The sequence below is a fragment of the Phalacrocorax aristotelis genome, chromosome 3, assembly GCF_949628215.1.
Source record: "Phalacrocorax aristotelis chromosome 3, bGulAri2.1, whole genome shotgun sequence".
NCBI lineage: Eukaryota > Metazoa > Chordata > Aves > Suliformes > Phalacrocoracidae > Phalacrocorax > Phalacrocorax aristotelis.
Window position 1 is genome coordinate 107,421,663 of NC_134278.1, and position 71,807 is coordinate 107,493,469.

Sequence of the window (71,807 nt, forward strand, 5' to 3'; positions counted from 1 at the left end):
AATGAGTAACTGTACTTTTGGGATATCAGCTAATGTTCTCTCACTCACAGAATCACAGAATACCAGGTTGGAAGGGACCTCAGGGATCATCTAGTCCAACCTTTCTAGGAAGAGCAGAGTCTAAACAAGATGGCCCAGCACCCTGTCCAGACGACTCTTGAAGGTGTCCAACGTGGCTGAGTCAACCACTTCCCTGGGGAGATTATTCCAATGGTTGACTGTCCTCACTGTGAAAAATTTTCCTCTTGTGTCCAATCGGAATCTCCCCAAGAGCAACTTGTGTCCATTCCCCGTTGTCCTCTCCATCTCACATGACATTTTACTCTTTTCCTACCTAAAAGGGCTTGCGGAATGCTGGGGGTTATCGCACACATGGGCAACACAGGCTGTCTGCACTGGTGGTGCCAGGAGGAATTGTTTCTTTTGGGAGACACGGATGATGGCCTGCTCATGCCTATATTCATGGTGACTTCTTTTTCCATATGTATTTTTAATTTAAAAAAAAAAATTATGGTGTTGTTAAAATAACTAATTAGATAGAAATGCTCAGGTATTTCTCTTTCTTCCAGACCAGAAAAAGTTGCAATTTCGATACTGATCGAGCCTATGAATACGCTAGCAAACCTTCTCTAGTGTGTAACTTGTGTTCACACTCTACGTTACTATTAACATAATATACTTCTCCTTCAAAATAGTTTTAAGGTTCTCCTAGGAAAGTAACATTTTAAAATGTGCATGGAAACGTGTGCAACTGTGTGTGTGTATATATGAAGGCACATATTTAGAACTATAAATCACAAGTTTGCCTGACCAAACTTTCAGACTTGTTCTCAGATTGAATTTGTTTGTCTCGTTATGCTTAGACCAAGATCCTGTTACCTATTTTGTATTACAAAGGTAATGATAAATCTTAAGGAAAAGTAATTGTCTAGAACACCTTTATTGGTCTCCTCTAAAGCTGTGTTCCTGAAGAGTATTACCTAATAATTCTGGTTTGATAAAAATTAAATATTTGGGGGTGGGGGCAGGGAGAAAACACTGGTAACTGGGATGCCAATAACCAACCCCTGAAAAATACCACTAAGGAAGCATTTTCAGACTGAAAATGAAGTCTAAATAGCCTTGTTTTGACTCATGCTCTGTTTATTCAGGCAATACTGCGTGCTATGGACAAACAGATAACACAGGAATGGGCTTCCATGCTGGTTTGAAGTATGTTGAGAAGCACGCATCTCTGACAACCGCTAAAGCCTAGCAGTAGTACCTCCGTTTCTAGATTTGCCAGTGTCCATCAACATAGTAAGTAAACTTAAATGTTTATAGCTTTTGGCTAGCAGAACAAAGGCATTTCTCTAGTTTTCTACACGCTGAACAGTTTGCAGTCCCAGGACTAGAGGATGCTAAGGGGACTGATTTATCACTACCAGCATATGCAGGGAAGGAAGGTTAACTACAAAATCAGATTCCTTACTGAGATGGATCTGTTATCCAAGAGCCTCACCTGATCACATCCATTTAAGAACAGATATCAAAAAATAGGTGTATTAAAGCAAGACTAAGGGTGTTCTCTTTAAATCATTATATGATGCTGTCAGTGCAAAGAAGACTCATGAGTAAACGGACAACTGAAACAATTCAAAACAAATATATTTGAAATGCAAAATCCAATTCAGTGAAAAAGTATATATTAACATAAGTGAACAAAACTGAAGGTTATGAAGAATATATAAAAAGTATCTTTTTTGCCTCCCCTTTTGAATTAAATACTCTGAAAACAAATTAGATAGTTTCTCTGCTCAAAACCAGTCAACTACTCAAGTGAAGTTTCAAGTACTTCTCAGAGTAATTACATAGTTTTTGCTGGTTCAGCAAGTATTAATTTTCTGTTAGAGGCACATATGTGATGGTTGGGCAGCATAAGTATTTTGTTTTTAAAATACAACTCTAAGATGAAACAATGATTTCTGGTAAAGTGCCACAGATCGAGCACTTTTGGAAACCTAGAACTACTACATATGGATAGCGGTCACTTCAGCACCACTAACAAGGCACTATAAAACCACTATTTCATAACGTTGCTACTTTATTTATTTAGCAGGAGTGAAGAAATGGGACCTAAGTTACTGTGCACTTTATGCATGATAACATGCAATTCTGGAACACAGCACTTCATCTTCCCATCTGACTTCCTCTGTCAGCACTGCACTGACAGCAGTGCTGTAAATTCAGATCGCAGTACTGCAAAGTCTGGTAAACAGATGAAACAACTAGCAAGACATACCTAAACATCTCTTCCCTGAAGTTTCAGACTGCAATTGAGCATTTTACCTAGCGTCTTTAAGGTTAGTCAGCACATACTGTATGCCCCCAAAAGTACAAAGTGCTAATTTTATTAACTCAAGTTAAAAGCGTTTACAGAAGGAGCATTCTTTCACATAATATTTTCAGACTATGAACATTTAGTATTTATACAGCCTCTATAGGTTTGTTAATTTCAATCATTAATATACTACAAGAGCATTAAATGTTCATTAATTTCCTTTAGACTCATCTCACTTGAAATAAAGCCTAAATAAAGACGACTTACAGATTTCATTGTTCCCCAATACCTCACAAAAGTCCTTTCCCATACGGCACATAAGACCTTGTGTACTGTTAATCTGGAACTTGAGAACCACAAAAATATGAGAAACTTGCTCTTTGCTTTTTCCATTCCAGGACAGCTTGCACTACTTGCTGCTAATTCAGATTCTGCCTGTGTGAGCAAAGGTAGTACAACAGCTCTACTAGAGGCTCACCAGTGTTTGCGTATTGGCACCCCTTGCCCCACCTTCATCAGAGAAAACTCAGCAATGAGGTACTGCAGTAGTTGACAAATTGCACAGTAATACATAAAGATTATAGCAGCGACCTGTGTAAGAACAGTAAACTATATTTGACTGGTATTCTTCAATTTAAAAAATCCAGTCACACATTGAAATTCACAATTTAAGTACCAAATGGAATAATTTAATGGCATATCCGGGATGAAGTCCTAGAGTTTATGAATCAATGCGTTTACACCAGGATTTCTTGCTCAGCACCGAGCTGCCTCTGCAGTCAGTCCCAGCAGCTGATTCTTTCCTGCTCAGAGATCAGCCTCCAGTTGGGTGAAGGTTTGTCTGTGGCCAGCCAGTCAAAGTCATCCACGAGGTTCCAGTTGTTTCTGTTTCTGTCTAGCCCAGAAGACTCGAAATCCCTCTCGATACCGGGGTAGCTCCAGGTGTAGGGGGCGAAGGAGACATCAATGCAGCCCTCGATGACGGCCCGGCTGGTGACCTGCACGTAGAACCGGCAGTCGCGGGTGCGGTGGGTGCGGAGCTGCTGGCAGGCCAGCACCAGGAGACAGTCGCTGCATCCATCCACCAGCACGGAGGTGGAGACGGGCCCGCAGAGCACGGTGCAGCCCCGGCAGTCCCGCACCCGCAGCGTGTTGGCGTTGCCGCGGAGCCGCACCCGGCAGCCGCGCAGCTGGGAGAGCACCACGTCGCGCTGCAGCAGCTCCGCGGGACCGAGCTCCAGATCCTCCTCCTCGGCGCCGCTGAAGCCGCACAGTGGCGGCCCGACTGCCTCCCCTTCGGCGGGGCCGGGACCGGGGCCAGGGGCGGCGGGCCGGGCGGGCTCCGCGGGGCGCGGGTCGCTGCCCGCAGCCGCTTCTTTCTTCAGGGCCCGGAAGGCGAATTTCTTCTTGGGCTGCAGCTCCCGGCGCCGGGCCGCCAGCTCGCCCTGGAGCCGCGCCACGGCCTCCTGGCCCTGCCGCACCTCGTACGGCGGCAGGAACCGCACGCTCTCGGTCAGCAGCCGCTGCAGCCCCTGCAGGCGGGCGGCCGCCTCCTCCGGCGGCCCCGCCGCCAGCAGCGCCTCCACAGCCTCCCGCTCCCGGGCGAGGGCGGCAACGACGAACTCGCTCTGTTCCTCTTTCACCACCTGCGCCTCCTTCTTCTGCCGCTGCCGCTCCACACCCTGCTGCCTCTCCGCTTCCCGCCGCTGCAGCCGCTCCGGCAGCACCACGGCGGCGGCCGCCATCTCAGGCCCGAGGGGAGCCGCCAAGGTGGCGCGCGCCTCCGCCTCGCCCGCTGCCTCCATCTTGCCTCCTCACCTAATCCTCCGGTCACTAAGCAGCTCGCCGATTGGCTACCGGCATACCCGGTTACGTCGCCGCCGCCGATTGGCGGGCTGGGTGGGGTGGACACACACACACACTCTCCCGGCGGGAAGGGAGGAGGGCCAGAGGGAGGGGTCTCCTGTGGTTTTAAAGGGGCCGGCGCCTCTCTGCGGGATGGGGTGAGTCCTGACGGCAGGTGCCGCGGTCCGCGTTATCCCGCTTCCCAAATTAGCAGTCGGGCTATAAATATCTCCCTGCCTTCCTTCGCCTTCTTATCTGTGCGCGCGCGCGTAAGGGCCTCCTTTTTGCCGCCCTTCTCCCTCATCTCCCCTCCCCCTCAGGCCGGGAGCGGGGCCGCCCTTGGCCCGGCGGCGGGTCCGGAGTGCGGCCCGGGGAGGACTGCGGCAGCAGCCCTCCGCCTGCCTTTCGTTAATAGCAAAGTCGGCCGCTGGGCCGGCCGCTGTGGTGGTGCCCGAGCCGGTGGGGCGCGCCCGGGAGGCCTCGGGCCGCGCACGGCACCCTGAGGCGCAGCCGGGGCGTTGGCGGTCCCCGGGCACGGGTGGGCTGGCGGCCCCGCGGGGCAGACGGCCGCCGCAGGCTCTGTGAGGGCGGTGGTTCAATACCCCTTCCCTGCTGCTTCCTTTTCCACAGTGAAGCAGTTATGGAAAAGGCTGGTTATGCTTGCAGGTAACTGCAAAGGTACTGCCAAACGGTCTGGTTTTCTTCTGAGCTGCTTGCTTGGTTTCCTGAGGGTTTTGTTCCAGGAGAGAGTTCAGTTCTTGAGGGAAAACCTGAGGATTATTGTGCCCTAGTGGGAGGGTCTGTATGGGACATCCACAGAGGCCTATATGGGAACGTGCCAAGGAATACTTTCTCTATGTGTTTAAGTTTTATAACTGGGAGGTGTGTTTTAAGTAAACGTGCAGCAGGGACTAGTACACCTGGCTACAAAGTAGAAAAGTGATCATCTCTGAGGTATTCTTTTAAGAACTGCTCTTCTATTTCATGGAATGCTAATTTTTGCAAATGAAGTTAACACAAAGCACTCTTAGAAATGTACGAAAACAAATTTCCCTCCTGTCCAGTTCTACAAATACCGTCTCTCTTCCCTTGGCATTTCAAAGTTACCTGTATTAAATTAAACTAAAACTATCCATTGAAACAAAAAGGTGGTAAACCCAAAGTATGTATTCTGAATTTACTGTTCTCTATTTGGTGATAGCATGAGTTTTTCATTTAATGTTCCTGTTTGGAAGCATAGATTGTTATGCTACTTAAGGTTGGTATTTGAAACTAGCTGTTGTTTTCTATTTCCTGAGAAATATGGTTTAATTTCTGTCAGACATGAACTAACATCATTGGAGGATAGGGAGTACTTAAACCTTCTACGTAATAATGTCAGCCCAGTTAGGATGACAGAAGAAGGGTAGTGAAAGCCTTTTAATCCTGGTAGTGCATAAAGGACTTGCACTAAAAGAGAGGATATTCTTTCCTTATCATGGTTGCAATATAAAATCAGGGGATTTTAAGAGATGGTTATATAACAGTAGTACTTTGGAGCAGGTTGGATGGGGGGCAGCAGGATGGGTAGCATCATAGTTAAAAGCTGTAATGCATTAACCATCACAACGCTGCAATGTTAATGTGTCCAGAATTTTGTTTCTGAAAAATCGGATTTTGAATCTTAAAAATTAAAACCTCTTACTTTGTAGAAAGGGAGAATGCTCAATCATGAGAAAGGAAGGATATCTTGAAATATTCTCACTTGATTTTTATTTTCCTACGTGTGTTTAAATGATGCATTTCATAAGTCTTGGCATTTTTGCTAATAGTCAAATCCACTCCTACAGTAATTGCAGTAATGTTATGTTAGGCAGGAATATGGTGCAATTAATTCACTGCAAATAATAAAATCCTTATTTCCATCTTGTTTTGTAAGAAAGATGTGTAAGTTTCATGTTATATAGCAGGCTGCTTTGCCTTATGCTCCCACGGGTGCAGGTTATACAGATGGTAATAGTGATGTAAGTGCTTATCCCATACATGAGAATATTGACAGCAAAAGGCTTTTGCTGTTTTTCAGTATGCACTAATGTTACCGGAATATGGCTCTGGTACTGTTACATAGATGTGACCTGGTAGATGAACTGTAGTGGGTAAAACAACTTTATATATGAGCAGGTTACAAGAAAAACACTAGCGTACATAACTCAAAATAAATACCAAGTATTTTATGCTGCTGTATAATGATTACTTATTACATATGGGCACTTAGAAAGCTAGGTATTCTAAATTGTTTTTTTCTAGAGGTGATTGGAGGTTTAAATTAATGAGGACCAAAGACACTTGTGACTAGGAGCTTTTGGGAGAGACTGGAAACTTTTCACCTTGTTGATGCACACAAGTGATTTTGGGGTTAGAAGCAAAGTAATCCCAGATGCAAGAAAGTGAAGTGTATGACCATAATGAAAAATTAAAAAGGGAGCAGTAAAATTCTTCCGACCATCTCATCTTGATGTTCCAAATTTACTTTCCACACTTACAATTTGAGGTCTTGGTATAATTGATATTGGTGTGTATATTTTTTTGTGGTAATACAAAGACCGGCAATTTTCTTCCTGACTTTGCTGGCAGCAACTTTTATGTTTTAAGGCTGCTCAGTGTGCTCCATTATAAGCAATAGAGAACAGAAGATTTACAGTTTTCCAAACAATAACCACCTGAGTAAAATATAAGCCTTCTAGCTCAGGCTTGGACTCATTTGGGTAAGCTGCAACCAGCAGTTTCTCTGTTTGAGGATATTAGATAAGAGTAAGGTACATAGTTCTGTCTGTGTTACAATTTTTTCCTACTTCTTTCCCTGCCCAGCCACCCCCGGATATACTTTAGTTCCTCTCTGGTTTGAAAGCAGACAGTAATAATTTCAGTAAGAGCTTCCGTAGTTGCTTGGACTGTGCAGTGTTATTTGTTTTATGTGAAGTTGCAGGTTGCACATGCTTGCTTGGATCTAGTGCTGTGAAACTCCAAAACATAAGCTCCGTTATGCAAACTTCCGGGTTTAAATTTGTATCACGTGGTTACAGGTCTTGAATGCTATCTTCCAAAATATTTTGTACTGATTTAAACTAGCTGAATAGCATGAACTCATAGCCTTTTGAAGTGAGATGTGTTGCTCAGTTCAGGTGAAGGTTCAAGATATTGTCGCATTCCATCATTATTTTAAGAGGAGCGGGGAGTAAAAGCAAGATCCACAGAAGCAACTGGGTGTCTGGTCTCATAATAATGGATTCTTAAACCTGAAGTTCCTGAGCTTATGAAAGTCAAGAACTTCATAGTTGTGGCGTGATCTCAAGGTTAGATTTGCACTCTCTGAAGCAGAGGAAGGAAGTGAATACAGTTATTCCTTATCATCAGTATGCATTCCCAACACTGACGTTTTTTATTCTAAAGGGTGTAATGCATGTATGTTGCATCATCACCCACACAAAATGCTATTTTGTCTTTTAGCAGCAGCCCCTGCGTCTTGCATGGAGCACTTATCTGATAGATGTGATCTCTGCCTGTTAGACTGAGTTTCTCCAGAAGAGATTAGCAGATGAACGTAATTACTGCTGGCTACAAAGTAGGTACTTCAGTAGCTTGTGCAACAATTGTATTCTTCTGCCAGTTTTAGTAAGGGCTCTTTGAACTGCTCTGGCACTGTGATCAGGCATTAAAGATGTAAGCTATATTATGATTCATTTAAGATACTGTAGTCTGTACAGTTTTCAGGGTGGAATGGGGCTTCAGTAAAGGTGGTTGTGGAGTCACTGTATCCTCTGTGTTGTTCTCTTGGGAAAAAATAACAAATTTCTTTAACATTACTTTTGGCATACTGATTGCTTTTAAAAAAAGCTAAATGTTGAGCTTTATATATTTGGCCATATGGAAAGGCAAGGCAATGTAAAATATGCGTGCTTTTAAATCACTAATTAGAGAGTTAGAGCTAAAACTATAAAATTTACTTGCTGCATCTTAATTGCTGTGAGTAATGCGAAAGCTTTGAAATGTAATCCTTGGGAATGCTTAAGATACTAATTATATTCTGACCAGTCAAGGTGCACTTGTTTTGAAACAAGTCTAAGCTGGTCCCTTCCGAGAACCTGGTATTCCCATTGCCAAAGGGGGAGAAACAAATTCATTTCTATGAAAATTAATTATCTTCCAAAAACAGGGACGGACTTCAAAGCATAACGTTTTATGACAAGAGGCACTTCAAGATTAACAAAGCAAGGCCCAAATATGCCAAACACAAAAGCTTAAGAACAGAAGAGCACTTAGGTGTGGTCCAGACATACCTTCTAACTTAGTTAGAATCCTAACTTGCTAATTAACATTAGTTAAATTCTGAAGACCAAAAATGTACACTACATATGCTGTTTTATGGACTCTCCCTCTGAGGTAGTTATTCTATTCTACCAGTTCTAGAGTTCCTAATAGATACTTTGCAGTGCTTCAGTTTAGACTTCAGACGCTTTTACAGGTTTTTTTTAATCTTAAGGCATTTCAGAAAACTATGTTTGATTATTGGACTAGCCAGTTCAATGGACCACCTAGTATATAAAAGTTTTCCATTTTGGAATTGTGCATCTTAATTGCAAACATATTAAATTTATTTTTCTAAATAATTTAAATAGAACTGACTTGAAGTCATTATAGCCAAGTTTACTGGTTTTCTGTTAGCTCTCCTGTAGTATATTCATTAGTTAAGAAAACTAAACATGTATTCTTTTAGCCTTTTATTAATCTTATGAAAAAATCCATCAGCTGTCATTTTGAAGGAGGGCTGCCTCCTATTATTAGAATTTATTTTTCAGTCTATATCTGAGAAAATAAATTCCATTCATATCGATACACTTTCTAGTGGTAATATTAAGACTTATGTTACATTAGTCTTTGTTCATATACAGATCTTATCCAGCTGGTTTCTAGTAGGGTCCCAGAAATACCCAAGTAAAACAATTCTTTCTCAAACATTATGACTTAGGTGATGCTTCATTCATAATGTCCCTACTGTTCCTCTATTTTGTCTTGTCTTTATACAAGTATAGCTTAGCATGTTTGTGTTTTTCCTGAACATGAATGCTTTTGGTATTACTTATTATTCTGCTGTGTTTCTGTTATCCCTGTAATGCCTTGTTTTACGTTTTAAGCCTGTTTTTTTGCTTAGGTTCCTTCTATTAATATTTATTTGATTTTTTTTTTAATAATAATCCACAGCACCTCAGTTGTATTATGAATGGTCCTTTTGTTAGCTTCATTGCCTGGCTGCTGTTTTTAATTACTACTACTGTTTTTTTTTTTTAACCCTCATGTCAATTTACTCATTAACACACTCATCTATTTCTGTATCCTTACTTACCTGATTTTTTTTTTCCATTCATCTACGCTAACCAAATGAACTATGAATATTGTGGAAGCTTCTCCCAATTTTTTTTAGTTTAAGTTTTTTTCTATAAATTTTGGAGGTGTTAGTTGTTGAAGATTATTTCTCCAGATACCGTAGTAAAGTTCTGTCTCCAGAGGTGATTTTTCCCAATACATTTCAGTGGCTGAATATCTTAAGATTGTTCTAAATTGGAAGTGGGAGCTATTAATCTTTCAAACTTAATTCTCCTTTTTAAGGTCCTCTAAGCTGAATAATATGAGACTCTAGTTAAATAACCTAAAGCATGATATAGTTACTCTTGATCTGTTCCAGTAATAATTTTGCATTGTTGTTTGTTTCAATGGGAGGTCCAGTCACCACATTTTCTCTGGTTTTACTTGATTGTCTTACATAGGTCAGATCCACATCTCAGAGAAGCACAGTTCCCCAAAATCTGTTCTTTAGACTCATCACAGGACAGTCCTGTTGGCCTTCACACCATCTCCAGTCCTGTGTCTGTCTTCTGGTATTGGTGTAAAACTCTTGTTCTGAGGTTCACTCTTTGTTACCTCCTCTTAGTACGTATGTCCTAACCAATTGCCCCTTACAATACGTATTGGTTAGACAGTCCTGCGTTTGGTATGATGATCGATACTGGAGTCATACAGCTTTATAAGCTACATCATGCAGTTCTGACCCTGTTTTTTTTAAGTACTATTTCGTGTAAGTCATGATATCAAGCTGAAATTTCTAATGTTTAGGAAATTTTTACTGATGGGTCATCAAGGTATTGGTGGCAGCTATTCAAAATTTCATGGCTGATATGGATATCAAACTGCATTTTTCATGTGGTATGTTGCATTTATATTGCAAGTTGAAGTCCTCTCCCTTTGTGCCACTGTATTTGAGTGCCTGCCCTACTTTCCAAGTGTTGTGACTTCTACTTTTCTGTTGCTTATGGCTTTTAATGATGACCTATTTGTTTCTGTCCCTTGAAGCTTATAGTTATTTATTCATATCTAAATTAGTAATCAATGGAGCAGTATATAGTTGGATAAATGGTGTGTCTGGTGGTGAGCTGACATAAGAAACATGTTAAGGGATGGAGCGAGAAAGGAGCATGGGAGGAAGAAGTGCCATCAATAGAGTTGCAGCACTCTGTCTAAGGAAGCAGGGCTGCAGTGGGGTGAATGGCATTCTTTTCCCCCCAATACACCTCAGAAAGGATGCAGTGAGTCGAGGTTACAAAAAAACTGTTCACGTAAGAATCTTGGGATGACTGTGGCATTCATTCCTTTAATGCAAATAGCTTAGCCCTTAAGTTCCTTCTTATGAATCTGCTGCTGCTTGATCTTCTTTTGGGGTACTAATTTATGATTGCACAAGAACTGGAATGCTTGTGATGCACACCTGGAAATATGGGCTGAATAATAACGTAGTGACCTGATCTAGGAGAAACCTGGAGACAGAATGGGTGGGGAGGGTGTTTTGTACCTCCTTATTTTCTCCTTCTCAATATCTAAGCCTAGTTTTCACTTCTGCACAATCTGGCATTTCAGGGCTATGTAACTGAACTCACTCCAAACGTCATTGGGTGTCTTTGCACACCCATGAGACTGGTAGTTGTTAAAATAGCATGGTCACAGTTTGACAGCCAACGTCAAAATAAAGCCAAGTAGTATGCTATGTGATGGGTGTACATGATGTTTGTGGTAGCTGTATTTAAGAATTATTATGCCAATGCCTCTCTTCTGAAGATTTCTCCTATTCCTTTTTGACACTGGTCTTCCCTTTCTTCTCATGCTTATTTCCCCTTACTCCTTCTGAAGCTGCTGCAGGAAAATGAATGAGAAAATTAATGGATGTGGTTGAGGGGAAGCTAAGGAGAGACACAACTGAATGTGCATGGTACATAATTTGGGGACTAGGACTCTGACTGAGGATGGCAGCTCTGGGGAGGTGACCTTGGGGTAGAAGAACTTTGACATATTAGGGTCTTCTGTGTTAATGTAGTAAGGCAGTGAGAAGAAGGGAAACCTCCTGGGGCAATGATACTAAGTACAGAAACACCATGTGATCCTCTTAAAGCATGAGTACCTCGTGGCAAAAAGCAGTATTTCTTTAGAAACGTGGTCTAGAAAATTCTGTAGTGCACCAGAAAGTGACAACACTTCAGCTGAAGACTGCGTTCAAACTTCTTAGTATTAAAGGTAACATTAATTTTGCTTTAAGTGCATACTTCAATCTGACCTATAAAGTCACATCCAACTCCTGATTTTTTTCAATAACCATTTCGAAGTGAGCCAATTTTGTTTCCGAACAGATATAGCAAATATAGAAATATATGCAAATTTACTTCTGCAGAGGGAGGGTACAGTGTGTTGTGGCTTGGTTTTGTCCACTCAGTGGCGATGTACAGGGTTTTCATTCTTGAACTCACTGACTTGTGTAGGTCTGGAGAAATCTAGTTGCTTCAGGGTGTTTCCCTCTATAGATGTTAGCTCTCCTGCCCTTTTTGTACTGACCCTGCTTAGCGATGTTATTGCCAACACTGCCTTCAAACATCCGTCAGGGAAAGTAAGCGTGAATTATATAGTACAACCATGGACAATTTATGTAGGTTTCCTTGTGTTTCTTACGATAAGGGAATCTATGCAAAGTCATTTGTCCTCCTTCCTCCTATTCCTTCTTTGTATTGCCTACTTCCTGTTTGTGGTTTCTGTAGGACTGGGAAAATAATAATATCCTGATCAGATATTCTGCCTTGTAACCTCTGAAGCAAACTTCCTTCCTGTTATCCAAATCAGAAGAATGCTTGTGGTATCCCTCCAGCTCACAAGTTCTTACTTGAGCAACATTTTCTAAAGCCAGTGATGCTGAGTAGGCTTTAGTTCAGGGCAGGGTTTGGCCCCTTGAAGCATTTGCTGAAGTTAGGGACCTTGAAGTTTGGCCTTTCCAATTTTCTAACGCTAGTGTCAGGAGTATGGGCCGTAAGAGCAATTAGGATGCGGAACTCTTTGACATGTGGTATTTACGTCCATATTGTTGGCTCTCCAGGCCCATACTGTATTTATGAAAAGTGAAGTTAATACATTGCCTGATGGACCAGGCAGGGCCGTGCTTGTGTTCAATGTGTCTGGACTGCATAAGGGATCTGTTGGGCTCATGCTAAGGCCTGTTTGCCAGGGCCCAAACTTTCCATTTAGGGAGAGATTGGAAACTTCCGTAAATTTTCTACGGTGGACATGCATGTAAACAAGAATTGCAGGTGAGCCTTGGCTTTGGGAAAGGTTTGGAATCCGGCTTAACCTTTGTTTCCCACATTATAATATGAATCGGTTGAATGCTTAAAAACTAATATAACCAGATTCTAATTGAAAACAATGCTGAGGTGCTGACTTTTTTTTTTAATGTAAAAAGTCTGTCCAATTTCTTGGCGAAGGTCCACTTACTACACTGCCCATAACTGTTTTTATGTCATTGTATTTAGAAACTAAAAACTTAAGTGTTTTTTGAGCTGTTAAGCTAATAAAAAAGAATATACTGCTAAATAAAGTCTTCAAATCCTTGTCTCTAAGGTGTTTTAACAGTTACTTTTTCTACGGAAGAAAATAGAAAAGGTTGCTGTGTGCGAGTCCTTGGGAATTGTGATTACCAGCAGAAAAAGGGTCTTTAAAGAAATTTCATGTTTTAAAAGCATTACCATACGTATCTCTACATGCTAAGAAGCTAACTCTGTTTTCAAGCGAAATGTTTTTAAAATAACTAGGCTTCTCTGAATCATCTGAATAAAGAAATTTTGATTATATTTTTCAAGTGAATATTGTAAGTTGAATCAGTTTTGTATAACCAACAAGCTTTGAACAAAGTTATGTTTTTAGCTGAAATAAATTGTAGAATTGTAACAATAAATGGTCAGTGCTGTGGCTCCAAATTAGCATTTTTAGGTTACCCAAAACTTTTTTAAAGCAGCTGAAATTCATGTAATTTGTTTCCAAGGCTGATTAAGAACGTATATAAAAATGTGCAAAATACTGCAACTTGTGAGAGGATCAAATCTTATCTTTTTCAAGGTGACCTTGCATTTATTTTTCTGGGGACGCCCCCGCCCACCCCGAGCGTGCAGTGCCTTACAACTTTAATATGGAGGAAGCCGACCAAGTTGTGAACGTGAACGTTCTTTCTAGTGGCAGAACCTGTGGTTTTTTTACTTTTCTGTAACCCAAAACACCCCCCAACTTTTAACTGAAAGCGGAGAGCCGAGGCACGTAGAAATTGCCAGATCTACGGCTTTCGGGAAAAAAAAAACCAACAACAAACAAACCACACAAAACCTAAACCAAACAACCCCCAAAAAAGAAAGGCAGCTGAACTTTTTAAAGGGCCTGACTGTACAAAACGCGAAGCGGGGAGCGCCTCGGAGCCGGGGACTCATGATGCCAGGGCGGCGGTGCGTGTGCCCGGGCGCCGGTCTGCGGCGTTGCTTGCCGGCGGAGCGGCGCGGCCGTGCCCCGCCGGTGCGGAGCGGAGCGGTGCGGCGCGGTGCCGTGCCGCGCCGCGCCGTGCGGTGCCGTGCCGCGCTGTGCCGCGCCGCGCCGCGCTGTGCTCGCTCTCTTTCTCTTTCCCCTCGCTCGCTCCCTCGCTCTCTCCCCCCTCCCTCCCTCGCTCTCTCGCTCTCCCTCTCTCTCTCTTACACTGCCAGCCCCTGATGTGATGGCGAAGAAACCCCGTTGACAAGGCACTGCTTTTTCATGACGGTGAGTTTCCCTTTGAGTGTATTATAATTTTGTGATAAAAATTTCAAGGAAAAAAAAAAACACACAACCTCCTTCCTCCCTTCCTTCGGGGAGGGAAAAGAGAGGGGGGAAATCTATCTCCAGACAGACAGAAAAGAAAGAGGAGCAAATTAACAACCAGGAGTTGCCAAAACCAGGATATTAGGTTTCAGCCCAGAGAGCTATTGGCTCTGGGGCTATGTATATAAATATATATCTAGAGAGAGAGCGAGCGAGAGGGGAGACGAGGAGGAAGAAGAGGGATATTTTGTGGGTGGCTGTTGTTTGGGCAGATGTGGATTCACATGGAAATGAACTATGTATTTTTTTTTTCCGCGAGGCTGGTGGTGGTGGCTGCTGAGGGCACTGAAAAAAAAAAAAAAAGTTGTTTCTTAAAATAAAGGCGGAGGGGGGGGGTAGAAGGGAGAGATAAGGTTTCAGGTCCAGGCTGATAGCTGCAGAGAGGGGAGAGGTTTGGGGTGGGTTTTTTTTTTTCTTGCTGATGCCATGCAAATTCAGGAGAGGAGGGAAGAAAAATCTCTTTTAATGACTCATTGATTGAGCCGGTTTAAAATTAGTTGTTGTTGTTGTCTCTTTTTTTTTTTTTATTTTCCGCCCCCTTGATGGCCATCAAGAGAGGGATGGAAAGAGGAGAGGAGGGAGAGAGTGTGTGTGTGTGAGTGTGAGAGAGAGAGTGAGAGGGAGAGAGGGGGATAGAGAGAGTGTGTGAGGGAGAAAGAAAAATAATCTTTTCAAATCTCCTCCCTCTTTTTTTTCCCCCCTCGTTTCTTTGCTTTTCTCTAAAGCTCTGTGGTCTGTGAACACTCTTTCTTCCTCCTCGTTGGGAAAATGGAGACACTTCGTCTCTCTCCTGACTGTGGAGCTGGGAAGGATTTTTCTTTTCTTTTTTCCTTTTTCACTCCTGGCTTGATTTTTTCCTTTCCCCCGTTCACTCGCCACCACCCTAATCTTGTCATTTCTTTGAGCTTGTGTCTCAGATTTGTGCCTTCTGGGGATTTATTTTTCACTCATTTCCTCGTTTTCGGTGTCGCCACTAGATTTGATTTGATTTGTTTGGTTCTTTATTTGCAATTTCCTCTGAATTGCTCTTTGCCTCCTGCTTTTAACCAAGGAATGGAAACGGTGCTGCTTTTTGTGGGTGCGCGAAATGCTCGGGCGGTAGGTTTGGGCTAATGCGCGTTTTTCTCCTTTTCGGGACCAAGTTTTCATGTGTTGGGGGTTTTTTTTTTGGTTTTTTTTTTTTTTTTCCCTTTTGGAGAGAGAATATTTAACTGTAACGCCTCGTTTTAAAACATAACAATAAACCGTCTCTTTCTGGAGTAAAACGTTTGGCTTTGCTGTGGAGTGGATGTGAAGCTGGTCCTTTGTGCTGCTGGGATTTTTTTCCGTAAAAGAAACCAATCTTTTACAAATAGTTTTTACTTGTGGCTTAAAACAGTGGTTGGTTGTGGAGGGGATTTTCTGAAGTCCTCACAGTTTACATTTATCGGGTTATGGGGGGAACTTCAGTGCTTAAGTTATAATATGCTTTTGCTCTTAACTGTAAAATTCACTTACAGATTATGGTGGAAAGCAGTTGTAGTTGTGTTAAAACCCAGGCAAAATTAGACGCATAGAAGGCACGTCTATATTTACTTCGAAATGTTACTAAATAATCACTGGGGGAAGAAAGGGGTGGGGGGGAGGCCTTTGCTTTTCCCCGAGTCTCTGCTCCCCGCTCCCCCCTCCCCGGGGTCAGGCGGTACAGAACGACGGAGGATTTGGAGGCCAGGGGAGAGGTCCTCCGGAGGCGGCCCGACCGTGCCCGGGCTGCGCGGCGATCCTTTGCGGGCTGCAGCTCCGGGTGCGAGTGGGAGTGGGAGAGAGCGGGGAAGATGGCGCTGCCTGGCTTCCTGCCAGCGTTTGTTGCGCAGTTTCACGCTGACTCTCCTCCCCCACGGGCGCCATTTTAAGGTCCTTTCTGCTGTCGCCGCGCCTTGCGGGGCGTTGCCGTCGCGGCCCGCTCGGACCGTTTCCCTGTCTCGGAAGCGTTACTGTGTTGGGCCCAGAGAGCGTCTCCCCGAAATCCCAGAGCTGCTTGCTTCCCCCCTCCCCGCTGTTTCTTCGGTTTTGGTTTTTTTTTTTTCGGTGTGTGTGCTTTGGGGAGAAAGGTGAAGGCTTTTTCACTGTGTGCAGGAGAGCAAAAAGGGTGGGTTGTTTCGGGCATAGGCCTTTTCGGCAGAGTCGTCGCTGTGAATCGCTGCCTTCTCAGGTTTCCCCCGTCTCTTGGGAGGTTTTTAACTGGCTTGGTTCGGGGGGGCTGGTGCTCCCAGCTTCAAGCCGGTGAATATCACTTCAAAGCTTGTTTTCCTATCTCTAAAATACGTGTTTCTCGACATGAGATACAGAGCGTAGAAAGAAAAAAGATCTGAAAGAGGATCCTCTTGTGTTGAGTGATATCAAAAATACAGCATGTAATTAAAAAAAGAAATCCATGTTTAAAAAATGCTGTTGTGCAGCACGTAGAGCAAAACAACCTTCATCGAAGAGCCTTCAATATCTTTAAAAGTGCTTGCAAAAATAAAAGGGCAAGTAACTTTTTGGTGGGTGGGCAGATAACTAGTTCCGTTGCTGCTACTTTCTTGGTAATTCTTTTTTTTGAAGGGGGGACTAGCATCTTTTCAAGTGTTTATCACTCCTTCATGTCTCACAGGAAGCAGTGCTTTTTCCAAATTTGGCAGCTCCGCTTCTAATATACTTTTTAGGTTTTGTTTTGATGCTGTTTTTTAGGTAGAGTGTTGCAAATGGTCGTCTATTTTTTGATCAAAATTTTTTTTACATTTCTGTGTAATCTGATCGGTGCTTACGAGGCTTGAGTTTAATACCAACAACATCTGTATTCCGCAATAGCAAGTATGCTGCCAGACCAACTCATGCTGTGCCCACTAAGGAGTGTGGAGTGCTTGTTTAGTTCTTCATTTTATACTTTTTGACAGATCAGAGGAGGGCTTCCCCATGCCTCTTCTTTGTTCCTGAAGGAAGTGGGAGATTTTTTCAGATTCGGGATTAATTTTAAGGCTGTTTTAACTATTTTCCTGTTGGTGTTGCAGGGTTTAAAACAAAATTTCTTGTGAAATACACATTTTTATTGCTTGGCATATACTAAAAAAGACTTTCATGGGGACAACCTAGTTAACATTTTGGCTTTTTAAACATTACATTTGCTAAACCTTTGTTTAAAAATCTGTTGAGTGTGGAGTACAATATTTGTTCACATATTTCAAAACAATTCACTCTCTTGAAGTGATTATTTTACATTTTTGTTAACAGTAGACTTGGTATCAAGACAGTGAATTTTTTTTTGTGGTGTATTTTTAGACAACAAAATTATTATGCACTAATGTCTGGCAGGTTGCATGTGGATTTTTTCATTAATTTGTGAAAATAATGAAGAAATGACAAAAATGGGATAAAAATGACCTGTTTATAGTCTCTCAGTGCGTAATACTTGCCAAATGACTACGCATATTCTCTATTCTGACCTGCTTGCATTAAAGCAAAATGTATTTCATCTTGAGCTGAGATCTTTGATGGGTAGTATTTAAAAATACTAGATCTGTTCTTTTTAGATGTATTTTTTTGGCCATGTCTGAGCTTAAAAATGTCTTCTTTTTGTTGTTGCAACTAGTACTTGCATTTTGGATAGCTCGTTTACGTTGATGGAGGTGTGCAGAAGCTCACCATGTTGATACACTAGCCCAGTGTGCTTTCATTGGTGCTCCTTGGCTTATTTGCTGGTATGATACTCGTGTATTCTAAGTATTCTTATTTTGTTCATACTTTGAGCACTTGCTTTGTACATTTATACCTGTATTCTTGAGTTGGTAATACTTGCAGGATATGTGTAGCCTTTGGCGTGGTCAATGCTATGTAGTTGTGCCCTTCGTGGAGCTGGTTCTACTGTAGCTAAATATTTACGTCACCTTAGAGATGTGAAGTTTTCCTGCCCCACCATGTGTCCTTTTCCAGTAGAGTTTATATATTTAATTTAATTATACTGAGAGAAAAAAACCCAAAGTCCTGCTACTGTAAGCTGCATTTCCAGTTTCCTCCAAGGACCCTGTCTGTGTCCATAAAGTTTTGCAACAAATCTAAGTCCGTAGTCTAGAGCTGAAGAGCTTTGCAGGCACAGATGCGTTGGTATGCTACTTAGCTACTTGGGCATTCACTGTACTCCATCTGTATTTTCAGAATTTTGCTGGTATACTTTGACATTGATTCCAGAAAAGTTTTATCTGCGTAACTGCAGCCACATTTTATAATGTGGCTCTAATAGTCAGTGATCATGCTTTTTCATACTGAGTTTGGCTTGTGGTATGTCTAATGGCTGGTGCTTTCTAGCATAGATGTAGCAGTGAGAGCGTGAAAGTGTGTCATCCTTGTTTATATAATAGATATAGTTCAGGCATAAAAGCCTGTTTGATAATGTACTTCATTCTGTTCAGAGAGTTGGCATATTTTTTTTCTAGTAGTTCTGCTGGATTATGCTGCATCTATGCTTGAAGGGTTTTTTTTTTTTATGGTGACATACCTGGTCCAGCATAGACACGGGGATTGTCTACAAAACCGAACCTGTTTTGCTTTCTTACAGTAGAGGAAAAAACAGCACAATTAATAAACTGTTGTAACATTTATAGTGACCTGCAACTAGTTTGAGTTTCCTGTTCTAGTGTAAAAGTTGGAATAAGCAGCCCTTGTTGCACCAACATGAATGCATAAACACTGACCTGAACTTATGTTTTTCCAGGATCATCAGAAAGTTAAATGAATAAGTGTATTTTTATTTGCAAATGTTCACTTGCCTCTGCTTTCATGGTTTAAAAAAACTTACTGTGTCTCTATTACTTTTGCTTTATTTGAGAATCGCTGAGGATTTAGACAAAATAAAAACTAGCGTGATTAACTAGCACAAATATACTATCAGCTTTTTTTGTTGCTTTATTTTCTTACATTAGTTTTAAAGTGTTCTAGAGCTAATTCCAGTGTTAACTTCGAGTAAGGGAGTGCTTACCAAAAGGAAAAGGAAGTGGGCAAATTGCTGTCAAAACTTAATACTGAACAGCCTTTCTTTCATTGAAGGTGTTTAGAAAGGGTGGTGAAGTGAAGAGAGGGGAGTCCAGGGAGGAAGTTTTAACTCCAGTGCAAGAGGCTGATCGTTTTTGTAAGGGCTGATCTTACCCCTTGACTCAGGCGGAACTTGCAGTAGTTTTACTGTGAACTTGATCTGAGCGTGGATTTTCAGGATCTGGTGTTGAAACTTGAGTTTTTTGAGATGTGTCAACTGCACAAAATACCTTGGCGCCGCTGAAGTAGGTGGCAAAATCTCCGCAAGCTTCAGCAAGGACAGGATTGGCAGTGTGGAGGATTTTCAGTCTCTGTTTTTGGGGGTGTTGATAAGGACTGCACTGCTGAATTAGTTATGCTTCTGTCGATCCTTTGTGTTCAAATTTCAGTTGATTTCCCAAACATCGTAACTGAAAGGAGTATAAATCTCCATTCAGTTTTAATTATTACAGTTGATAGCTGATATTAGCTTGTGTGAACCATGCCTATGGCAAGGTAACTTTTTTTTTTAAAAAAAAACAAACAACCCAGTGTGGACTAGAGTGGCAATGCAGAGGTATTAATCGGGCATTAGTTTATAAATAATTGAGAAACGATTGGTTCATAAGGAAGTTACATTCTGGGACTGCATAAGTGTTTTTTCAGAATCTCTGAAAACTACATGCATAGAATGAGAGGTATGATACACAGGTATTCTCTAGTAGAAACGGTAAAAACATCTGAAGAACTGACTTGGTATTTGTTGAAGTATTGTGTAGCACAAATAACGTATGCTAATAGCCTGTGTTATTACATACAGTAGTTTCAGGAAATACTTAAAAGCATCTGGCTTCCTTTGGGCAGGCGAACATTTCTTTCCTAAGGAACTGTTGAGATTATGCTTCCTTCTTTTGCTCTTTTGGGATGAAACCATGACCTTTCAAGGTGTTTTATGAATACTGAGGTTCCTGAAGTATTGTGTGTGTGTGTGTGTAAGCAGCTTAGAAGACAAGAGCCCAAAACAGGCTGTAGCACAGTGATGGGTATAGTCACTGCTGGGGAAGTGGGCTGAGCCGAGCGTTCAACCTGGTGAATCGCATGGAGTAGGTAAGCATCCTGACCTCCAGGCTGTGAGTTACTGTGGATTTTCTATATGTGGTTTAAAAAAATCTGTTTCCAGATGAAAGCCTTGGCAAGGTTTTGGTGTTGCCAAGAGCAGCTCTGGATGCAGTTGGAAAAAGTTCTATTGAATAAATTAGAAATTCAACTCTGAACATGTGTGTCTGAGGGAAACCAGATTTTAGACAGCTGCACTGGGGGTTCGCACATGTACTTGGTGTGCTTGATTGCAGCTGAATTAACATTTACTGTCATACCTACTGTTAACAGTTGGACTGCACATTTCCATCTTTTTCTTAATATATTAAAATATCACTGTAGTTTTCAGAAGCTTGATGAGTTACCACATTTGCCAAACTCAAATGAAGAAAATTTTTTTTTTAATGGTATACTAAAGGGAAATAAATTTTAGGAGTTGGTAAACAACCTGTTGTAGGTTGTCTGTGCTTCAGTGTGTGGTTTTTATTTGCCCTTCTGTATGTGGAGCTGGTACTTCGCAACTGTGTAAAGGTGCTGCCTGCACTCTTAGATGTTCATCTTCTGCCAGATCTTAGAAACCATGAAGATGCATAATGTTGCACCTAATAATTCATGAGAGGTAGCACTCTGTTTCTTTTCTTGCTGCTATTTAGCTGACTCATGAATAGTTTCCATTTTTTTTGAGTAGTTTTTTGTAGAGAGGTTTTGCATTATTCTTCTGAATAATTAAAATTACAAATTTCTTCTTGTACTCTGTTGCATACAGATGTCTTTGAAATACTGATGATTAAATTCAGTTCCACCACTAATTTCAAAGATTGTAAGTTCATCTTAAAAGTACGACTCAGATTTAGAATCTTGGAATGAAAACACGTTTTCATACATATAGAAAGTTCCCACTTGCATAATGCACTGTGTTACTTGGTTACCTAGTAGTTTTAAGTACTAGGCTAGAATGCCAAATTTCTTACTGTGTTCTTTTTTAAAGAACAATTCCTGGTAGATTTTGCAACAGTAAAGTAGTTGCGTTTTGCTGATTACTTTGAAGAGAAAATATTGGTAAGAAGTAATTACATATTGTAGAACACAAGCACAGGATGGTTTACAAGTGAGTAGTTAAATCCTTGTGTTTTACAAAGTACGTTTTTGAAGTTAATTTTGCTTCCTTACTCCTGTTGTCCTGAAATGACAACTTTTTGATAATCATGCCTGAGTAAAATTGAGTGAGATTTTAATCTGCAATCAAGTTTTTCTGTATTTACCTATTTTCCATTGAATAATGTGTCGCTATACTGCTGTATGTAATTTTTTACAGTAATGGGGGGGAAGTGGAAATACCTCTTAAAGATAATTTTTTTTTATTCCATCTGTGCAAATACCACTTTCTTGAAAATAAAGGGCTTGATATGGCGAGCAGCTCTTAAGTTGATCATGAAACACATGCTTGGTTAGTTAGAAGAATCTGAAATTGCCCAGTTTGCAAGATATTAGATTGTTCAAAACTAGCCTGGACTTGAAATGTAAGAATAAAATACATGGTAATGAGGGTTTGAGTTTTACTTCTTTCTTACGCTCCTGTGTTGCAGAGAATGCAGATGAGGTTTTGTTCCTGTGTAGGTAGGTTTCCTTCAGTGAATCCAAGGCTGGCTTTTAGGAACCTGAGAGAGAACTGACTGTGTAAGGCAGTAGTTAGAGCACTTTAGCAACCTGAAGTGCATACTGCTTAAATGGTATGAGTTACCTAATACGGGGTGAAATGGCATCTTCTTTTTTCTCCATAGTTCAGAAGCACACTGAATCGGGATGGAAATTTGTGTGAGGGAAAGGCTAAGGACTTCAACTCTGGGCATTTTGCCTCTGCAGTCTGTGGAATCACTTAACGCTGCTGTGATCTTTTGATGTAATTTAATGGGGGATGGATGCTTGTATTGGGTTAACAGGGTTATCTTACATCTGTATTCAAAAAGGACATGAGGGATAAAAATGTCGTAAATGTGGTCTAGCACACTCAGTTCACTACAGTACCATTCTCTACACTGACTATTACAGTAACTTCCATTTCTTCTAATTTTGTTGTTCTGATGATTATTGTTACAGCGGCAATTTATTTCTTCAGGTATTCCATAGTGAAGTTACTATGAATATTGGGATTGTAGATTAAAATTCTGGAGAATGGTGTAGAGCAACAGAACAGTACAGAAGATTTGATGGCTGGGATCCATTATAAAGCATGATGGAGGTTTCATCAGAGTTACTGCTGGCTGGATGTGTACAAAGTCTTACCGAACTTGAGAGGATTAGTGGGCCTGTCTCATAACTCAAACAGTGGTTGCTTCAGGTGCTAAGTATGTTACTGTGTGCAAGTTTGATTATCTCCCACTAGAAAGCTGTAACGACAGCACTAATTTCCTTGCTTTAAAGCATTGATTTCCAAAGGTCAGTGTTCACTCTTAGAAGTCATGGGCCAGCATGCTGCTGGTCAGGGATCAACCCCATGTACTTGAATGTTAAGTTAGGAGCCTGTTGATTTTTTATAATAGTTTTGCAAATAAATTTGTTTACTTGTGCCTTACCAAGTTTTGATGTTGATTGTGTCACACTTTTGGGAATTACTGCTCTAAATGTTGCTTTTCCAAACTAGCTGCTATTTTAGGCTTTTTACAAAACGTGAAAATAATATTTTACTGCTTTGTATCTGAACTTATGTATTAAGCTCATATGAAATCATAAAGGACTCTGAGAAAAGAAAATCATTTTTGTGACAAGCTCGAATATAATTTGAATTTAAAATCCGGTATTTACAGTGGGTTTGCATTTTTCCATTTTAAAAATTATGTACAGTATATGAAGCATGTATGAAAAGTTGGACTGTTTCTGGACAAATTAAGTTTTAATGATTCTGCAGGTTGTAGGCCCTGCGTGTGTTGAATGTTGTGGATTGTGTAGCACGGTGATGAAAAATTTAGGCTGGTAGGGACCACTGGAGGTTATCTCGCCCTGCCCCCTGCTGTAAGTAGAACTAGCGTCAAAGTTAGGACAGTTTGGTCATGGCCATCTGAGTTCTGAAAATTTCCAAAGGGGGTGATTCCAACCTCTTGAGCATTCTTGTTTGTGAAATTCTTTTTCCCTTATATCTGGTTGGGGTTTTCTGTGTTGCATTTTTTGGCTGTTGCCTCGTGTCTTGCTGTGCATTGATGAGAAGAGGCTGGCTCTGCTCATTTTAGTACCACTTTTTAGCTAGTGGCAGACTGGAGGTAGTGCCTTCTGTTGTCCAGGATGCAGAAATGTAGTTCCCTCAGCCTTTCTTAGTGTTATGTGCCTGCAGGGTTTTATTGGCACTCTGCTGGACTCTTTGAAGGTTTTTAAAATTTGTTTTAGGGGGGTGTGTGTGGCAAAACTGGACACAGTATTTCAGATGAGAGCTTACAAGCGATGAGTAGAGGGGACTAATTGCTTCTATTGACCTGCTGCCTGCCCTGCAGCTAATGTGGGAGTTGTGGCTGTATTAACTGTATGTGAGTGGCTACAGTCTGACAGTTGCTTTTAAGTTGGCTGAAGCACTGCTGCCTTCCCCTGTACTTAACTACCCAGCTCCCTCATTCCTGTTCCCTCTTGTGTGCTGGGACTAGCACCCTTATAGCCCCATGACAAGCCACAACCAAATCAAGAAGTCAATCCAAGTTGAAATGGATCTGTGTATTTTGTCAGATCAATTTTCTGTTCAGGTTCAAAGCCTTGAGCTGACTCGGTGAAAGTGAATGAGTGGGTGCAGGACTGCTTTCTTCCTCTTTTGTTGGTCTGTGCTCTGTAGTGAGAGTGCTGAAGGGAAGGCAGGGGCTTTAAGGCTGAGTTACAGCAGTCCCCCAGAGGGTTGGTCTGCATAGCTGGGATAATAAGTTACAGGAAGTATCTTGTGCTGGATTGTGACTAATCAGTAAGGATTGACCTTCGTAAATTAGTTGGATGCACCAGCAGGGCTGAGTTTGGCCTGCTGAAGATAAACTGATATTTTTTGGGGGTGTTTTTATTTAAAAAAAAAAAAGACACTATAGAACAGTATTGATGATAATTAGATATTTGTTAGGCTACATTGTAACAACTCTCCAACAGGTTGTGTGAATCTTCCCAATGTGTATTTTCCCCCAGCTGTCTCTAGCATGAGCTCTTGTCAGGCCCTGGGTGCACTGATGGGCCCTGATAGCCCAGGCAAGCCTCCCCTGGAGCCTGACCCACCCACTTAGCCCAGGGCTGAAGCCCTTGTCAACTGATCCAAATATAGAAGCGAGTCAATCTTCAAGAGTCTAGGCCTGCAGTCTCCAGATGTTCTTCATTGCACACCCCTATTGGTAAAAGTTTTTTGAGCATGCACCCCCTTTATATGTATAATTATTTACAAATTATATGCAAGTACTACTGGAGTTCTAATATTTTCTTCCTGCACCCCAGTGGATTGTCTTGCGCACCCACTGGGATGCACATGCGCCACATGGGAGACCGCTGGTCTAGGCTACATAACTCGAATCCTCTAATTCCACTATTGTGTCAAGTTTTATTTTCAAACTGTCTTGGCTTAGTGTGGTTTATACCAATTTCATACGTCAGTCATTGATTTGGCCCACTGTTAACAGACGCTGAGGAGGGCAGAATTTGTATAACTTGTGTATATAAAGATAGGAAAAGCAGCAAGCTTTTCTACCATTTATGCTGGAGAAAATGTGTTACTAAAATTTTACAGGATAGGCTTGCATTTATTAACACACTCTAAAATGATCATCTGTGTCAAGGTCATGTGTTGCTAAAGTTGCCCTCTTTTCTAAATGGACCGAACGTGTAGTTGCTTTTGGGTGGGCGAGGACTCGGTCTGATTGTGCACCTCCTCTGTTGCTGTCCTGAAGTTAGCAGGATGCTAATCCTTATTGAAAATCTGCATCAGTTAAAAAGATTTAAACCTGCAGTCATGTGGTTCTGTAGATCTTGGGTACGTGTGGTGCAGTAGGAACAGAATTTAGTCTAAATAGGTAGGATTGTTGCTTGTTTGTGATCTTGATTGTTCTTTCACAGACCACGTACCCCTATGTGTGCTGTTTAAATGGCGTGTTGGTCCTGTGATATGTCACACAGGCACTGCCATGCAGCATCATGTTAGTGTTGTGTTACGTAGCTGTCATGTGTGGGGGTATTGAGATAGTAGCCATCTGACTGTGCTTTTTTTGCACTTTCCAAGGTGCTGGCGCATGTAGTCCCTTAGGCTGCTAGTGCTGGTCAGAACAATTTATGAATGTAGCAAGAGCTGTGTATGATCGGTGTGTTTGTGGCTCTATGGTGCTATATTCATCAGCTGTATAAAAACTTGGTAATAGTTTTATACAAATTAGCTCTTAGGTAAACCAGAATTAAAAAAAAAAAAAGTGAGATAATATTTCTTTTTCATGTGTGTAAAGAATGCTAGTGATGACAAGAATGCTGTTCAGGCTTGTTAGGAAGATGTACTTCTGGAGGGGCTGGCCGTGATTCTTGGTGTTTATAAAAAATGTAGCTGTTTTCTGTGGGTTTTATTGTCTGTTGTAAACTGGTAGGAGTTTACAGTATGTTGGGTAGATTTTTCTTGTATCATATTTGTGAAATGAGGGCAAACAACAAAACAAATTATTTTTTTCTAATAATTCCAACTGCATGTTTGGCTAAAGGGCTGAATAGTGAAGAATATGTATTACCATTAACATTTTCTCTCATCACTGTTTTAGTGCAATTTATTTTCCTTCTGATAGTTACATGCAGGTTTTCAAGAGTTCAGTGAACTTACTCATTTTGTCTAATTAGTAGGTTTAATACCCACAGGAGTACTGACTGAACAAAGTTCTATGTGGTCACTTTCCATAATGTTGAACCCTTTTTGTAGTATAGTCACAGCGAATAGTTTATTTGGTAAAGCAAAGACTTTTTATTTAAACAATGTCAGTATTGCCGTATGGGATGGGATAAGATTTTCAAAAGCAGACATGCAGTGTGAAAACAAAGATTCCGTTGACTTCTGACAGAGCTGATTTTTACTTTGGGTTAGCCAGCAGTCTTTGAAACCTTCCTCATGAGAGACAGATATTCTGTTCAGCTGTTCAAGGAAGCAACAGCTTTCTGTAAGCAGTACTAGTCGTGCAGTTACAACAGAATGCTAATCACTTAATGCTAATTGCTTATGAATTTGTTCTTACTTACGCATGTTTACATTTACATTTTGTGACATCATAAAATGGCATGTTACTTGTTTAGCATTAAATTGCAGGATCAGTGCTTGTGCAGGTGGCTGTATGCAACAGTGATGAGCAGATGCAATACTGAATCATGGGAGAAACTATTTTTCCTAGGATGCATAATCACCTCACGAGTGCTGATTTTGTCAGCATTCAAAGTAGTTCTCTGTAGCTGTGCTTTGTTTTCCTGTTCCCCCAGAGAGGTGATGCTGGGGGATCCTTATAGTGATGTATGCTCTACTTCTGCTTCACCCTTGCTGTAAGCAAAAGCACAGGAGATTGAAGAAAAAATTTCAATGAGGCAATGCATTATAGAGGTCAGGATACCCTCTGCTAGTCTAAAGTATAAACCAGGTTCAGAATCAGTGGAATATAGAAGAATTTCAGGAAAGAGGTTACAGAATCACAGGACAGCTGAGGTGGGAGGGGGTGGCTGGAGATCACCTCATCCACTGTTCTGCTCATAGCCGGCTCAGCCAGAGCAGGCTGCTCAGGCTTGTTGTCCAGCTGGGTTCTGAATATCTCCAAGGATGGAGACTCCATAACCTTGCTGGAAAACCTGTGCTGGTATTTGACTACCCTCAGGGTTTAAAAAAAAGGTTTTTTTTTTTAAAATGTTGAAATAGTTTTGGTGTTTGGGTGGATTTTTTTGTTTGTTTGAGTTTGTGCCCGTTGCCTCTTGTTCGTTCACTGGATACCACTGAGAAGATTTTGGCTCTGTCTTCTTCACACTCTCCCACCAGGTCTTTATAGCCTTATAAGATTGTAAGATTCCCCCATAAGCCCTCTGTTCCCCAGGTGAAACAGTCCTTGTGCTCTCAGCCTCTTGTATAACAGATGCTCCAGTCCCTTCATTGTCTTATTCATGGAGGTGTGTACAAGGGAGAGCCTGAAGAATGATTAATTTGGATCTGGTTGGGGAAGAGTTTCTATTTTGCAAGAAGTAAGAGAGAGAGCAAAATGAATTAAAGCCAAAACTATATTAAAAAATTTTATAAGTATGATAGTAGACTTTTCAAGTGAAGTTGAGGAAAAAAACCAAGCATGGAATGCACAGTGATCAGTTTGATGTGGATTAGAAGGTACTGTGGAGATGAGATTGGATAACTAAATGGAAGCCAGGGTTACCAAGTAGTTTAGGATATGCTAATACTCGGTTGATAATTGAACTGGTGGATAAGATGAGATCTTTACAGAGAGAACAAGGGAGGATAAAGTGGTCATAAGAGTTACTGACAGGGAAAAGGGAGAAGGTAGTCTCGGATGATATTCTGAGAGTTAGGGTGAACAGGCGAACCAAGGTATGCAAACAGAAGCTCAAAGGAACAGCAGTTGGAGGTAGGAGTGATGAAACATCATGGTACAGGCAGCACCTGGCTGTGTAGGCAGTGCATAAGAGTTGGTGGTCATGATATTGTGAGGCTAAAAATGCCCTCTACCCAACGAATGGATGCTTACATTCAGTTTGGCTAATGCAAATGATTTCCCCACCTGTTGTTAAAAGGACTATCAGAACTCTGTGCTATAATTCACAAGGTTGTTTAAGTACACTTCTGAATATTGTTGAGGAGAAACTGGAATTGGCCATATTATCACTAGCAATAGCTAAGAAAGGTCTACTAGAAAATAGTATTCTTTTTAATACTTTGTAATGTCTTGGTTATAGTTCTGGTTCTAGCTTATAACACCACCATCATGATACTGACCTATATTTGTTCACCTTTTTGGCTGGGCAGTATTACAGCCACTAATTTGTAACAGTCTTTGTAGGTTCTGTAGTGTTCAGTAGCGTTCAATTCCCTCACTGGCATTAGTTGGGAATAAATTCCTATAGAAGCATTTTAATTGGAGTCTTGACATTGCATTCAGTGTTGATTTTTTTTTTTTACTGCTTTTTTTTTTTTTTTTTAAAGTCTCAGAAGCTCCATTTAATCAATTCGGTTATAAATTATATTCGGTTATAATGTATATCATTGCATGTAACTGAGTTTGATTTTGAGATAAATCAATGGACCTCTGTAGAAGGTGGAGGTTTATTTAAGAACTTTGCCAATAGTAGGCATCTGATAACTTAATAAATTGTTTAATAAACATATTGGTATATTCTAAATTGGTTTTATGTTGAAAGAAGTCTTTTGTTGGGTATGTATCAAATACCCATCCTCTCCCTTTTTTTTCTAGTTGTCATGGATGATGACGATGATGAATCCTGTCTCCTTGATCTTATTGGGTAAGTTTTCCTTAAGCAATTCTTTCAGAAAAGTCAGGGAAAAGAATTTTGCAAAATCGTCTTCTAGCAGGTATTTCTATCTCAGCATTGTCTCAAGACTAGATGACTTGCAGTTGAAATGGGTAGCTATGCTTTGCTTCCTCCATGTGGAGATGTGTGTTTCACAGCTTTCAGTAGCAGTGTATGGTAGCTGACAGTCCACTTGCTGGCATTCTCCTCAAGAGAGGCTAAGGAGTGAGTGCATGGGGTTTGGATTCTCTTCTCAGCTAGTGGTAATAGCAGGTCAGTGTTGAAGCACACTACTAGGGATGTCATTACAGACTCCATTGCAAAGCACTCTTTTATTGGATTAAAAAAAAATTCAATTTTTTGAGTAGTGGAGCTAGACACTTTGTTAAGACTATGCTTGTATTCTAAAGGGAAAAGTAAAATTATTTTCTTAATTACAAATAATTTATTCTAATAACATACATTGGCAAAAAAATATTAGAAAAATTTAATTGCTGTGCAGAACTGTTAAGTATTCACAACAAACAAGAATTTATCAGTGTTTTGCTCAGACACTTGATTTTAATAAAATCGGGGATTTAAAATAGTGGGGTTTTTTGTTGTTTTTTTTTTTTCCCCCACTATTTCCATAACAGAATTTTTTTGAGGATTATAATGCCATATGGGAATCTCAAAAAATAATTAGGGTAGCTGAAGCATGAGCAAGGTTTTTGTGGATTATGTATGTGACAAGTTACCTTCCTTTGGCTAATATTCACGTAAGTATTCAAGAATAGATAATATACTATAATGCATTTGAAACACAAGAACAAAATCAAACATTTAATAAATGATACTTTGTTCAAACTCTACCAGAAATTAGCATAGCAGCTACTAAAGGTTAGTCTCTGCTTCGTAGAAGAATTTTTTACTGTCTTAAATGCAGTAAATAAATAGGCCTTTTACCTTTCTTATGCACCCAAAGCTTCCAGCAAAACCAGTGAGAGCTTTAACTTCAGAAAAACCAAAATATCAGTGCAGTGGCTGCTGTAATTTCAGGGTTACTCTGTGGATGCTGTAGCAAAAGCATTGCCAGTAATGGCTCAGTTTGTTCTGTGAAGTGTACTGTGCAAGATTACTGGTTGTAGCCGTATGAAAACACATCCTGTTTGAAACGTAAAGATGATAATTGACTGCATGGGAGAATTGAGTGCTCTGTCATGAGCATGAATCCTGAGGATCCTGGCACAAGTTCACAGGTGGTCCAGAAAATGAAGTGCTCTCTATACAGATGAGTATTTGTGTGAAAAATTACAGAGTTGTTCTCGCTGCTGGCAGCAATTACTGTCTTAAGCATCTAGAAGAATGAAAAACGGCATTTTTTTTTCATCTGCTCTTTGATTTTGGTAAGTACCTTCTAAAATTCCTTCCTTACTAAAGACAATATTTAAGGTGATGAAGTGGTCTTCATTTTTAATTGCAGTTTTAATGAAAACTGCAGTTTTCATTCATGCCAGTGAGCGTAATTAGTATTAAACAGCCTGGTTACTTATCGATAACACTCATAAGCATGATAGAGCCCTGTATGAGATCATGAGTTCTCTTCTCCTTAACTCCTAACACGTCTTTTGTAAAACCATAAATGCAGTTTGTTTTTTAAATGAAAAAAAGAGGAATAGCGGTATATTTGTGCTTTTAAAAGACTAGTAGTAAACCTGATAGATCTTTAACTTGTTCCCTCTTTATTTTGTAGGATGATCGAGACAGAAGGAGAGATGTTTTGAATTAATCGTTTTTTACATGAGAATCTCCTGCTTCTCCAACATGTTTTATTATTATCTGTTAATCAATAAAGATGTCATAAATCAAAAAACTCCATGTCATTTTACTCTTCATGCTAATGGACATGTTGGGAAATGCTGTGTAATTGTTGTATTAAAACAATCTCATGTAACACAACCTTTTAAATGTTCTTTATGTGGTTTGTATGTGCAGTTACATTAATGTATTTTTGATTTGTTTGACTTTCTATCACTTGTTCTATTAGGCCACATTTTTAATTGGGGTTTTATTCAGGGATACTACTAAGTTAATAGAATACAGTGAAATTGTATTTAATAATATTTAGTTATTTTATGGTTATTTCACTTGGAAAAGGTGCTGCTTTTTTTTCCAAGTGAAGGACTACTACTCTGGCAAGCATAAGTTTTTGTTAACTTACATTAAGGGTGGTAGAAAACATGTTAAAGATTCAGGTTTGTAAATACCCTATTGACTTCAACACCAGCTAACAGGCATTATAGTTCACTTATGTGGAAAAGATGGTACCTGTTGTAGTTCTCATGTTATTCGGAGGTAGTATTTTCCTTAGGTTTTGTACTATGTGCTGCTATACTGTGTGTGTTAAGATAATGAGTAAACCCTCGTAGAGGGAAGTAAAGTAGAATGCAATTAAATTTTGTGATTAACATGGTTTATCGCTTGAATTGCCTTGGTTACAATGACAGCAAATACGATCAACATCTGAAAATTGTGCTGATACAGAAACACAGATCCTCAGATGGTATAAGCTTTCAGTTTTGTATTACAGTCAGGGAAAGTGTGTTTTAACTGTATTCATATAAATCAGGTTTATAGTAATCTGGCTTAGTTAAATTAGCTACATTAGCAGAAAGAGCTTCCTAAAAGTGGTAACTTTTCTTTTTCCCCCCCCTTAAGGGACCCACAGGCGCTGAATTATTTTCTACATGGACCTAGTAGTAAATCTGTAAGTAGCATTCCTATGTATTGACATACATAAGCTTCATTAAGTGTCTTATTTCTAAACATGATTTTTGTCTTTTACCAGAGCAATGAAGACTTGACTAATGCAGAATATTCTGTAGCCAACTCAAATTCAATTTTCGCCAACTCCAATGTAAGTGGTCAGGAGATAAATTATATTTGTATTGAGGTTGCATGCTTCTGTTGTGGCTTTACTTGGTTTTTATAAAACTGAATGAAGTAGATGTGGGTTTTGATGTTTTTCGTATGAAAATTTTGAATGTTAACATAGAGCCACTTTATGCTGTTAGTATTTTAAGTATTTCATTGGGTTTTCAGTGGGGAATTCAGCAAAAGATACTGCACTGTTGAGCTGTGTTTCGTAAACATGTAAACCAACTTTCTGAGGAGTGAAAATACTCTCCTGTGTAACTCCAGGACCTGTAACTTTAGATGTGATTGTTGATGTAGTAGTGCTCGAATGTATGAATGACTAACTTTCAAGGTCTGCATTTCTTGTGTATTAAGAAGTTTTTTTCCCTTAATGCTAAGTAGAAGCTGAGCTAACAGGCTTTTTTAAAAGAATGAATAAAGGTTTTCTGTTCTTCAGGCTGAATAGCTAGCTTGGGATGTTTCCTTCCTGTGACTTCAGTGTTAGAGAAGGCGTTCTAAATTCATTAGGTGTTGCAAGCAGTCGTGAGTACTCTTTCTTCGCCAGGAGTGTATTGCAGCACTGGACCAAGTTGTACCCAGCGAGGTTGTGGAATCCCCATCCTTGGAGATAAAGCCAAGGCTGATCTGCTCTAGTGCTGGCAATAGCCCTGCTTTGAGTAGAAGGTTGGACTAGACGACTTCCAGAGATCCCTTCCTTCTGACCCACATTTCTTTGATTTCATTGGTGTATTTTTTAAAGAAACTGAATTCTTCATCCCACAATTCAGTTATTTGCTTAGTAAATTTGCTTAGTTATTTCCTTGAGAATTCTTGTTGTACTGTTGTCTTGACTCATTTGTCCCATGTTCCTAACAGATAGATGGATATGCTGGTAGGTGTGTAGGAAACCTAAATAATTGGCATAAATAAATCCTGAAAACTTTATGTGTAGAGAGCTAGTGACTTTTCTTTAGCCACAGTAGTGTGGTGTAAAGTGCTTGCCCTGTCCTCCCCCTTTCAATATTATTATTGTAGAAGAAACATATGTTGAGAGAGAGTTCTTTCTCCAGATCAGCTGGTTGAGATAATGGTGGGGGAATGGGGAACCAACAAGAATAGGGTGTGCCCAATTTTCAGCTAATCAGGAGCAGTGGTTTCAACTTGGTACCAGGCTAGCTGTTACCAGACAGCAGCTTCCTGCATGCAGTATGGCAGAGGTGGGTTTTGAGGACTCATCCTAAGAAAAATGAGGTTATGGGGGGAAAAGTGTGATATATGACATGCGTTTGTCATAGCCTGGACTTCCTAGTTGTTTTTTGTGGAGATTCTTCTGATAAGCATGAGTAGGTGGGCAGGAGCCAGGGGTGTATTTCTGTTGTATTTTCAAAAAAGTGAGTTTTTGGAGTAATTTTGAGAGGGAATGGGAGATTCTGGGCAAGGTGGGATTGCTGCATAGGGGGTAGCAGTTGGGGGAAACAAAAATATTTTTGTGAAAGCCAGAAGAGCTTTCTGGTATATGAGACTGGGGGGAGGGGTAGGTAGTCTAGAAGGGAAGTGATAGAGGAGCAGGGATTCCTAGCGTGTGTTCCTGGGATGGCCTACTGTATTTTCGTTCTCCAGCACTTGTTTTTCTCATGCCCTGTTCTCATCCTTTTGTATCTTCATAATGAATACCAGTGCCATCTTCTCTTCCCTCCCTCGTGTGAAAGCCCTGTGCTGAGCTAAGTGAAGAATGACTTGATGGCAAAGACAGATTCCTAGAGTGCATTGTGAAGGAGCAAGGGGTATCTAAAATAAAAATATAAATAGATGGTTTTGCAGTCCCTGCTTATAATGAAAGATACCTGAAAAGTTAAAGGCTTCTGAGTTTTTTGCCGTTAAAATATTTGTAGATGCTGAAAGTTCTGTCTTTGTATGTATTCATAATTGCTACCATGAAGCAGGATTGAGTGCCTTGATGCCCGTCTCATGCCTTTCAGTGGCAGAGTTTACAAACTCAGTGTCAAGGGTTCAGAGCGTCAGCAGGTAAGCATGCTTAGCCAGCACCTAACACAAACGATATTAAGTTCCTGCTGACTGAAGGACGAGAAAGCAGTGTCTGCTCTACCCTCCCCTTCCTCCCCCCAGCTGAATGATTGCATACCACCTCTGCTGATTCCACGATGCTTTCCTTGGGCGGTTTTAAGTCTGTTATAACCCTCGTGAGAGGGTTCCTTAGCCATTGCCCTTTTACCTGGGTTGTACTCAGTGACTGCTTCCACCTTCCTGTTGTACTATAGTAGAACAGCTTAAGACAGCAGAATATTCATGGAGCCAGCAAGAATAAGACTCTTGTTAAACAGATTCATGAAGTTGCAGAGGCACTAACTTCATGTTGAAATTAATATGGTGTTCTGTGTGTCTGTTCTGAATCTGGGCAGCAGTTTTTCAGATGTTAACTTGTAAGGTCCCTGCCTCCAGTTTATGCACATAAAATTGTTTTTGGATGGTAAATGGTCCTGGGAGCAGGGAATGAAACCTGGGATTCTTCATTCCAGTGGGAGAGTTTCAAGCTATTAATCTTGATTGCTATTACTATGGCTATTAGTAGTAATAGTTGTATTGTTAGTACTAACTGGAACAGCATTAACTGGTGCCCTCTAAGTTACACAGTTGTGAAAGATTTCAGATTGTCATTGTCACTGGAGACAAGTTAGAGATGCAGTGGAGAATTCTCCACGAGAACCTGATGGTTACGAGTCCTAATAACGCGCTAGTTAGTGACTCCTTTTTGCTCTGCCTGACGGTAGCTAGGTACAGTTGGGAACCTGATTTGTAATTCTAGGTGTTCATGAGATGCAGACATAAAGACATTTAAATACTACTTCAATTCCTTCTGTAACATGAAATGTAAAATAGTTTATTGTAAATTTATAATTGTATTTTGAAAATATTTTACTGACTTTTAAGAACAATCTCTTAATATTTTAAAACATGACTGAGGTTTCATAAACTACACAGGCTGATTCACAAACAGATTGGGGTAAAATTCTGAACAAATAGCTTGGGGAGCTGAAGTTAGGGTGGGGGCGCTATTGCAAGCGATAATTAATGCCTTGCAGCATCTTCACACTGTTTATATGAGGTGAAAATGAGTGTCTATGACCTTCAAGGAGTGAAGGCTCAGAGTGTGAAGGTGACTGATAATTTCACACCCACATTTTGCATTTTTCCTGAACTAGAAAGAAACTGGATATTGTCTTCGAATAGTTGAGATACGATTTTGCAGTTTAGAAAGGTGTACTCTGGCTAGCTTAAAACTATTGCAGGTGTGCATTTAAAATTCATAATTCCACCTGTAGAAACCTGATACTTGTCTAGGGCATAGTTTTGTTTTAGGAAAATTTGTTGACAGTAGGCCAGAGTAAAGTAGGTCGTTCTGATTTTCCTTATGACAATATTTATGGATGTAGATTTGAAGGATTTTTTCATTCAAGGTGCCACTTAATGTTTGCTGTAGTTCCAGTGTTTATGTTCTCTGTAATCTTTTTACTAGCACAAAATACAATGTCTGTAGCATTGTTTTTCTTACTGCTTTGTTTCTGAAATTTTTCTAATCAATGAATTAGTGTAATTCCTTAACGTTATGAAATGGTCACTAGTTTGCACTCTGTGACTGTAGAAATATTGGTAGGGTTTTGGAGATGAGTCTCATTTGATAGAGGAAGTCAATGAAAGAGCAGCTTTCTCCTGCCTTTTGCCTGCCACTACTGTTCCTACTGAAACTTTGCCCCAAAACAAGTTACAGTGGAGGCCTTTTCACTCCTCCTTTCTTCCATCCTTTTGTCCATACAGTGCTCAGCTTGAGGAAGGGAAAGTGGTACTTCAAGAGCATGTCACATCCTCTTGAAATAGTGCAGCTGCAGAGCTGAGTGCTGTAGAATTGGGAGATTTGAGAAGTGAAAGGAGAGTAGTGTCTCCAGCAGTCTGTTATGAGGGCACGAGTGGGATGTTATGCACACGTTTATGCTCGCCCACTGTATAGGATGTATGTCATCTTTTATAGATACTATGTAAAGAATACAACTTCGTAAAGAAAACTTGCTTGTGTGGAAAAAAGCCTAATGGGAAAACAAGGTAGAGTTTGGAATGTCTGAAAATGATTGATGTCTTGTTTTGCATTTCAGAACACTGATCCCAAGTCGTCTGTGAAAGGCGTAAGCGGTCAGCTTGGAGAGGGGCCTAGTGATGGACTGCAGCTGTCCAGTAGCCTTCAGTTTCTTGAAGATGAACTTGTATCTTCTCCTTTACCTGATCTTACGGAGGATCAGCCTTTTGATATTCTTCAGAAGTCCTTGCAGGAGGCCAATATTACTGAACAGACTTTGGCGGAAGAGGCATATTTGGATGCCAGTGTAGGTTCTAGCCAACAGTTTGCACAAGCTCAGCTTCATCCTTCTTCATCAGCATCCTTTACTCAGGCTTCTAATGTTTCTAATTACTCAGGTCAGACGTTGCAACCTATAGGAGTTACTCAAGTGGTACAGCAACCTGTTGGAGCATCTTTTGCAAGCAATACAGTCGGTGTGCAACATGGCTTTATGCAACACGTCGGAATTAGTGTTCCCAGCCAGCATTTGTCTAATAGCAGCCAGATTAGTGGTTCTGGGCAGATACAGCTAATTGGTTCATTTAGTAATCAGCCTTCCATGATGACCATTAATAACCTTGATGGATCTCAGATAATACTGAAAGGCAATGGTCAACAAACGCCTGCAAACATGAGTAGTGGCCTCTTGGTTCATAGACAAACTCCAAATGGTAACTCACTGTTTGGTAACTCAAATTCAAGTCCAGTAGCACAACCTGTAACCGTACCGTTTAACAGCACAAATTTTCAGACGTCATTGCCTGTCCATAATATCATCATTCAAAGGGGTTTGGCACCAAACTCTAACAAAGTTCCTATTAATATCCAACCAAAGCCTATCCAGATGGGTCAGCAGCCTGCTTACAATGTGAACAGCTTGGGAATACAGCAACATCACGTACAGCAAGGGATTCCGTTTGCTTCTGCAAACTCACCTCAGAGTTCAGTAGTTGGTCCTCATATGTCTGTTAATATTGTTAATCAACAAAATACGAGAAAATCAGTAACACCTCAGACAGTTAGCAATGCTGGAGGTAGTATTGTTATCCATTCTCCTATGGGACAGCCTCATGCACCTCAAAACCAGTTTCTCATACCTACAAGTTTGTCTGTTAATTCTAATTCAGTTCATCATGTCCAGGCCATAAATGGACAACTTCTTCAGACTCAGCCTTCCCAGCTGGTTCCTAGCCAAGTGTCTGCTGAGCATGTGATGCTCAACAGGAACTCTACAAACATGCTGAGGGCCAACCAGTCGTATTCAGGACAGATGCTAAATAATCAGAACACAGCTGTTCAGCTTGTTTCGGGCCAGACATTCGCGGCTCCTGGAAACCAAGTTATAGTAAATCATGGAACTTCACAAATTGTTGGTGGACAGGTGCCACTGCAGCAGGCATCACCAACGGTGTTGCATTTGTCACCCAGTCAAGCTAATGTTCCTCAAGGTAGATCGAGTTTTACTGCAATGTCACCTGGGCAGTCTACAGTCTCAAATACATCAGCTTCTAATCGATTTGCTGTCGCAAGTTCTTCTGGTTCAGTACATCCTAGCTTGGGACCATCAGTTCAGTCTGCTGCATCAGGAGGAAACTTTACTGGAGATCAGCTCACGCAGAACAGAACTCAAGTTCCTGTCAGTGCATCACATCGTCTTCCAGCATCCTCTTCCAAATCTATCAGCACCTTTAGTCACACGTCAGTTGGAGTAACACAACAACAGTTCACCTTTGGTCAGGTATGAAAGCTGCTTGAGAGTGTAGCCAAAGAAGTGCTTCTAAGCTATGCTGAAATCTGGTTAGCAAAGTACAGAAGTTGGTGTTAATACAGAGGACGTTAATTTTGCTGGTTTGTATTGTTACAAATACTGTGGAACTGCTGAAAATTACTGTAACTCAGGGACATAATTTCACTCGGTATTTTGCAAGGTCTTTTGTCGAGTGAATGAGTCCGTCGCTTTCATTAATTCAGAAGATTTTTTGGTGACTTATAGTAATATTTTCAGAATTGCTTAGCACTGATGTATTTCTGCTCCCATTTAAAGTAATGGTTGTTGTAAGCCCATACAACCGTGGGCTCTCCTGAAAATCTTACCGTAGAGCTAGATGTAAAGGCTCAGGTACATTCTTAACATTTGCAAGTCTTTTGACCTCACTAAAACCTATGCATGCGTTTTCAAGGTTTGACTTACTCAAATTAGAGATGAAAAGGTTTCTTGGGTTTCTCTTTATTATTTGCCATACAAAATCAGTCTGTTAAAACTTAACCTGTTTAGCATTTTCCACTGTCGTTTTGTGTGTCTGAAGCAGTTAGAAGCTTTCAGATTTGAAGCAAAGACAAGGCAAGAGGTGTTTCTTAGAATCCTTATAAGAAAATACCTTTTAAAGCTGTTTGTAAAAGCTTAACATCTAAAAAATATTTTCTCTAAGAAGAGGTCTACTTAGTAATAATTAAAAAATAATTTCTGAATTTACTTTTAAGGTGAGAACTGGTCTTTTTTTTGTCCAGTTGATGTAGCAGCAGGATATATTCAACTCAAGTTTGCTTGCAGAAGTGAACTTCCAAACTCTGCCACAGCTCAGTGACTTGTCACACAATTAGCAACAAGCTATTATTCCACTTCCGTCCTTTTTTTGCTTTTGTTTTTTTTTTCCCTTGGTCATTACAAAATACTGATAGCAACTGTCTCAGAATGTGTTTGCGCTAATTAGCTTAGATCTTTCTCCTTTCCCAGAGGTCTAATGGATTTTTTTTAAACGAGACCAAAATGGGCAATGAAATAATGCATCTTAGAAAATAACATGTATTCAGAAAATAAGGGCAAACATGTAGAACCACATTTTTAGTCTTTGCCAAAACTACTGGCACAGGTTGTAACATTTTGTTTGCAGATGAGTAATTTGAAGCGTGCCTGACCGTCTCTTCACGTGTCTACATCTTCCTATTTGTAGGATATGTGCTGGGTCAGTGAGTTTCAGCAGTTATAAAAGCATAATATTTCTCATGGCTGTAAAAGATCATTTTGGTTTTGTGCTGAAATTTCAAAGCTGAAAATGGGAACTACAGAGGACAAATTCTGCTGTTTACTAGAATCTTTTGTTTGTTTATACTTGCATTTTAAGTATTGTATGGTAAACCATGTACCATTTAGTCACTAAACACTGGACAGTTTGTTCCACTGTTGTGGGGACAGCTTCTTTAGTCATGTTGCAGTTTTGAGACTCTCAAAAGCTGAGTTTTGTAAGAGCCACTTGTAGTGGTAGATCATGGTTCTTCTAGAATGTAACTGGTGTATATTTGAGCGGGTAGTGTAATTTCTGTTCCTCTCTGATTTACTTTTATAAAATTCTTGAACTTAAGAGGAATTGAGATGTCTGAAATTTCACCACTTCTGAGTTGGAGGTTGAAAGAGGATGTGTAGAGCTGAATTTTAATGTAGCATGAGTTTTAGTTGCCCTTTTTTTTTTTGTTTTTCTCTTTGTTACAGCTTTCACTAAGTTCAGTAAATATTTGACTCTGTGGTGCTTTTTGTTTTTGTTTTTTTAATGTATGTGGCACAGAAAAAAGCTATGAACCAGATGTCACCAGTTCCTGCATCGAAGACACAGGATAATTTGAGACAGCCTCAGCTAACAAGTCTTCTGAGCAACACACTATCAGGTCAACTAAGGTCTTCTTAAAATCATTTTCTTGATTTTCTCCAGCAACAGAAATTGGTTCTTCTTTGATGTGTCAGGCTTGCATTGATGGCTCATACTGATAGGGTCCTAAGTTTATCAGAATTTTGTTTTTAGAAGATTGCAAACTAAATTTTTCAGTATTGAATGTGCGCTTTTATTTTTCTCAACCACAGCATTTCATTTTGTAGAGTGAAAAGTTGAATCTCCACAATAAGCCATTATTTTTTCCCTCTATAAAATCCAAAATTGTACCTTCTTTCATTTTTCTTACCTTTTTTCAGCTTAGGAAAACAGAAATAAGTCATTTTCAAAATATGACATCGGCTAAAAATTCTGTTTTTTCTATGTTTTTTTCGGGGGGGCGGTGGGAGTTCTTATTTGTAGGGGTTGTAGTGTAGCGTGGCTGATAAGGTGCTGTGTGAATTCCTGAGCAAGGTAATTGAAGGAAGTCTGCCTGTATATAAAATGTAGGGGAAAAAACCAATGATGCCTGCTGTCTTAAGTATTTCAGGAGCTCTAGAAAACTTGGGTTTATATGCTTGAGGGAGGGTCAGTATTGAAAAGCTTGATAAAATGTACTGTGTGACTTTCAGTAAATTGTTGGGACACTATACTTATGGTACTTGAGTTTCTGCTTATATTGCAGTACTATGGTAGGAGATTATTTATATCTGAGGATTTTTGTAGTTTGCAGTACAAAATATCAGTCCGGTTTCAGTTTTATGAGCCAGTTTCTCCACAGGGTAGTTGCACTAATGCTTTTAAGTATATGAGATATGTATGTTTCTCCTAAAAGCTAAAAACTCAACTAAAATGATCAGGATAGGTACATGACATTATTTTGTTCTTGCTTAGGATGACAGTCTTTTTAATGTATTTTTTATAGGACAGGACTCTGGAGGAAAAATCGTACAGCAATCTCTAGGAACTGCACAGCCACAAGAAAAAGTAATGGGATCATCATCAGTTCAACAGAATATACAGGTAAAGAATACTTTTATTTATATGTCTCCTTTTCCCTTAAAATTCTAGTGAAGTTATGGAAGGTTCAACTCTGTGTTAATAATCTAGGAGTCCTTGCAGGTGCGTTTTAGAGTATATGAATTCACTTGACCTTGGCAGATTCTACCTTGACATAATAAACGTTGAATAGTTTGCAAATTGAAATTCTGAATGCTGTTTTGAGATTTCATTCAGTAAGTGGAGTTTGACTGTACTGCTCCCTGAAGATAATTTCATATGATGTAGCAGCTCTTCATTGAGCTGGACATAAGTTAGACCTACTCTTATCATTACTTCCTACAAACTCAGCTGTTCTCTGCCTGATTGGGAGGGGATAGTTTGTGAGAAGTACCAGAAGAATTCCATCTGGTCTTTGTTTTATTCTTTACTGCATTGTCGTCTTTCCCCAGTGTGCATGGGTTTGGTGTTTTTTTTTTTTTTTTCCTTTTCTTAAACCCACCAAAAGTTCTCCTATGTATGGCAACTGTGTACAAAAATTTTAATGCTAAGTCCAGGGTTTGAGACTGGAAGGGGAGGCCAGCTTTTTTGGAGGGGGAATACAAGAACTTCTGGAGGGGGAAGACAATTATTACATTCATGGACTTGAGTATCTGAGGGCGAGAAGCGAGGGTTTGAAGTAGGCTTGAAAGTGTGGGCTTTGTTGTGGATGGAACCAAACTACACAATCACAGAAGAAAACGGGGGAGGATCTGATTTAGAATTTTTGTTCCTTGCTGTAAATGTATTTGTCAATGTAGTACAACATGAATGTTTTCCTTGTCTTACTGATGTACAGGCAGAGCAGAAGATACCCAAAGTAATGCTCAGTTCTGAGTTTAGCCTGGTTTTGTAATTGTTGGTCAGATGTTCATTCTCCTGTGGCACTGAATACTTTTTATGATCTGAAGCTAGAGATTTTTTGGCTAGGAAGTACCGTTACAGCACGCCTGCTTCATGCTGCTCCTACTTGGCTAAGAAGGATGCTCTGTACCACATGCTTTTTTGTTCCTTCTAACCATGTTGTAGTTGAAAAGATCTTTTTTTAAAATCACAAGTAACTATTGCTCTGTGACAAATTTTATTAGTAGGACTAGTTGACTAAAAATATCCAAAACCTTTGTATTAAACAAAGACTCTTTGATCCAGAATTACTTCTTCGGAGAATACTTGGATTGCAGTGATGCCTCATACAGTAGGAACATGAGCCTTTACCACCTCAGAGAGCCTCACAACTTAGGACAGTGTTCCCTTAAAAACCTTGGCTTCATAAATGTCTAAGGAAAGGAGAAGGTGATGTGGATCTACCTGATGGCTGTATCAATAGCATCAACACTGAAACAGAATTCCTAGAACCACTTTCACCCCCCATCCAGCCACCATGGCTTTTGAGAATTTAAGAAAACAACCTTAGCCAGATTTCCCAACAGATACTCTAATCTGTCAAAATCAGGCAAATGACATCAGCTGAGAAAATGCAGAAACAGCTTTTGAGAGCAGATTTCTCTGGAAGAGTTTTTAGTTGTACCTTTTCACCTGCTAAATTTGATAACCAACTTTTTTCGTAGTGAAGTATGTATATGCATTACAGTGGAATCTGCCTACAAACAACATTTCAAACCTTTAGTTTATGTAAGAGAAGCGACTTCTCTATTTCATCGATAGTGCCCCGTGAAAATAGCAGATAACTGAAAGCGTTTATACTTACACTGTGGTTACACTTAGTATTGGTGATACACTTCATTGGCAGAAATAAATGCTGAAACTTAGGCTTTGCAAAGAAGGGGATATATTGTAATTTGTTGTCTATTTTGAACTTAGGTGGATGGTCATTTAGTCGGACAGAAAAGGCCTGCTGCTAAACAGTTAACTAAAGGAGCTTTGTAAGTCATTCTTATTTTTTTGTTGCAGATATTTCCTCTAACCTTCATTTCTTTTTAGTTTTTGTTAATGTATAAACTTCTGTCAGAGTATCTGTTAATTATATATCATTAATTCTCGTTGCAGTATTCTACAGCAATTACAGAAGGATCAGGTGCATGCTGTGACACCAGATAAAAGTCGGTTCAGATCATTAAATGATGCAGTTCAGAGACTCCTTTCATACCATGTGTGCCAGGGATCGCTGCCAACAGAGGAAGACTTAAGAAAAGGTAGTTTTCTTTTTAAAAATTGGCAGTATGTTTGTAATCAATGTATTGAAAGACTTCTTTATGTAAGAGCAATAAGAAAGGGAACATTTTTAAATTTGTGCAGGTTACTGAACCTTCTGGTTACTGAAGAACAGTATTTGAAAGTATACTCTTGTCTTTCTAGTGGACAGTGAATTTGAATCTGTAGCTACACAGCTTCTGAAGAGGACACAGGCTATGCTGAACAAATACAGATGTTTGCTTATAGAAGATGCAATGGTAAGGTGTATAACCCGGGTACATGTTATGTTTATAGGATGTGATTCAGTTTGTTAAAAAAGTATGTCTAAAGGAAGGTGAGAGCTAACATTACAGTTCATTTTGTTGATATTATTTATTGCCTTATGAAGGTGATAAATACATACACGAAGGGTTTAGAGATACATACACATATATATGTAGCCAGTGTACTTGTTATTTCACCAGCGATCTCAGTGGCCAACTTGTACAGATGCACACATCTTAAATTCAGTGAAATGGGTTGAGTTTGTATTTCACATACCACTGAAGTAAGGGTGCTGTTACATATAAGTTCTGTGGACGTTTAAGAGACATGAACTCCTGCCGTCTGCTTATACTTCGCTCTTGCACTGAACAGGCAGTGGTAGTCAGGCAGGTGATTGCGGTGTATTTCTGTGGATGATAGCGCCTGAAAGAATGTTGAAAAGCGCCGTTCAGAGGCATCCAGCCATGTTATAATAGGAGCTGAATCATATTACTATTCAGGAAATCATTGCTTCTCCTTAGAAGCTAGGTAGAGCCTCACATTTTCATCAGAAATGCTTCTGATTTAAGTGCTTTCACAGTCCAAGGCATGAGGTAAAAAGAAATCTGACAAAGTTACTTTAAGAATGTATTTTACAAGGGTCTAGAAATGTCATTGTGGCTTCAGACATGCTAGTTTTCAAGCCTGGAGAAGTTCTGAATTTGAGCATAGTAGACATTTAAATTACTCTGCTTTAGAGACAGGAATACGTAATATAAGTGTTTGGATTAATATGGTTTTGGAATCTAGCAGTCCCATTAAAAAAGATACTAACCGTCAAATATTTGCAAGTAATTGCAGGTGGAAAGGGAGGATGGAGGTTAAAATCTGTTCTTTCAATATCTGGTATGTTGTATGGTAAATCCCATTCAGTCATTTTGAAGACATTATTTCACATAGTGTTCAGGTTTGGAACTAGTTGCCTGTGTTGTGACTTAGTAGCCAGTGAACTTTCTTCTGTGATGGATGGATCTACCTGGCATCAAGGCACTGTGAGCAAAATGCAACTCAGCACCAATTAGTTAGAGGGATGGGTGAGAAGTGCAGGGAAGAAGCAACATGATTGGGGGTCCCATCATGCTGGTTTTCTTTCTAAAAGAGAAATGTACTGTATAATGTAAAAAAAATAGTGTACAGTGGTAGGAATAGCCCTGAAAAGTTCTTGCAATTGGAATAGTAATTCCTTGTTTTAAAATCTTTAACAAATAAAATGTTCCATAAAATGTTAATAATATTTTATGGTTGAATTTCAGTAGTGGTTGGGGTCGCAGTCAATTAAGATCATTGAACCTGTTGCGGAACTGTGAACATTCTCCACAAATATCTAATGAAAGACATTCTTTTTCTCTGAAAAGTACCTAAGCTATAAATGTTTTTATTTGGTACCAAGATATGAATGACAACAGAGATGGTTGGTTTTTTTCCTTTTCCTGCAGCGGATAAATCCCTCTGCAGAAATGGTTATGATTGATAGGATGTTTAACCAGGAAGAAAGGGCGTCTCTGACCCGGGATAAGCGTCTTGCACTAGTGGATCCTGGTAAGTAATGCTTAACTTCTGAATCTTACCAAAGCAGCATAAATACAGTGTGTTTAAAAATAGTTGTGGCCACAGTGAGGCACTGATGGCTAGAGATTCCAGTAATCGAAATACTGAATAAGCAGTTGCAAGTTAAAATTTAGTAACTCCTAAATTCAGCAATCTAGAGACACTGTAAGGTTGAAGGCAGTTATCGGGGGGGGCGGGGGAATATATTTGGCCTGTTCGGCAGAGAAATATTTCTGAATTTCTTTTGACAATAGTCATGACTTCTGCACGGTCTCAATTCAAGTAGGGAAGAATCTGTAAGTTTGCTGGCAGTCAGAAAGAACACTGCTGTATGAAGCATGAATACTCTTGTTCATCGTAACAAAGTGTTGCTTTTGGAACATCATGGCCACTTAAAATGGCAGCATTTTTAACCAGGCTGTTATTGAACATAGCAACAAGAAACAGATTATTTGTGTGAGGTAATAGTTACTGTTTGCTTAAATGTTCTGCATATTCTGCATATTTTAAAAGATAACCAGAGGATGTATTGAAAAGGTATTAGTCTCCTAGATACCATAGTTGCATATTTAGAATGCTAGGAAGTGCCCTGAGCCTGGTTTTGCAGTACATGCACATGCATAGTATGCTGATTAGGTGATCATCGCCTACACCAGATGCAGCAGAACACTTAAGCATGTGTATGTCTCTTAAAGACATGAATCTGTAGGCTGTGGATGTTATTTGAATTTTTATCCTCAGAAACTACATTGGAGTGTGTTATTTTGATGTATAGGTAGTTTAAGTAAAATGTTGTTACTTAATTTTCAGATGGTTATCAGGCCGATTTTTGTTGTTCTGCCAAACAATTTGATAAAATAGCTGAAGAAGCACAGTCCAGCAAAAGTGACCATCAGCCTAGCAAAACATTACCTTCTCGAAGTCAGACTACCAAAACCCAAGCTAGAGACCGACCAAAATCCAGCTCAGCAGAGTCCACGAATCACAGTAAACTTCCTCTAGTGCCTAACAACATTCTGACACCACAAGAAGGAACAGCTTCTACTAAAAAATCGGAGAGCCTCACTAAAGCTTTAAAGTTTGAAAAAGCTAATTGTTCTTCTGAGAGCCAATACGTGGCCCTTTCTGAAGAAAAGATGGCTGGGAAAGATCTTGCCAAGTCCACCGAGAATTCTTCGAGTTCTGAAGAATTGTCAAAAACTGTGTCAAGAGGCAGTCATGGAACACACAATAAAACATCAAGGAACACAGTTCAGTCTTTCTCAAAGGTAACATGTAATAATTCCCTCCAAGACAAAACTCTGAGGAGCTCTCCAAAGAATGAGGTTTTACATGCTGATAACAGGAAAGGCTCTGGTGAATCCCAGCAAGACGTACTGCTCAGTAAGAGTTTAGAAACTACATTTAAAAACATCTTGGAACTTAAAAAAGCTGGGAGACAGCCACAAAATGAGGCAACAAGTAGCGGCTCAGTTGAATTAGAATTTCCTAATTTTTCACCTATTGCTTCACAGGAAAACTGCCTGGAAAAATTTATTCCAGACCACAGTGAAGGCATTGTAGAAACTGACTCTATTTTAGAAGCAGCTGTAAATAGTATCTTAGAGTGTTAATAGTTAGAGTACCATGGACAAGTTATGTTTCTCTTAGCAGAAGCAAATGTGAATGACACCACAAGTACAGCCTGACATGCATTTAAGGTTAACCTTTCTAAACTAGATTCTGTTCTGTGTTTGAGAGCAATACTCATTGTGGTTACAGTGAGATATCCAAGTAAAGTTAATCCTTGTTAGAATGCAGTCTGTTAGGGCCTTACTATTTCAAGTATTATTATGATAGTGCTTTTGATAATTGTGCGGTACTGCAGCAGAACAAGGTTGCAGGTCGTTAGGCCCTATGTAGTACGGTAATATACTGACAATCACAGTCATTTGAAAGGATATATTTATTAAGAAGATGTTTTTAAAAAGTGATGGAAGCAACAATTCTCCCCTACCCTTCTCTTCCACAAATCATCAATTTTTTTGTTGTGTTTTGTTTTGTTTTTTTCTTTTTCCTGGGAAACCCACTGTACCTCTATTCAGAAGTGATTATTTGCTTTGTTAATGATTCTGTGTTCTAGGATACTTAAGTTGGAAGGATATCATCAGTGTGTTTACAAGGCTTCATAATTTAAACTTAAAGTGCTTTTCTATTGCTTTCTGAGCAGAAACTAGTACTTGATGATATATTTGTAGTGGGTAACTTTAGTCTGTGGGATGATATTATATGATCTTAGTCACAGTGGCATGATATGAAGTAATAAATGCTTGACTAAGGAAGGTAGAATGGAAGCCAGTAAATGGCAAAGTGTACAGGATGAGGCCATGATAGAGCCATGAATTTATATATATAATACATATATATGTTAACTCTTGAGGAAGAGATTTTGCATTTTATAATTGGATGTAGTCAGCCTTGAGTCTTTCTGAAGTGGTATAAATGTTTTGGTTTTTTTATTATTTGTTGTTTGTTTTTTTTTTTAGACCAAGTGTCAAAAGCACTTTTATTTGAAAACTGTTATGATATTTGTAGCTTATATTTTAAAAGGACATTAGCCTTACTCTAATTAAATTTAAAGGCCAGTGTTTTTTTTTTTTTTTGCTTTTTGCTGTCAGAGAATGTTCATTCATCCACCGTAGCAGTCATAATTATCAAGATATGTACAGACCAAAGTCGATCAGCAATCCCATTGTTTAAACATATCAAAAAGTGTGTAATTATTAATTCATATTGTAGAGCCAAATGAAACCATTGCATGGTTTGTATTTGGCTTGCTGTCATGTTGTTAAGATAGAATCTTATTATTTTATTTATTTATTTTAATCTATGATTATTTTTTTTTTGCTGCCCATGCTGCTTTTTCCTAGTTTACTTTGGTCATGAGTGCTTTTGTGCACATAAGTACACTGACATCTGTCACGTGCATATAGTACATATGTCTGCTCAGGAGGATATAGCTTTTGTGATTTCTAAGGTATGCTCATGTTCTCCCCCAGACCTTCTCCACAATTTCTTAGAAAAATTACCAGCCATTTTCCAGACTTGCTGATGGCAGTATTCATCATAGAGAGGCTTGTTGTGACAAGCTGTGGTTGTCAGTCAGATTGCCAGGAAAGAAAACAGGTGGTTTTGCTGTCACGTAATTCAGTCCATCTGAATAGTGCAAAAGGAGACAGAATTAGATCCTGGTGACAGTAGAAGATTACAGTGCAACTCGGTGTTGAGCTACAGTCTGCTGTCTGACCACTAAAGGAAACCAAACCTAGAAAGCAATGTGAGAAAGGTGAACTCACTTAAAATTAACTTCCCCTTCAAAGTGAATGGAAATACTGGTTTTCTATGTTGCTAATTGCCATTTAAAAAAATTGTGCCAATTTTAAAGTACATGTTTGTAAAAACCTAACATTCCCAAGTGTTGTATAAAATATTGAAAGTAATAATAAGTATTGCCAGTTTTAAATTTTTAGTTAGGTGTCCATAGAATAGACTCTCAGGTGGTTAGTTGTTTTCTTATTGGCAAAACTGACAATATAGTCTTCACCTATTGCCTTTTTAGATTTAATAATATGCTCATGGGTGTGCATCCTGATGCGTATTTTATTTTATCATTCTGGAAATCTAATCATTCTAAACTATCTAGGAAGGAAAACGGTAAGTTACACAGCTCTATGTTAACTAGTTACATTTTTCTTCTATAGGGAAAAGAAAGTAAAGTTGCACATTCATTGATTCACTTGCTTTTTGTACCACCTCAAAATGGGTTTGGGGTTTCCAGCCTCTCTACAGCAAACACACAGTGAAGTGTCAGGCTATGTGTCTTCTGTTGGGTCTCGTTTGGAGATGGGGGATGATGGCATACAAAAAATGACAAATTACAAAAAGTGATTGATCATGGCTGATTCGGTCAGACACATTTCTCTGAACTACTTACGAGAGGAACCCATTGAACAATCCAAGCAAGATTAATCTTAGATTGTTGATGTTCTGTTGTCACTCCTTTGAATTTAATTCTGAGGGAATTCTGGTACGTGGTGAAGCAGTAAATGAAAGAATTGTATTTTTTGTTGTGCTTAAAAAAAAAAAGTATGAATTTATTAATCATGTGGGCTCATGTCCAGCAAAGTATTGTGAATGTGCATGACTCTATACATGTTTTCATTATTTTGCTGGATCAGCATTGTGATTTCAATGTTATTTAATACTGCCTAATATTAAAACAAATTTTAAACTGGCAATTAAGAAAACTATGTTCGTTTTGAAGATTTTAGTATAATTTATCTGTTAGATTAGGGAGGCCTTACAGACTGACTTCACTTAAAGAGGATGTGTCACTTATTGTCAGTGTGGTATGGACTTTATTTGCTTAAATACCTTCATTTGTAAAGTATGTCTCACTTGAAATTGCTTTGTATACATTTTGTAAAAATATTTATAAAATGTTTTGTAAAAAAAAAAGTATAACAAATTGCAGTTTATTTTGTTATGTTGGATAAATACTGTTAAAGACACAAGTCAGTAAATATATTGTTAATCCATGGATAGGAAATGTTTAGTTGGAGATTACAAATTGAAACAACCATTGCAATACAGCCAAAGATTTGGGAAAAAATGTCTATCTGTGATTGTCTTGATTTAACCAAGTTGACCATTTACATTTCCAAAAGAGGATTGGTTTAAGTGATATGGTTGCAAAATACTCTTACTCCTGTGCTTTTTATAATGCAGCCCTGTTCTAAAATACTTAGTAGGCCATCTTCCTCTACTCTTCATGAATCTTTCTGAACATATGCTCTTAGGGCTTGGCTCACATGGCATTATAACTACATATAGTAACGTTGATCTCCAAGTAACAAGATTGCTAGTGGTCCTGCTGTGTTGTCATTAGAAATCTTGCCATGGTGAGGTTGCTGAGACCTGCTCCTTCTCCAGCGTGTTTTCACAAGAAGGAGGCATCATCTTCCTGATACGTGGGGGAGATACAAGAAAAGAGAGGGGTTTTGTTACTCAGCTGCCCACCTCCTTCATGCCACAGGTTTCTGAGCTGTGCCAGTTGTCTTTCCTGTGTATGTATATATATATATACAGACACACACACTGTGTTTGCAGTATTTCCCATTCCTTCCTTCTGGCTGTGAGAAGATTCTACAAGTGGTGGCGATGTACTGCTTCTTCCTACTTCTAGAGGGGTGATGAATCTTTTCTTACTGTGATTAAGTTTTTCAGAAAGTATGCTGAGATTCTGATCTAGTAAAGCCCTTATGCTTGGAACTTCAACGCTCTTATTTGTGGAGGCTATGGAAACAAAGGATTGATGAAGTGCATTGCCTCTCAACTTGGAGTAGGGCCTGCAGTGCTGCAAGGTAGAAACCTTTATGGTTAGCATTCATTATTTTGTCAATGAGACAAAATAAACATGCATTTCAAATGCTTCTCACGTGGATTCAGGCAGTAACAACATTAATAAAATCAGTTATATATTATTTTATAATCTCTGGATTAGGATAGCTAAGCATCTTGGAATTTTTTTTCTCTTTATCATATCCCTGTAGAATTGCGAGGCAAACTTTCTGGGTTAGGAACCATTTGATGTACAGTTTACCATGCAGCCATCTTGACTTCAGAATATCTTTTCGTTATAAGAACATGGTGTACTTTTAAAATTTCCTTTCAATAGCATTTTTATGGTGGGGTTTGTTATATTTATTCCAACATTCAGGGCAGAATTTCTGAAGGTTTGAGCATGCATGTTAATGCATAGCTTATTTAAGAAAGTCAGAACAACTTTCATTTTGAGGATTCGTACAAAGAAAAAAAAAAAGTTGCCAGAATAAGCTTGGCACAAGGAAAGGTAGGTAATTCTAAAGCTTAGAGAAATTCCTCTCTTCTTCAGGAAGTGTTTTCTTTATAAGCCTTTAAATTTTTCCTTTACAATTGTACACACTCTTTCCTGGAGTTTTCACAGTGATGTGTTTGTCAGCTTCAAGAAATGCAAGAAATTGTCTTCATGACTTGGGGGTGACCTGTCACTTTGGTTAAAGAAAGTGGTTGCAGAAAATAAGTTCTGGTGACGATCTGAACAGCAGCAGCTGTGGTGCGCAGATACAATGCACTGTACGCAGATTTCAGATTGCAGTAGTGGTGGGTGTACTGAATTATTCATAATTTATGGATCAGCATTTGTCTTTCTGTGCTTACTAGTCTTGCAACTAGTTACTGTACTGGAAATTGAGATAAATCTATCCAAAATAACTAGTTTCAATTAGGTAACCACCAAGCAAAATTGTGCAAGCTTGCCGTACTAGGGAAGATGATGATGAAAGGACACAAAGTGTCCAGCTGAACCAGTGGTTTTGGTGTAAAAGCAAAAACCTCTGATTTGCCTTGTTGTGTGCTGAGTATAAAACCCTGCTTTATTTTTTTTTTTTTAGACTTGATAGACAGTTTCGTGGGGAAAAATGTTTTATGAACAGAGGAAGAAGCTAAATCAGAATTTAAGGCTTTTCTGTAGTATACGCCTCATACACTAGCTTTTGTTTAGGTGGCTGCTGTTGTTGCTGCAGATTATTAGCCGTCTGGAATGTAGTGCTCAGTCTTCATTGCTACTTTACACTACAGGATTTTTTGGAGGAATTTATTCCCCTTTTTTGATATTCCACACACCACACCACACACCCCCCCCTTCTTTCCTTGAAATCATATCATCATTTGTGTTGGATAAGACCCTTAAGATCATTGAGTCCAACTGTTAACCTAACACTGCCAAGTCAAATGAGGTGTTCTTATTTGAGGTAAATTGTTGCAACTATATTAATGAAACAACAGCAATTTTAGAATTCAGTGCTTTGAAGGGGAAGCCAGATTAGTTAGTCCATGCTGACATACCTAGACAGCTTTTAATGTTTAAGTTAGCTTTTATGTCTACGTAGCTTTTCATTACATAGTGTAGTCATACCAGAGGCCAAATTTTCGGAATTATCCTGAACTCCTGGCTATACAGGTTCCTTACTGTCACCTGGTTATTACAACTTACGAAGATAGTGATGTTTCATTCTAATTAATTTACCAAACCAGGCTTGTCCTGGTAGAACGGCAGTGTCTCTGCACACCTCCAAGGTGGAAGTAATGTGGACCTAATGCTGACGTTCCTTTCTAGACCCCTGGCATGTAAGGCCTGATCCACAGTCTGTTGAATCAGTGGAAAGATGATTTTCAGTTAAGGATTATGGTGGTAATACTCCCTTTAAAAAATAAGAAAGCATGAAATGTAATTGATACAGCATCCTTGGGTGGAAGGCGATGCAAGGACTCTCAGGTTCTACAGCGATGACCATCTCCACACTTAGGTAGGTAGCTTTGTATAATTCGTGGTGTTCTTTGGGGTGGTGATTGAATAAAATGTTTTCATAGAAGTAGGCTGCTGATTTTTTTTCTCTAAACATTGTAGACTTTTAATAATTTCTGCTCAGTTCTGAAAATACAGAGCTTTACTCTCTCAGGTGAACTTTGACTCCAGATGCTCATACCGAGATGTGAAACCATGCGCAAGTCATGGTGAGAAATTGTAAGTAGTTAACGTCAGGTAAGTGGCACAGTGGCTGGAATTAGGAAAGTGAACTGAAATAGTTGCTAAAATCCTGTCTGGATTACTGTGATGGACGTTCAGCAGCTGAAATTCAGAAGTTGCAAATTGTGAACTTTAATTGTAGAAGTACAAGGCTGAAATCATTACAATAACCTGTGTCACTGCTGAGCTGTGTCTCAGCAGTCGGACTCTCATCGACTTCAAGCTTTGGAAATCACCTCAGAGGCACTCAGAACTGACAGCTTTTTGAAATCATCAGATGTCACATAACAGACTGGAAAAAGGTGCTTGTTTTTTAAACTTTTCATATAACTTTTAAAGCTGTAATCACAAATTATGCTATTATTTTTGTAAGTGAATTGCATTTGCTGACAAGTCAGGCTGCTAATAGGCTTCGATAGAGCTGCGTGCAGCGTGTACTTGTTTGCATACAGAAAAAACTCTAAATTTGGCCTGGTTTGGCTTCAGTGATTATTGTTGGAGGTCATGGGGCTAGTATTATAAATACTGGTATTTAGATGCTTTTTAAAATACTGCAGCATTCAGCCACTGGGCCAACACAAAATACGTATATAAATATCCAGTTTGTTCTCTCTAGAGTACTTTAAGTGATGTAAACAAGAATATTTCTGCACTGTTACTGAATTTGGATAACGCTTAAAATTCAATTTGAAGCTGATTTCGTCTCACATTAGAACTACTTCTGCAGTCTCATTCCAAAGTACAGTAATACACTGAAACTGTATTTCAATTATTCAATAGGTGTTTTAGGCTCTGTTCTTTTAGCTACCCTGTGGTTGGTGTGGGTGTGGTGCATATTCTTCAAGTGAGCCCCAGTGGAGAGTGGCACTGTTGGAAACCTCCCGTAGTTAATTTCACAGCCTGATACTGCTAGGTACACCTGAGGCTGATAAATGGCAAACAATAAAAATGCATGTGGTTAATATTACTAAGGTTGAACAATTCAATTTCACCATGCTTTCAAGGTAAAATTAGTCAGGGAATAGGGGATTTGGAAGGCCCCTATTAACAGGGGCAAGTAACAGACCAGTCTGCTACGCCTGTGAAGGGTTGGATACCCGAGTGCTCAGGAGCACAGACTTGAAAACCTTTGTGTATGGAGGAGGAAATTCAGATGAAGCTGAAGGAGCTGCAGGGTTTGGAAGAGATGAGCCGGAAGGAAGGTAGGTGTGCGTGGGGATGGATTTGGTGGGGATCTTTGAGATTTGAGTGACTAAATTGGATTTTAAAAACACAGGATATATTGTAGACACAGGAAGTGGTATGGGATTGTATCAATTTCTGTGTTAGATCACGTAATTAACATTTTTAAAAGTTATTAAACATAGTGTCCTTTTTATTTCTCACACCTCAGAAAATATCTGGATAATACAGGGTCAAGAATGAATTTAACAATATTCTACTTGGATGTAGCTTTGTATCTCTTACTGTTGCAAGGATGGGCTCAACACACAGTTTGAAAGCTGGATGTGAAAGAACATGGCTAATGTGCGAGGTCTGGTTTTAAATTGAGCAAGAACATTACTAAAATTAGTAAACTCCAAAATATTGTGGAATTCGGGAAGTGTTTTCACGATACTGAATGAGCATCACTGGCAAGGTATTCCTTACCCAAGAGGTAAGGAAGCTGTGGAATATTTGCTACTATGCTGTTTTTTTTTCTGAGGGTAATTTTTCCCCATTGATAGAAAAGAGCAGACTTCGAGTTTTTAGTGAAAACATACAAACTTAATGACACCTGTGGTAATTAGTACTCAAGTTACGAGAATGCATTGTGTTACTCTTGCCTAATACGGAGGGCAATTTTAATTCTGTGACAACCAGTCTGAGAGTTAAAACTTATTTCCCAAGCAGTTGAAGACCTGCTTTTTTTAAAGTTGAATTACACCATGTTTGATTTGTGAAAGCCAAAAGAGAGGCACCATCCCGCTCTGTTTTGTTGTAGTTGTTTTGTCCTTTGGCAATCCAATTTGAAGCCCCTAAGTAAATAAGTATTCTCAGATACTTCTAGCCTTAAGGCACTTTGACCTGTTTCTGCAGCAGTGGTCTGCCAGAGACTGCCCGGTTTATTTCAGAGTCATTGTGATCCAGCAGGATCCTGCAAAAATCGTAACTGTTTATATGTACTCCCATTTTCCTTAAGCGAGATATAATAACTTTTGGGGGAGTTTAGTTTTGCGTCTTTAATTTGCAAACTCTCTAGCTAAGAGACCCCCTTTGCTATTTGCATGCAGTTGTGTTTAGCACCTACCCCAAGAAGGGTGAAGGTATTTCCTTTCTTACCTGGCCAGCTTAGTAGAAATAAACACTAATTGAGATACCAGGGCAAGATTATTGGTGACAGTGAAAACTGGAAATTTGATATTTCCTGCCCCCCCCCCCCCCCCCCCCCCCCCAGTCTGCCGTGCTCTTTCAGACATGAAGGTGCTAATAGTTTTATGGTTACAACTCTGATACCAGGGTCCAGGCATGGACAGAATACGAGACTGAACATTGGAGTTGACTATGCCACGGATGGTGAGACCAGGTTAAAGGAACCTCAAAACGTTATAGGCAAATATGGTTATGTTTGTCTGTACTGCAATCCAAAGGCAATATTTGACTTGAAAGCCAGTTTTGTTGTGTGTTTGGAGAGGAGGAGGAGAAGGAGCCAAAATAATACACCAAAAATAAATTGTTAAAGGTCTGTTGTTTTTTGGAACAGCCAAAAAATGAGGATTTTTTGGTTGCGTCTTTCTTTCCCTCCTTTACTTAGCAAGGCTGCAGGAGCTTTGGTGTTGATGAGTAGGCTTAGTCTTCTGTGAAAGGACTTAAAAAAGAAAAGGGAGGGTGGAAAAAAAAATCCTCAGCTCTGTGTGTGTGTCCATTCCAGGGGTAGTTCAGTAACGTCAGGTTCTATGCAAATAAACAGTAGGTTTCAATTGTCTGCTGCTAATTATCACCCAAATTTGATTTGCACGCTCTTCGAAGGGACTCATATCTTCCCATTTAGTTATTTGTTTCAGTGTGATGAATCTTTAATTCAAACCAAACGTGGGTCAATTTCCCATTGGAAAAAAAATGTGAGGAATGTGTTTATCCACAGTCATATCAGTGTCTCTCTTTAGTTTTATATACGTGGTGATTCATGGTCTCCGTGGGGAGGTGAATTTGTGTCAATCCGTGAATTGGCTTTGCCTGTTTGGCAAGTTTATAAAGAGTTTGGTCAGTTGTAAGAAGGGTTTAAATAATTGTGCCTAACGGGGTGGTTCTGGTGGGCTTTGAGTAGTGAGAGGAAGTTTTTAAAGTTATACAGATGTAAAACATCTCATTCTGAGTACTTCTTTTGTCCCCCAGATATTATTTCCCTTATGCAACATCAGGTCAGTTGGTCCTTTGTATGTGTTTTTTTCTCCTCCAGTGATTTTCTTTTCAATCTTTATAGGCAGGGTGTTTGTTCCTCTCTGTCTTTCGTGATGCAGCCTAAAGTCTCTGAGGGCGTCGAAACAATGGTTGCATGCCTTTCCTCCACCAAAAACATCAACTACAAAATATAGGCCTATAATGAGAAAATAAGGTGATTTAAGAAACGTCTGATGTAGTCAGATTGACGAAGTAGGTGTTGAGCACTACCTCAGAAACCTTGCAGTGCTGTGTCATCTGGACGTTGGTCCTGGGCGACAGGCTCTAGGTAACCCTGCCTGAGCAGGGGTGTTGGATAAAACGACCTACAGTGGTCCCTTCCAACCTCAACCATTCTGTGGTTCTGTGCCAATAATATAGATTAATAGAATTATTAGGGATGGAAAGACCTCTAGGATCATCAAGTCCAACTGTCAACCCAACACCACCAGGCCTCCTAAACAATGCCCTGAAGTGCCATGTCTACATGTTTTTTGAACACCTCCAGGGATGGTGACTCTACCAGCTCTCTGGACAGCCTGTTTTTGCTAAAAAGTTAGCAAAAAATGTGAAGAAAGGAGTACTAAATGTAACTTTGGTTTCACCAACTGCAGTTTTGAGTTGAACTTCTTGGGGTCAATTGAAAAATACATTGCTTTTAGTTCTTCATGATCTGGAAAGATAATATATTGTCAAAAATACGTTAGAAGTATTAGTATTTTAGAAAAACCAGAATTGCAGGTGCCTGTATGACTATTTACCCTGCTTAAGGGAGCATGTTTTTAATTTTTGTACTGTCATAGATTAAGTGCTGAGAACATGTTAGCACTGCCCTGTGCATGTGTCATACAGTGCATTCACGTGCTTATGCACAGTCACCACATTCCAACCTTTTGGACCTGCAATTACCCTTGGCTGTCAGACAGCTTTTTAACTACATGACTGCCTGCTCTTCTTCCAGAGATGCCTGTCTCTGCGCACAGGACTGCACAGGTAGTTTGCACTGCAGTCAGGTCCATCTAAAGGCTTGTCTGCGTGCTTTGTGACAGTTGCACCAAGGCTAACGAGGCCAAAGCCCCATCTGAACAGCATCTCCATTTCTAAGGTAAGTGTCTGTCCCCTAGTGAAATGCTTCAAATCAATTCCCACTTCCTCAGCCTCCTCTAAGAGTCAAACTTCCTCCTGGATTGACTCGACTGGGAAGAGACCGCTGATCTCCCAGATCCCTGGGTACTCCCAGTACTAGTCTCTGTGAAGCCAAAATAGCAACTGGCAGTAAAGTAGGGGTCACCGTTAGCAAAGTTGGCTCGTGAGTATTTCCCAAACGCCACAGCCACGGATCCTCTGCTGGGGAGTCTGCTATATGCTATAGCTTGTAACTCCAGGCAGTCATAAAGTGTTTGCTGGATAGAGTGAATGCCCTTCATTTTAACAGGCCTTGGCCTGTTTTCACCATTAAAAATATTCAGTGTCCGTCCTCGTCCGCCATCTCTGTCAGTTATCATCTATCATCTGCTACTGCAGTAGCTGCCAGCTCCCCCCTTGAGACAGTCTTGATCTCTTCCTTCACCTCATGGTGAAAGCGGCACTGGCAACTGCTCTCTGAGCACAGATGGCAAACTTAGAAGGTCCTTGTTCAGACATTTGAGCCTCTGCTTTTTCTGCACCTTGAAATCGGTCTTTGTGATAAAAATTTATTATTTATTTAGTGCCTTTGTGCTGTAATGGATCCAGCCAAAGAGCAATCTGCCATCCAGCTGACTAGGCACTTCACAGCCCCAGCAGGGAAAAGGGGAAATGCAATCAGTGGACTGTGGCCTATAAAGGTGGTACTGAAATTGTTTGCCAGCCCTGGTAATTGGTAACAGCTATTTACAGTTGCCTGTAGTTTTGTTAGAGATTCTTGCAAAAAAATCGTGTTCAAGACTGCACCCTCCTGTTTCCTCCTGTGCATGTAGGAATGTACAGACCTTCCAGGATCAGGGTCCTCACAGACCAGGGGTGTGTGGTGCCGGTTCGGTGCAGATGATAGAGCCTGCCTTAGCTGTTGGGATGCCTGACTGTACTGAGCCTGATGCAGGGCTCTGGCCTCCTTTTACCCTCAGCCAGGTGAGTGGGTTTAGGCTTTCATCGCTTGTACCTCTGGATAACGAGTATTTGGGAGTGTTTTGTATTAGTTTTTATTTTCCCAAGAGATGGAAGAAGGAATTGGGGGCAAGTAAACAGTAGAATCTGGGTAAGAGGTAAAACTTGCCCTGCAGACCCATTTGTTTTTCTCCAATTTGCCTATTTTTTGGAAAGAAATAGCATGTATGTATATTCTGTAAGCAGACAGACACACTAGTACTGCAAAGTGTGAATTTCTCTCAGCTGTCTTAATGGGGTGTTGATTTTAAAACCTAATTTCACTGTTGCTTGCTATGCAATTAACACCCAGTTAATACATTTGGTTAGTTCAGCTGTGTGGTACCATACTTTGTGTTAGGGGGATGTCAATATGGACACTTTAATGACAATATCTGCTTAAAGTAATTGAGTGGTCAAAGAGTGGAAGTATGGAAGCAGGAATAAGCCAGGAAAAGCTGGTAATATTGAAGTTCTATTAAAATTAATTTGAATAAAATGATAATTTCTGTTATGCCCCAAAACCAAATTATGGCAAAAAGAGAGGGAGTTGAGAGATAGGAAATTAAAAAATGAATCAAGTAAAAGGGAATCTGACAAAATAGTGGCTGACACAGAGAAGGTGAATTGGATAGCTCCATGTAAACTTGAAACAGAGGAGAACAGGAGAGCTAATGAGACAAAGATAAGCAGTCAAAAACTTCTGTGAAGAATATTACTGTTCCAGAATACTAACAGAATAGTAATTACTGCCTGTGTAACAGCAGTGGAATTTAGTGGTTCAAGGTTTTGGAAACCTAAAGCACAGTGAGGTGGAAAAACCCACTCTGACTAGGGACGCTCTTTGCACTTCTTAGTGAGGAAACACTATTTGCGAGGTTTGCAGCTTTCAAGGTAGTTAAAGATCTGACTGCTGCTCAGCAGTGGTCTGTAAGTTGCTTCTCTAAATCTCTTGTAAATTTAATGATGTTCTGCACAAACAAAACAAAAACCAGGTTTTTAACCACTTACGATATATCAGGTGAAACAGGAAACTATTTCCAAAAATTCTGGAGCTTTCTGGGCTGGGGAAGGGATATTTCTCTGGATCTAAGATTTCTGCATTTTATCAATTCTTGGTGACTGCAGTTTGCACATCAGTTTCATGACTCTCCACGAGGTGGAGGAAGCAGCTTACGCTTCGGCGTGTGCGGGGGAGCGGGCTCGGGCGTGGGGAAGTGGCTGTGCATCCATGCAGGGCTCCTGCTCCCCTCCTCTCCCACCTGCCAGCCCCCACAGCCCCCGGCCTGCCGGACTGCATGGGGGCAGGCTGCAAGAATGGGCTCTGAAGGCTTCTTGCTGGTTTTCTCCTTTTAAAAATGATAACGGGGGTTTCAATACTGTGATTCATCAGGCGGTCTTTAAAGGCTTCATGAAGGATGCTGACATGATCATGTCTGCATTTCCATCAGAGGAGCTTAGTCCCACAACTGTGCAATGCCTGTCCTGCGGTCGTACAGCAAGGTAACGGCCAGGCTGGCAGATAAACCTGGGTCTCTGAGATTTGGTGTGCGGCAGTGCATTCACTCCTAGAGGTCAATTTGACTGTAAAATTGGTGTTCTTTATGGATAAAATGCAAGTAGGAAAAATAACAGCTGGTGTCTGTTAATTAAAATATTGTAACTTATACTAGGTTTTAGCTAAGGGCTCTGATTTTATGAATAGTGTTTCAGGTTTTCCGTTGACCGTGGTGGGATTTGAAAGGACTTACCTTGCACAATTAGCCCCAAGCTTGTCTGTCTCAGTCCTGTGCTTTCAGTCTTTGCAGCTCCTAAAAATCAAACCCCATGTAATTTGCAATTTCCTTTCCTTGTCTTAAACCCTATCATCTATTGATTTTTATTTTTGCCTGTGATGAAACTGGTCAGCCCAAAACAGAAAATACTGGTTAGTTTGAAAATTCAATTTCTATTGAAAAAAAAGTTTCCTGTGAAAACTCACGTACGCACGACACAACACTGCTTCTGTTTTAGCTGGTCATCTTACGGCAGATCATGTGAGTTATTTTTCAAGGTGTTAAAGTATGTTTGCAGTGGTGCTAAGGTTGTTTCCAAGTTGCACAGAGCTAACTCGATTGTATCAAGATAAGAAGCCATTGGAATGGGATGTTATTAAGGTGATGTACAATAAGTGAACACAGGAGTAGAACTGAAGGCTGAAATGTAAATTGCTTGGAAAGAAGGCTGGAAAAGGGTCTTGAGGAGCCATTTCATCCTCGATATGTGATCCTCTGTACTCGTAGTGTTCTTGGCAAAAGTTTGTCTAAGGTTGCAGTTATGAGCTTACACAAAAGGTCATTTTGCTTCCCTTTAGCCTAAACATGTTTTTGTGAGCTGCTTGTTTCTGTGTTCCCACAAGCATTGTGTTGCCATAAACGAAGCACCTGTGAGCTGCAGCGTGAGGTTAGAAAGAAGTGGGAGGTGAGGAAGGTGCAGACTTGATGAACAGTGTTGCTATGAGGGAAAATGTCCATGAACCTGTTTGTGAATGTACAAAGAATACACATTCTAAGATATCCCAAAGCTTTTATTTTTGGGGGCCAAGGGCAGGCAGTTGGTTGGTTTACTTTTTTTTTTTTAATGCCAAAATACACAAAAGCTGCTTCCAGCACAGCTTTGCCAGTTAGGGCCATAATTTCTTCTTGCTTCTGATAGATACACCTATGATAGCAACTCATCTAGCTCATAGCCAGGACTTTGAAATTTCTAACAGCTTGGATATATGATCTGTAGTTCAGGTGAGGTTTGATCTCTGTTCCTTTATGTATGTTAGCTTGTGACAAACTAAATAATATTAACATAAACTTTACTCTAAGAGGTATACAGGAGTCAGGCTTCGCTAGCTTCTGTGACAGCTGAAAGAATACGTTTTGTTGCTGAAGGCTCAGTTGATTAGTGGTAATCTGTTAATGTGGTAAATCAGTCAGATGACCAAGACCCAATTCCTCTCTAGAGCTTAAAATTCAGGTGAGTGAAATGACGACTAATAGAATCTTAACTTTGACAAAAATCATTCTGCTTCAGTAATATGGAAATTTAATAGTAATATGTTTTCTCTGGGTGGAGGGATAAACATATGGGAACACCCTCCAAACCACTTCAAGAAAAATGCATTTATCCTGAAGAATGTAACTTTGGCCAGAGATACCTGATCTCCAGAGCTGTGCTAAGTTATGTGAGTTATCTGTCCCAGAAGAGGCAAACCTTATCTCCAGAAACCTGAAAGAATATGTTGGCCTTGATATTTAATCATTGATACAAGACTCAAGTTGGCCAATATCTACATAGGAGGTAGGTCACATTTAGCAAGATGGGACAGCAGTTTCCTTAAAGCTTCACTTTGTTTTCTGACTGGGTGAGAAGGGGAGGAACTGCCTCAAATTCTCCAGCAACAGCAGGTTCAGAGTAAAAACCAATGGGGAGCTGCTGAGAAAGCTCTGAAGGCTTCCCTACAGGGTCGGGCTGGAGCAAGGACCCACCTGTTGGTCTGGTCCTTGCTCTCTTCAGCAGGGTATGGCTCTTCAATGATCCTTGCCCAGGGCTGAGAACACCAGCAATGCCTCTCTGTAGGTGCCCTCAGTGCTTCTTGTGCTTCTTAAAAATGTCCAGTAGCCTCTGGTATGCACAACCTGGGATGCTGCTCTCGTTCCCCGGCCGGTGACATGCATGGGAGAGGTGTCACCTTCTCTGCCACACTAATGACGGTCCCTCCATCCCTGTTGTCATGGATGATCGATATAAAATGATGCATTAACAAGCTGTAAGAACAAAATTTTACTGGTATAGTTCAGAACTCCAGCAGATAAAAGCAAATGTGAAATGAATGCTCTCTTCTTCTTTTGGAGTGATGGCTTTAGTAGCTCAAACTGGGACCAGTCTCCTGAAACTGGAAGGTCTGTGTCTTAAAGCTTGCAACAACATTTTTTTTCTGTGTAATTCATTATCCTGATCGCTAGTTCCCATCATCACAAAGATGCTATCATTGCTAATCTTTTAAAAAATCTTTATCAGGCCTTCTTTTGTTTGCTGGTGGCTCAGACATGAAATTTTGTAGAATTTTTTTTTTCCAGTTATGAAAAAAAATTGTCTATAAAACGTGTGGTTAAGTGAAAAATACACCAAAATTTCACTTCAATGCTCTGGCCAAATCTATCTTGTGGGAGTTGCTACCCTAGCCTGCTCTGTGCTAGAGAGCCATTTTTCTCGTCCTCACTTGTGCTGCAGAATTGTGCTTCCTCTTATGTTGAGGCCAAACACATCCCAAGAAAAAACTGCTTGGTTTGCCAAACATGCAGCCGATGACACATGTATTTATGCTCCCTGGCAAACTAAGTTAAACAAACAGGGACTAAGTTGGGCAGACGTTATAGGAGGTAATACTTCATTATAACTCGACTGTGAGCAGCTTATTCTCCTTTCCAATTATGGCATCCCTATGCATCACTTTCCCAAGAGAGGAGTATTCTGGGGGAAAAAAAATTCTGGCATATGAAGTCTTGAAAGCGCAGTAACTGTACAGTAGGGGACAGTAGCTGGAAGGAAGGGCCTGAGCACATGTATATCTGCCTCATTTTGCTAAAAGCACGGTTGTTTCTACCTCAGATATTAAACTGTTAAATTAATTCCTAAAACTTCAGTCACTCGGTTCTCAGTGTGCCTGAATTCAAGCCGCGTTTCAGAAACATCAGGTTCTATGCAAATAAACAGTAGGTTTCAATTGTCTGCTGCTAATTATCACCCAAATTTGATTTGCACGCTCTTCAAAGGGACTCATATCTTCCCATTTAGTTATTTGTTTCAGTGTGATGAATCTTTAATTCAAACCAAACGTGGGTCAATTTCCCATTGGAAAAAAAATGTGAGGAATGTGTTTATCCACAGTCATATCAGTGTCTCTCTTTAGTTTTATATACGTGGTGATTCATGGTCTCCGTGGGGAGGTGAATTTGTGTCAATCCGTGAATTGGCTTTGCCTGTTTGGCAAGTTTATAAAGAGTTTGGTCAGTTGTAAGAAGGGTTTAAATAATTGTGCCTAACGGGGTGGTTCTGGTGGGCTTTGAGAACAAGGAGTCCTGAAGTTACTTGGTAGACTTCAATTTCTATCTTACCTATAAAAAGATATTTGTGCGAGGATGAACTGGGGAGTCGGGATAACACGATCTAGACTCTTTCCTACTGCATTGGATCTGAACTTGAAAAAGTGTATATTATATTTACCCAGGCTCCTTGGTTGTCACTGTGACCCTCTGCCATGCGCACAGCCATAAAATTTCAGTCACAGGACTGAAGGCGTTCTGGATGTTTTTCTTTTTAAAATAAGCAGAAAGCACCAAATGCAAGCAAAAGGGCTTATAGCAACAATAAAATTTCACTGTAATAAGTACCACATGCGATCACGATTTACAAAGCAGACAATAAAGACTAATTTAAAGAGAGAAATCCTTCTATTCTCTTTCATGTGGCTAAAGGCAGCTTCATTTCTGGCTGTCTTTACTGGAGATTTAACACCCCGTTCTGTTTTTTTTCTTCTGGAAGCTTGCAGGAGGATACTTTATTAACTTGCTATTCTTTAAATTCACATCTGACCTCTGTTTTCATTTAACATGGAGGTAGTTCGTAGGAGTTTTGGATTTTTTTTTTCTTTAAAGAACACTTTCAAGATACTTCTATAAATTGATGTACCATTTCCTGCATTAATTTATTTTTTTCTAGTGACCGGAGTAAATGGACCTGATTTTAGATAAGTCCATGGATACTGAAAAACCCCTCCTCAAATTCTGTATGTTGTCTTTTGATACTTTTAAGGTAGGTTATTTAATGTCTTAGCAAAAAAGGAACCTATTTTGGTTTGGTGCCCAAACAGTCAGCTAAGTCTGAACTGGTGACCAGATGTAAAAATGTTTGCTGCTGTCAGTGGGGGAAAGATTTCAAGTTTATGGCAAGTATTTCTTACACCTCACTGTTTTGGGCTTCTGTCAGTCACAGTTAAACTCAGGGTCCTTCTGAAGTGGAGCTATAATTACAAAATGACTATCATGCATTTTACTGTGGCTGTATGGATAAGATGCGTCTCAACAGGGTTTGATGCGGGTAATTCTTCTTTGCCAAATGGAAGCTTTTCTGTTTGTCTGGATCAGTGTTTCTGGATTCCAGTGCTATGTGACTGGTTAATCTTAACATTTTTACAGTTTGTTTTCAGTCAAGCTAAGTCCAATCCAGAGAGTTGTATATTTTCTTCCTACAATGGAGGTACAGTATGCACTGGTAGAATTGGTACAGCATACAAGAGACATTAGGTTGTATGGGATAGAAGTTTTATGTTTGGATTGTCTTAACACTTGTTGATTAAGGTGGGAGATCTTACTTATTTAAAAAACCAAAAGTAATAATAGACTCAGGAACAAGTGCTTGCCCGCCACGATAGGAGTGGGATAAATCTTAAGGCAGGGAGGTTCAGATTTGTATACGTATTTCATGTAAATTCCATGGGTGTTTTGTAAGGTTTGATTGTGATGTATGTAGGCACCTCTTCTTTCCTAATATCTGTGGCTACCCTGCTCAGGTGATGAACAGCAACATGAGAAAGACTTTGCCTTGCTAAAACACCTTGGAATTGTGCTGGTTTGTGGGAGGCTGTCTGTTCCCATTCTTCTTCCACCAACGACTCTTGAGTTGATACTCTGGGAACTTGTGAATGTGATGGACACTCTTTGAAATCACCAGCTTTGAATGAACACGTGGGCTTTCTCTTGAGCCTGTGCATAGCAATAACTGGTATCTTTCAGGATTAGCATTGCACACGCTTGTTTCACAGTTCTAGCCTAGAATTTCTTTTAGAATTGAAAATTCAGAGAAAACGAGGGCTTGAAGATGGTCTCCAACTTGTATAACTTCCCAAGTAAGGGAGACGACTTGGGAGAACCCCCTAATTACAGTTTTCTGACTTTCGGATCATGTCCCTGTTGTGTATCCAGCTCTAAGTACAACTGTTTCTGTGGGAACGATTGCGAACGGTGGTCCTTCATTTTTCTTCCTAGAGGAGGAGAGTGACCTGAAGTTATCTTCTAGCTAAGTAGTATAGAGTAAGTGGATTTAAAGATTTTTTTTTTTTTTTTGGAAGATATGTTTACTTTAAAATTCTTTCGCTTCAGAAACAAGTCTTTATTTTCAAGGCACCACACTGCTTGAATTTTCCTTAATGCTTGCTGTTCATAATATCATGGAGGAGGAAGCTTTCCCACTCTGCAATATTTCACTCACTTTTTCTGTCAGTCTGTCTCCCTAGATAGCTTCTGTGACCCCTTTCTCTTAGAAAGCTTTTTAACTGAAGTGGTCTTTTGATGTCTAGTTTTTTTAGCCAGCTTTGTTGCTTTGGACGGGAGCCTTATGTTGTTGACTCATCACTTATGAAGAAGATACTTAACTGAAAACACCCTCATACATTCTTGGTAATTCAACACATAGCCTCCTATTTACATAGAACACTTCAACCATAGAGGAAATTCTTATAATTTTCCAGACTGGACAACAAACTAAATTGATACTTTGCTCATCTGGTAACTTCAGTTCATTGATTAGTTTTGTCTAGAATAATTTATATCCTTACTGCATATTATTGCTCATAAATCGGTAACACATAGTCTGTATGTGACAGAGCTTGTGCCCCCAGCTTTGTGCTGGACATTTGTACCTGGACTATATGCGACTTGAATTGCCTTTTTGTATGTAGAAATCTACTCTACAGTATTTGTTTATTTCTGCTTTTGGTCCAGTAAGTCCATTAGAGCAAAGTGAAGTATTACTTAGTCTTCTCTGGTCCTAAAGTAATTTGGATTTTTTATGTAATTACAGTCAGAAAGTAAGCATCAAAGAAGAAATGTGGAAAAAAAATCAGCTCAACTATGATTTTAAATAGGTTTTTCAAAAATTCTACTTGGTACAGCTCAGTCCTGCATTGAGAAATTAACTGGCCTCCAGAAACCTGCAATGGGGCATGGCAGAAATTAACTCTGTGGAGACCAAAGGCAGAAATTTCATCTACTAAAACTTCTCCAGTATATCCTAGCTAAACACCTGAGGAGTTTTGAGGCTGATGTGACCCCCCACACTGCTTTCACACCTAGGTAACTTTATTAATTTCATCAGGGTGAGGCCAGGAAATTCTCAAAGCACAGAGCAGGTCCATAACTGAACTTTGTAAGAGCTCCAAGATTAGTGGTGTCCAGGGCATAAAAACATTAAGAAAAGTCTTTGACAAAATATCCACATCTTTACCCTGCTATGTTGCTATTAAGAAAAACGGGCCTTTCCTGTCCAGCAGAGAAACATTGTCACCATTATCCATGCCTTTGACACCTTGACACTGTATTATGTTGTCGCCATGCACTCCTTACATGGCTGTGTGCTTGAGACCCTTGGAAACCGGAGCTGGTGCACAATGTGGAGCTTCATGCCAAGAACACTTTAGATCAGCTCTGCTGGTTGTTAATAAGTTCCTGGGCAGAATTCAAGGTGTTAGTTTGAACCTATAAAGCCCCAAATGGTTACCCAGGAGGCTGCTTCCCTTCCTGCAGCACAGCACTTTTAACTGGGATCAGCCAGACACACTTGACCTCGGCTTTGGAATTCATTTCCCAAATCCATCCACCTGGGCTGGGGTCTGTCAAAAGTTAGTGTGTGCTGTAAGCTCAGCTTGTCTGCCTGATGACCTGGTAGGAGATGGTGTGAGGTACTGGGGGTTTGCTTTATGCTGATGGTGGTGTGTAATTTTACCTACTGGTGAGTGGTGGTTTTACTTTTTTTCTTCTTTATGCTATAAAGAACAGTATATTGTTTCTGAAATGATACCATAGCTACAGTTTATACCAGCAATCATGTGGCTGGAACTGAGTAATTGCCAACTGCATTTTAATTAATCACATTTCTGATTCCACTGAAATCAGTGGGTGTATACAACTCATTCCCTGGTACTAGGATTTACTCCCTTGAGCAAAACTTTTGAGATCAGATAAGGATCTAGAAAGAAGTTCTACATAAAGATGGATGAGAACAGGAAACCCTGATAACAGGACTTCTATTTAAGACTATCAGTGATGTGCCATTATAGAGAAGAAATGCCAGTTGAAGAAAACAAAGCAAACACAAGCAGTGGTATAAGGGGAGGCAAAATCCATGTTGATGTTTGCTATGCAATCTGTTTTATTCTTAGCTCATTAGAGGTGCAGAAGAGGGGAAGCTGCAGAAGGATTGGATGCGCTTGACCTTGACTTCTGATGGAAAGAGGTAGGATGTGCAGTTACATTCTGCAGTACAGAACACACAGCTTGCAAGCTGAGCTGACTCTTGTTCTATGCAGATTGGATGAGGTGCCGTGACGCGGTCTCACAGGGTGCATCAAGGAAATTAAAGCTGGAAAACTAAACCTGGGATATTTGGGCATCTAAGTAATTTTGCACGGCTGTGCAGTGCCCTTTAAGAAAGTACCTGTAAAAATATTTTCAGGTTTGTAATAGTGTAGTCCATGAACAGGAAGAAATGGTGACGAATGAATTTGTCATGTTTAGCAATAGAAATAATAATACAAAAAAACCCACATAGCTGTTTTAAACGGGAATCCTAGGAGAAGTCCAATGATTGCATGAGAGAAAGATCTGTTGCTTCTCTGTTTCACCTGGAACTGCCAGGAGAGGGAGGATAAGGTGTTAGCTGAAAGTATATATAAATCCCAGGGCTGGAGTATTTTATTCATCAGTGGTTCATCCCTGATATTGTTTGGCTATAGACCAAAGTTCCAATCTGATAAGAGAGGATGTAAAACTGAGTAATCCATCTGCCAAACATCACAAGCCAGATTTTTCTGGTTTTGTGTATATACACAGTTTGTCCCTGCATTTTTATTTCTGTTTGTTTAGACCAATCCCAAATTTAGGTGTTACACTATATGGTTGTCCACAGGAGAGAGGCACTGAAGCCCCAATGAACTCCATGGGCCTCCCACCCACAGACCCCCAAAAGCACCAGGTCCCAGTGCAGCACATTCCTTCATAGAGAAAATATGTCAGATGCTCAATCAGCCCAAACTTAATCTTTTTCTGCTTTCAGCCTCCCTGTTATGGGGATATAGCTGTTTTAGGCAACCTGGAAAACTGCCTCTCCTTCTTAAAGCCCTTATACATAAACACAGTGAACAAACCCCACACGTCTGTCATGACAGAAGGCTTTTCTTCAGAGGTAGAGCCATCCCTATGTACTCATGATTTTTCTAAACTGTGCATTGATTGCCAGTAAAGACCTTTTTTCCCCCCCTAGGAAAACGCATGTCCCAGCTCTAATAAGTTTATTTGTAAGTCTGATTGACATATGATGGGACAAAGTTAGACTGACAGTGAGTGTTTCATTGATGTGAAATTTTACACCGTATCTGGACATAGTATATACTTGGTTTATGATCCAGCTGGGCATGCTTGTTAGTTATTGTTGAGGTCAATCAAAGTGTAATTGTAACATAGGGAAAGACGGTCCCAGGGCTACAAAGATTTGTTTCCAACAGCTGCTATTCATTATTCATTAAACTCTACCTTCTGTTTTTTGAAATTAATAACCCTTGGCCTTCTAACAAGGCATCAGACTTTAAGAATATAGATTTAAAAATCAAAGATGCACTAGTTTCATCCCCAGACAAGTGACAGCACAAAGCACTACAGCTAGTAATAGTAGTTGACTGCAGAACTTAGTATTTCTGCTTGTGGAAAACCAGATGTGGGTTAATTAACCTGAAGTTTACGGGCACGTATGCTGCATGTGAGAGAACTGACTGGTGTACAATAAACCCCAAACTTATGGAAGTCAAGGGGAATAATCAAAACTTCAGTTAAATAAAATTTCATAAAGTTAAGGCGATGTGCAGTATCACAGTCTACAATGGGGGAATATCAGATTAAACAGAGTTTATTCAAATTGGCACTTGCACCTCCATTAAATTAGTGATTTTTTCCAACATCCATTCGCCATTGTTTGTTGGAAGTATAGCTTTGGCTCAGGATGATGGCAGAGGGAGGCACATGAAGTTTCTGTCCCATGAATCCCATTCCTGTGTCTCTGTGGATGTTGCTCCACTGAGATGGCACACGGAAAAAGTCTCAGAACAGCTTTGGAGCGTGGCTGGGGACAGGGACTGCTTCACTGCCGAGTGCTAGCTCTGCAGTCCTGCCGAGCTCCTGTGAGGCTGCGTTCGTTACTGCTGAAAAGCAGCTACAGAGGGACCTGGAAATAGCGGATGCAGTCCTACTGAGCTTATTTGACAAACAGGGTTGTTTTGGGAGTGTTTTCGGTAGCTGGGTGAGGGGTGTGTTTTTTGATTCCATGAGCCACAGAAAGAAAATAGCGATATCTGTGATTTGTTTGAATTAAAACTGCAATTTCTGCATTTCAATATTAGTTGTCTTGTCCACTGCAAATTTCTAAATTCTGCAACACTAGGTGACTACTGCTTCAGCTGGTCTTGGAACTAAGCAATCAAATGTATAGCTACCAGTGACACTATGGGATTAAAAAGAAGTTACATAATTAACTGCAAGGAAATTTTGTGACAGGCCTATTCCCACATATCTATATATTTGCAAAGAAAAAATATTTTTAAGATATTTACCTTTTTCAGTGGAAATATTTCAGCCTCTGTGGTGTGAGTACCAGTGTGGGATCTAGCACTCTAAAAACAACCTAATGAGGGAAAGACATTATCTTTGAATTCTACCCCACCAAACCACCACTGGAACTGACAAAAAAATTTCTAGAGCTCTAGACAACACCATCTTTGAGATTTTTGCTGTTGTGAGATACCCACCTGCCTGAAAAGCAGTGCCCTTTGACGGCAACATCCTACCTATACATTGGTGGTGGGCGACTGTGGTAGGCCTCATTACTCTCTCTGAGGCATCCTGCCTTCCAGGCGTGTTGGGCACCATCGCTGAATAGTGGAGTTTTAAATCCTGTGTATAGGAACGGGCCCTATGTCTCTTTCTCCAAAACATTGGACTATTCTCTCTTGGTATGAAACAAACTTGCGACATTTACAATTTCCCTCCAAAGGTTATTACAAGTTTTAACAAATTCTAATATCGAGCACCTCAAATTATGCTTATGTTTCTTCTTGAGTTTCATGTCAAAGTTTGTGGAAAACTTGTTTCAGTTGACTTCAGAGGACACTGGGTCCAGCCCAGGCAGGTCCAGGCATGTTTTCCCCATTTCATCACTTTGTCATCATAAAGGTCTAATACGCTGTGGCTAAAATATGTACAGCATATTGTTCTGAGGCTGGGTGTCTCAGTGCAGGCATCTATGAGAAATATGGTTACATTAACTGTGATGCATGATGATAAGACCAGCACCTACAGTAGAATATCATAAAGTTAATTAAAATTGGTCTAAGAGTGTTAATGCACCCATCTCTACTCTCTGTATCAGTCTCTCGTATCCTTTTCTTTCCTGTGTAAATTCCACTACTTATTCACGTGGGTTACTTTAAACCATCACTAAATTTTACATTTATGACACGTTTCTAAGTAAACATTGGGATATTCTCTGCACATGAGCATGTTTCCTCAGCTCTTCTGGCCTTGTTGGGCAGTTTATCTACTGTTCTCCCTAAGTCTGACCTTTCATGTTTAGTTACTTTAAAGACACTAGGAAACCAACTATCTACTCAATTTCCTTGTAGCTTGGGGGTTTAAGGTTAAAATATCATGTAGCTACCGTATGTTTGACGTTATACAGCCACAACTGATAAGCAAATATTTTCTTTTTAAATGCATAGTACATTTTGCAAGGGTTCATAACAAGTATTCTGATTCCTGCTCTTTGTCCTGGAGAAGGCCTAGTGTTGTTAAATATAAAAAGTTGCCACCGGTGTTTATCTTGCTAAATCTGTTCACATCAATTGGTTCTGCCTACCCCATATTTCAAAGCAAAATGATGGGGAGAGGTCATATAGATTGCCCTTCTCTTCAGTTCTCGGCTTAAGGGTGTCCTGTTTGTAATTAAGGAACAATTTCTTTTGCAATGGTAGTCAAGAAATTTTTCTTTCTTTTCTCTCTTTCTCTTTTTTTTCACATAATATTTGGAAAGGTATGTGGAAGCCAGAGAACAGTTAATGCAGTTGGAAAATTTGTTGCTACAGAGGTAATTTGTGTATTTTTTTTGAGAAAATCTGAAACAGCTTCTGCATTGTGGATTCAAATTCAAATCCATACACTATCAGCAGCGAATTTGGAGGTAAAGGGCTGAATGCAAAGGTTTTGATTGCGAGGCCATCTGGCATTATTATGAAAAACGTTCTTGAATGCTTAAAAGAAACCTAAACCACATTGCTCAGTAGGTGCTGACTCCAATGAAATTGAACCATCTTGGTGCAGGTTTGTTGTCTGACTGTTGGAAAGACTGTGGGAAAATCAGCTATTTCTATACTGATGAAGTGGCTGTGGCTGAGAATCATGATTTTAAGCAAAAAAATGCGAAATGGAATGTCTGGCATGTTGAAGTAAAATATTTTAAAATTGTAACTTTTTTTCTTTGTCATGCAAGATTCATGCGAGATGTACCTTTTTAGAAGACCAGAAAGAGATAATGAATATATTGTTGCTCCAGTCTGGTCCTAGAGAGACAGACACTGAACAAAGATAAAATCTATTTGCTGTCACAGAATGGTCTGAAAGCATTTGGGCAATACAGAGAAATATGCTTCTAGAGAATACGGAGGCTGGTATTGCTTGGGTCGATCTCTTGAAGTCTGAGTTTTTAGATTTCTGTGAAACTTGATTTGTTTGCCTTTTTTTCTTTTTCTCTCTCAAAGTGTGTATTCCATGTGCTGTGTTTGCTTACAGGCTTCACTGCTTGGATGGA

The 71,807-nt window shown here is 39.9% G+C and overlaps 2 protein-coding genes across 5 annotated transcripts; one reads left to right on the top strand and one right to left on the bottom strand.

Moving 5' to 3' along the window:
* Positions 1 to 1,629: 1,629 nt before the first annotated feature.
* Positions 1,630 to 4,214, bottom strand: TBCC (tubulin folding cofactor C). Its single transcript, XM_075089007.1, has one exon. It carries the CDS (start codon positions 4,123 to 4,125, stop codon positions 3,100 to 3,102), a length of 1,026 nt encoding a protein of 341 aa, XP_074945108.1. The 5' UTR covers positions 4,126 to 4,214; the 3' UTR covers positions 1,630 to 3,099.
* Positions 4,215 to 4,261: 47 nt separating this feature from the next.
* On the top strand, positions 4,262 to 50,561 carry BICRAL (BICRA like chromatin remodeling complex associated protein). 4 transcript variants are annotated; one of them, XM_075089005.1, is made up of 12 exons: positions 4,262 to 4,323; positions 28,957 to 29,005; positions 31,712 to 31,760; positions 31,842 to 31,910; positions 36,076 to 37,776; positions 39,599 to 39,698; positions 40,605 to 40,702; positions 42,539 to 42,600; positions 42,725 to 42,870; positions 43,034 to 43,128; positions 44,611 to 44,713; positions 45,533 to 50,561. In XM_075089005.1, exons 2-12 carry the CDS (start codon positions 28,962 to 28,964, stop codon positions 46,333 to 46,335), a joined length of 3,270 nt encoding a protein of 1,089 aa, XP_074945106.1. In that variant the 5' UTR covers positions 4,262 to 4,323; positions 28,957 to 28,961; the 3' UTR covers positions 46,336 to 50,561. The 4 variants fall into 4 exon arrangements, with proteins under 4 accessions (XP_074945106.1, XP_074945104.1, XP_074945107.1 ...); XM_075089003.1 differs by lacking the exon at positions 4,262 to 4,323 and adding an exon at positions 7,984 to 14,308; XM_075089006.1 differs by lacking the exon at positions 4,262 to 4,323 and adding an exon at positions 16,545 to 20,536.
* The last annotated feature ends 21,246 nt before the right edge of the window (positions 50,562 to 71,807 follow it).

Coding starts and splice junctions, on each gene's coding strand:
- TBCC (XM_075089007.1), bottom strand. CDS start 4,125: ATGGAGGCAGCGGGCGAGGCGGAGGCGCGCGCCACCTTGGCGGCTCCC.
- BICRAL (XM_075089005.1), top strand. CDS start 28,962: ATGGATGATGACGATGATGAATCCTGTCTCCTTGATCTTATTGG. Junction 40,703..42,538: donor CAGTTCAACAGAATATACAG/GTAAAGAATACT, acceptor TTTTGAACTTAG/GTGGATGGTCATTTAGTCGG. Junction 42,871..43,033: donor AGAGGAAGACTTAAGAAAAG/GTAGTTTTCTTT, acceptor TTGTCTTTCTAG/TGGACAGTGAATTTGAATCT.